The 72,089-nt window shown below is 44.3% G+C and overlaps 1 protein-coding gene and 1 long non-coding RNA gene across 6 annotated transcripts; one reads left to right on the forward strand and one right to left on the reverse strand.

The window, feature by feature from the left end:
* Positions 1-611: 611 nt before the first annotated feature.
* TSPYL5 (TSPY like 5) lies at positions 612-19,332 on the reverse strand. 4 transcript variants are annotated; one of them, XM_013064566.2, is made up of 3 exons: positions 17,059-19,332; positions 3,485-11,520; positions 612-3,288 (listed from the first exon to the last, which is right to left on the reverse strand). In XM_013064566.2, exon 1 carries the CDS (start codon positions 19,234-19,236, stop codon positions 17,989-17,991), a length of 1,248 nt encoding a protein of 415 aa, XP_012920020.1. In that variant the 5' UTR covers positions 19,237-19,332; the 3' UTR covers positions 612-3,288; positions 3,485-11,520; positions 17,059-17,988. The 4 variants fall into 4 exon arrangements, with proteins under 4 accessions (XP_012920020.1, XP_004768578.1, XP_012920019.1 ...); XM_013064565.2 differs by having other exon boundaries at positions 2,022-3,605; positions 11,276-11,520; XM_004768521.3 differs by having other exon boundaries at positions 612-11,520.
* Positions 19,333-19,382: 50 nt separating this feature from the next.
* LOC101677058 lies at positions 19,383-37,891 on the forward strand. Of its 2 annotated transcripts, XR_200627.3 has the most exons (4): positions 19,383-19,771; positions 26,393-26,450; positions 33,057-33,108; positions 37,580-37,891. It is a non-coding gene; the product is annotated as an uncharacterized LOC101677058 (long non-coding RNA). The 2 variants fall into 2 exon arrangements; XR_006606122.1 differs by lacking the exon at positions 33,057-33,108 and having other exon boundaries at positions 19,391-19,771.
* Positions 37,892-72,089: the final 34,198 nt, after the last annotated feature.

Here is a 72,089-nt window from a genome sequence, read left to right on the forward strand (position 1 = left end):
TCTGTCCTGACAGAGTTCCCTTGAGTGTCCATGAGACTTAGAAATCTCTGTGAAAATAAAGCAGGATATGTGGACCCTGATGCTTGCTCTTTGTTCCACCAATGTGTGAGTATCTTTTCTTGGATTCTCAGATGAACTCACTTGATGTTTTCCAATGGGTACAGATAACAGTAACTGTGTCTCTTTACTTAGAACTCATAAAAATGCTATGAAATAAGCTGTCTTTCAGGGTAGACTGGTGATTTGCTGTTCTACTGCTTTCAAAGACATTTCGATCTGTTGAATAATCTTAAAAGTGTGGGTTTGTGGGGGCACCTGGGTGGCTCAGTCAGTTAAGCTTCCACTCAGATCCCGATCTCAGGGTCCTGGGATCAAGCCCTGCATTAGGCCCCAAGCTCAGCGAGAAGTGCCTGTCCCTCTCCCTCCTCCTCTGCCCCCCCCCCAAATAAATAAAATCTTTTTTAAAAAGTTTGGGTTTCTGGGGCGCCTGGGTGGCTCAGTGGGTTAAACCTCTGCCTTCAGCTCAGGTCATGATCTCAGAGTCCTGGGGTCCTGGAATCCAGCCCCGCATCGGGCTCTCTGCTTGGCGGGGAGCCTGCTTCTCCCTCTCTCTCTGCCTGCCTCTCTGCCTAATTGTGATTTCTCTCTGTCAAATAAATAAATAAAATATTTTTAAAAAAGATGTTTGGGTTTGCAATAGGGGGGAGCAGGGAGTGGAACAGACAAATCTGCAAATAGAGGGAGAAAACTTTCGAACGCTGAGCAATCTTGGAGGACAAGAGTGAAGAGGTGTGAGGAGAAGGAACTAGAAAAAAGACAAGAAGCTGCTTGTTCAGTGTCCCAGATCGCATGTAAGTTATACCAAACTTACAAAGTGCTCGCTTAGTGTGGATTTTATAGAGCTGAAAGCCCCCTGAGTTCTGAGTGTGGGCTGTGGTGCCAATTGGAAGCTGGAGCCAAGGAGTCCACAGAACATAAGCCCACTTCTGGAGAGGGACTGGGGTTTTCATAAACCATGGTTTATGGTCTGAGTCTAAGGCATCAGTTTCAAATTGACATTGTGGGTGATGGAGTGGGGTGGGGCAAGAGGGGTCCTGAGCCTTTATCTACAGGAAACATGATTATCACTGTACTAAAAATCAAGAAATTGGTCTCCGAGAACTCAAGCTGCTGTCGCAGAGCCAGTAAGTCTTGGCGCCAAGACTCAAATCCACTTCTGTCTTGTTGCAAGGCCAGTGCTCCCAGGCAGTACTCCGACTACCCCTGTCCCTTTCCCCACTCACCACAAGCACCCTGCCCGGGGCCCACCCATGCTCTGCCATTCTCACAGCCAAGCATGGTTTTCTCTCCAGACCCTAGCACCATCGAGGAGCTGAGCTGTCAGCCTGCAGACCACCACCACGAGGTTAAGAGGCATGGGGTGCAGCAGACAGGTCCCAGGGCGCCTCCTGTGGCTTCACCTTTCATTGCAGCCTCCAGTGGGCTTCCTCCCTTTCCTGCCCACAGCCGCACCCCCTCCTGTGCAGGCAGAAAGAACCCCCTGGTCCTCCCGGCCCTCCCTCCTGAAGAGAGGCAGGAGGAAAGCAGCAGCACCTTCCTTCAAAGGCAAAGGGAGATGATGGCAGATGCCCAGGACTGATGTGCAGCGAGAGCCCCGCAGCAGTGGGGCCCAGAGCAAGGGCTCTGTGGGAGGGAGGGCCTCACTAGCAGGAGACAGGGAGGGCTCTGTGCTGTGGGGACCGCAGCCCCCAAGAGGGGCCACCCCAGCTGCGTCCTCATCTTCAAATAAACAATGTTGCAGCCTAGGGCCAGGCTGTGGAGCGGAGCTGCCAACAGCTCCATCAGAAAGCCCTCATTTTGGGGGATGAAAATGTAGCTTTCAGTTTATCCTGGGTTGAGATTTTTCAGTGTCCTCTTGGGAGCCTGTTTTAAATTTTCATTGATTTAGATTTTGCAGGGATGAAGAAGTCCCCCCTCCACACCTTCCCCCCAACATAAACCCTTCCAAAAATAACCAAAACAAAACCACCAGTTGTTTAAAATGGTTTTACTTTTTGTTTTGGACTTTTTTTCCTTCTGTGCTATGGAATCAGAATAAAGCTCAAGAGAACAAATAGTTTCTTTAGGTTGGGCCGGAGCCTGGGGTGCTCTAGGATTTAGAAGTGTGTGTAGGGGCAGGAATGGAGGGCGGGGGATGACCTCAGAGTGGTCCTCCTGCAGGGCAGGAAAACAGGGCCCAAACCTCGCCTGAGCCCAGAAGCAGGCTGAACATCCCCCAGAGGGCTAAAAGGACTTCCGGGGGTCATCCTGTAATTCGGGTCTCCAGTCCATGCCTAGCAACCACCTCCCCAGCATGAGGAAGAAGAGATTTCTCTGCTGAAGACCTCAGTCCTGAGGTCTGGGCTTTCCCCTCTGGCCCTGCATCGTCTCTGTCACTTCATCACCTACCCTCCCACGCCTGTCCTCACACAGCTGGCTCCAGTACAGCGCGAAGCTGGAGCACGGATGAAGGAAACAGAGGTGTTCGAAGGTCTGAGAGATTCTGTGCAGTCTCTTGGGTCTCCCGCCTAGGGACAGGAAAGGCTGCCCTCCTGGGTGGTCTCTGCTTCCTCTACCCCAAACCGTCATCCCCAGAGCAAAGCTTCCTTGCTTCCTGCTTCTCACTCTGGCCCAAGGCTGAGAAGCATCCCCCCCACATTCCGCCTAATTGCTAAAGGAGGAAGTGTTGTCCCTGCTTGGCTCCCAGGCCCAGCAACTTGGGACTCCAGGGTGAAATTATCTAGATGCTTACCTACCACAACCTAATTAGCTCCTGCCCCTTCTATGTCCTGCCTCCTTTTCTCTTAGTCTCATATTTTGAGCAATTCATCTACAATTGTCTTAGTTCTCTCACGGGCCTCCTTACTCCCCACAGCCCAGCCTGAAGGAAGGACACAGAACCCACTACCATCACAAATAGAGCTCACCTCTTTCTCCAACTGATATCCTTGTAATAAGTTTCTGTGCAACATTTCACGGGAACAATCTTCCCCATGTTGTCATAAGTTCCTTCCAATTCTGTTGGGCTCTTTGTCCTAAGGTAAATCCTGCCGTCTCCCCGAGCCTCAGGGACTTCATCCGTGCGGCCGTCCAACATGCATCCGTTCACAGACACCAGCCAGTGTTGGAAGACACTCACCCGCCTGTGTGTCCCTCTGCCACCCACACTCACAAGGGGTGACTCGTGTGACTCATCCACAGAGGAACACACCGCTGTGTAGAGAAGAGGGGTTTACAGAAATGGAAGCCCTGGAATGGGAACCAAGAGGAGGAATGAGGGTAGGCCCCTGGCCCAGGAAAGGAGGAGTAAAATCTCCCAAACCTCTCTGAGGTACATGGAAAGTCACGTGGCTCCCAGGAAATCCCAGAATCCCCTCCCTGGATTCTCTGAGGGACTAGCCAGTCTCATGTGGCTCCCAGCAGCCCCAGGTGAAAGGCCCCACACCTCTGCCCCCTGAAGGAGCCCTCTTTGTATGTCAGGAGTAGCTGCGGGCCCTGCTCTTCCCAGCCTCACGTGCCCACGTCAGCAATCACTGTCTGGATTATCTGCAGGCAAGAGACACACCCTAGAATACAGAAGAAAAATACCAAAACCTTGAGAGAATAATAATAACAACAATAATGGCAACAACAACAACAAGGCTTACTGCCTTGAGAGCTTAAAGCAATGTGGGTTATAGGTCACATTCAAGCTGTGACCAAATTTCTATAGTGTAAAGACTGTCAAACTGTGAAGACAGACAAGATAAGGAGTTGTTGGCACTTGATCTTCGTAATAAGTTTTTTTGTTCCTGCCCTTCCCACTTTTTTAATGAGGATGACTGGGGAATGAACTGCCATTCTGTGGGCATCTGCTGGCTTTGCCTGCCCAGCATCCATCCCCCTTTCTCTGGTACTGGTACCACTATTTTCATCTGGGAAAAAAACTCATCCTTTCTCTATGGTCAGTCCTCGGAGCTTGGGTGGGACTGATCCCATTCCGGGCTCTAGGGCTGGGCAGTAACCCACTGCTTGGCAAGTGGTTCAAGTGTACATAATGACCAATGAACCGAAAGAGGCAATCGCAGGACTTTTTTTTTTTTTTTTTTTTAGGCAGAGAAGGGGAGAAATACCTTTTTCTTCATTAAAGTTGCTGAAAGGGTAATATTTGTGGGTCTAGAGCATCAAACAGCCAGCTTGCCACTAGGAGGGGAAAAACCTGCCTGAGAATGAGGTTAATACAGAAGAAAGAAAAGTTGAAAGCTGAAAAAAGAGATCGTTTGAGTCCCTGGATCAAGCTCTATCTGAAGCCCAGATTGCCTGCGGACTTTTCAGTTGTACATACTAAAACAATTTCTTTAATTCTTTTCAGTCTTGTGTTTTGACTTCCATCTAACTCAGAACTTTTGTCTCTATTTTACAGATTAAAAAACAAGAACAAATGGAGCTTAGAGAAGCTAAGTACCTACCAAAGTGGCACATACTAATTAGTAACTATCAGAGTTTGGATATGAACCCGGACATGCCTGATTCCAAGTCTTAACTACTGTACTCTACAACCTCCCATTACACATCTTTCCCACAACTCTGTAGGCCTCCAACCTTACTTTGGTAAACATTTAGTGATTAACCATTCTGGAACATATGATGTCATCGCCAAGTACCCAAAGCCAGTGACTCTAGTCAGCCTTGCTTAGACCTCAGCGCATACCTACTGCTCTTTCTTGGGTCCGCTGAAGTTCCAGTTTTGGTTTTGAAGACCTTCCACTGAAGCCCGGAAGGCAGCCATAAGATAAGCACGTTCTGCAATCTGAGTCTTATTACCCTTTTTCTTTAGCCAAGAAAGCTACAACACTTTCCCCAATTGCTCACTGGCCCAGAAGCTACTGGAGTACTCAGACAACAACGCATAGATGAGACTGTTTGGCACTCTTTAGACTGGCGTGGATCACTATGGCTTTAGCTCAACTAGGGCAGAGGAACATTTAAGATCTGCAACAGGGTGGAGTGAGGTAGCAAAGCGCGTAGAGCCCATTCTTACTAGAACAGTCCCTGAAAAGGGAGCCTGCAAAATGACTACTGGACGTGATTCCAGTCCCCAATCGAGAAGAGGCTGGAAAAATTAAGGTACGCTTCTCTGAGAAGATCATATAACAAAAGCCCAAAAATAAAAAGGGTGGGAGGCTGGGGGGCGGTTCCCAAATGGTGATCTTAGCAAAGTGCCTGTGGGGAAAGTCACTCAGCTGGAACTCTAGAGGAATGAGGGTCCACATTCTGAGTCACCATTTGGAGTTAGGAGTTTGGAGTTTCAACTGGTAACTACCCCCAACCAATTTATTATAGAATCAGCACACAATTATCAGCAAAGTATGTGTTTGTGTCTAATCTGTTCAAAGGATTACTCTAGGAACTGAGGCCAGATTGAGAAGATTGCCTTTAATCAGAGACCAGATTAAAGTTTTGGCTGTTGTGGCATTTTGTTAAGCATTATTCCAATGCCTCTAATGTAACAGTTGAAATGAATGTTCATGCTTAATTTGAATACTCCTTAGTTCCACGGGGAACCCTCCACAAAAGGAAAAAAAAAATCATAAAATGTCAACCTTACACAGTGAAGCTACCAGAATTCGTACCTAAGTTTATGACTGGTACACATCTCTTGCTGAAGCACCAAATATTTTTTCTGGGTGGCCAGCAATATCGTATTCAACATCTAAAAATAATTTCCTTGGCCCAGAATATCCTCAAATCATTGAAAAATTTAGGCATTTTCTTTGGAAGGAAACAACAGAAACCAGCAGAGGATACACTAATAAATCCCACTGGCTGAAAAGTGTTTACAATGCTTCCATCCAGTTATGAATATAACAAAGAAACTCACAAAACACTTTCGAGAAGAATCTGCTGAATTGCCCTCTGACCCAGAGACCATTTGATCCTATGCTGGCTTTTGTGAAGCTTTCGGTTCATGCTTTTATTTAATTGTTCGTTGTTATTTCACTTCTCCCCCAGTTAGATTATAAAGTACGTGCAAGCCTATATCCTATCATTCTTTCAACCCACCACGGTGTCTAACTAACACCTGAGATCAGAAAGGGAACAAAACAGGCCTGCTGTTCTAATCCTGCGAATACTCAGTAAATGTCTTCAGTTCTCCCAGGTGTTTTGTCCTGGCTATGGCAGTCATGGAGCCTGAGGAGCCCTTGGCCTTACTACTATGGGGCAAGTGCCTACCCCACAGCCAAGTTCCCTTCTTCCTTGCAGGCAAAGTGGAGGAACTAGTCCTGGTTATGGTTAATCTGAGTGAGTCATGGCAGTAATGTCCCCCTTTGCCAGGAACTGGTCTAAGTGGGAATACACACACACACACACACATGTCTGGCCAATGAGATGTAAGGGAAAGTGCACTAGAGACTTCAGGAAATATTTTCTTCCCTGGTCAAAAGAGAGTGTTGTACTGGAGAAGCTCCTCTTTTCCGGTTTTGCTACTTCCCTATTTTGGACACTGTCTCTGAGAATATGATGTCTGGAACTGAAGCAGCTGGAACTGAGACCATGAGACAAGTTTGAGGACAAAAAGTCCTTGCCGAGTGTATGCCAAGATGTTAGAAGAGAAGGACTGGAAAGACAGAGTGAGTCTTGGGACTTGATAAAATAACTGAACAGCTAAACTAACCATGGGACCCCCTGCTTCCAAATTCTTTATTACGGCAACAGTAACTGCCCCTACACTCTAGGTCTCCATTAGGTTTTTGTTACTTGCAGCTCAAAGCAACCATGTCTGCCGCCTTCTTCTGGGAGGGAGAACTATGACCAAATGGAAAGGACAGAAGTTCTGGAGCCAAAGAATTCTGGCTGAGAAAACCTGAGCAAGTTTCTTAACTTTCAGAGGGTCAGTATTATTAACGGTAAAATGTAGATAAAAATGGACACTTCATAAGCTCATTACTGTAAAAAGAAAAAAAAACAAAAGATGGTGAAAATGTTCCATGTGTCACAGTTGAGCATGTAGGAGGTGCTCAGTAAGTGTTAGCTGCCTTGCTTTCTTTCCCTCCCCACGGTCCCTATGTGGAGCAGAAGGGTCAGTGAGCTTTTCGGGAATAGGGAAACACCCCTGTGGAATGTCAAGAAAGAATGACTTGTCACCATCTTTCCTAGCTGGAGACAAGAGCAGAGATAGAGACAGCTGTCTGTGTGGGAGGCTGAAGCTCAAAGAACAGCTTATGACCTGCAGGCCTGTGTTGCCTCTACACAAACAAATCCCCTCCGTTAGTAGTTGCGATGGCCTTTTGTTGCGCCTGCTGCCTCCTGTGACTCAGCCTCCCCGCCTCACCATCTGCTCAGGGCCTTAATAGAGGCCTACTCCTTCTGAGCTGCTTCAAGCCGAGAGAGTCTGTTTCCCACAAGCTACCCACAGCTAGGAGTCTTTAAAATGCTGACTCCTCTGCTGAGTGGGCAGTGATCCGAGCAAGCACACGAGCCCTGGCAGCCTCTGGGCACTGTGGGCCCGTGGACAAGCAGCATGCAGACTACCCCTCTGTGGGCTTATTCCAAAGCTGCCTTGTTGGCCACTCTTACACCCTCCCTGGGCATACACAGATGTGCCCCCCCCCCACACACACACACACATTTCCACTCCCTGGACAGTGATAACTACTCCCTGAAGAGCTTGAAGTCTATCTTGAGTCACGCACCCTCCTCCCTCTCTTCTGAAGACAGGAGACCATGTTTGTCCAACTCGCCAAATCACACTGCAAGTCCCAGCCTGAGAGGTAGGACAGAACAGTGGCCAAGGCGCTCCCCTCCCAGCCCCAAGAATTACAACTGACATAACATTAAACAAGTTATCTAAAGTCTCTTGGGCTCTTTCATCTCATCTGGAAAATGAGGATAATAATAGAACTGTTGTGGTGATGTGTTTAAATGTGCCTACCACTGTGCCCAGCATGCGGTATGTGCTCTACAAGATGGATTCTCCAAGTCTCAATGCACAGTTAGGAAGAGACAGCTTCTGCCATGGGACAACTCCAAGATATGGTCCATCCAATCTGCCATCTTAATGAGCCATGGCTCATAAGAGCAATACTTCCACCAGATCAAAGTCTTTGTCCATGTGTACGTACCTGGGATTCAAGAATGAACAAAGATCCTTAAGGGTTTATAGTAGAGAGGAAGAAACAATCTCAAAGACACAACCATAGTCACCAATTGTGACAAATCCCATGAAGGATGAGGGAACTGTGAGGATGAATAGAGTTAACAGTAGGGGTGGGAATTTTATCAAGGAGTCAGAGAAGACCTCTTGCTGAGAATGACGGGGAAAATGTGTAGGAGCACAGTGTTCTTCACATCAATGCTAGCTGCATGAATAAATGCTCCATAAGCCAACGGTGGCACTGATGGAAAGACGGGTCCTCGGGAAAGAACTGAAGAGCTCTCTCCATGACACAGCAAGGCCCTACAACCTCACTTCCTGAGGAAGGGTCTGCTCTGTGATCACGATCTCTAGAATGTTATGAGGTTTCAAAGGCCTTGTCTTGTACCTTTCTCCCCCTAAGTGCTCTGGATTTTCTCATGAAGTGTCTGGTGCTACTCCACCAGGCAAAGCAGCAGTGGGCTTTGATGACCACATTTTCCCAACAGTCCGGGACTTGAGGCTATCTCCTACTGAAGCTCAAGCTAACGTTCTGCTAGATCCTCTACTGGGTTCCATTTTGCCAGTTTAACTTGTCCAGCTTGCTTTTCAGTGTTATCACTCTTTTAGTGATTGTCTTTGTTCTAACCTAATCTTTTGAAGTCCTTTAAATTCATGGGACCTCTTAGGAGAGCCCATACTATGTGTATATATCCATATATAAAGAGTAAGAAAGGGAGCCAAAGAATTCTGGCTGAGAAAACCTGAGCAAGTTTCTTAACTGAGCCTGGGTGGCTCAGTGGGTTAGGCCTCTGTCTTCAACTCATGTCATGATCTCAGAGTCCAGGGTTCGAGCCCCTCATCGGGCTTCCTGCTCAGCGGGGAACCTGCTTTATCCTGCTCCTACTGTCTGTGCACTCTTGCTCTCTGTCAAAAAAATTTTTGTGAGAAAAAGTCACTGGCAGAATCAAATCAGCTTCGCCTTTTCTTGCTTCTGATGAGCATCATGTGTGGGACATCACTAAAGCCCACCACATGTGGTATATTTCCAACATAATTCTTTTGCTTCCCTGCTCACTTCCATTTTCCTGCTTGCTTTCCAATATGCTGCCAGAGTAATTCGGTACCACTAAGATTCTTGCCTGAGGCTTTGTACCGGTGATAGTCCGCCCCCACCACCACCCTTTAACCCATTTGTATTCGGTTCATGCTTCCCTTCACCTGAAATTATTCCCAACCTCTGCTTCTGGGCACTTCCAGCCTCTCTGTAGTTTGCCACTGATGCCTTAAGGAATCTTTAAGGACCATTCATTTGCTCACTCATTCAACTGGTTAATGAGCACCTACTATGTATAAGTCCCTGAACTGTAAGAATACAAAAATGACTAAGACATACTACTTGTCTTTATTACTCTGTGGTCTCAAGGATCTCACAGTCTCTGATAAACAGACAATAGCAAGTCACTGCATTAGAGATCGTAAATTGAAGTGTGGACAGAATATTGTGTGGACATTAAGAAAAAGGAAGGAATAACTCAGATTAAAAGCTACAACCCAGTACAAGAATATCTGAGCCATATTTGAGAAGGGCTGCAAGGTCTTTCTTCCTACACTAACAACTTGTGCAAACAATTCAGTGTGTCAAAGAGCACAGTGGGCATCCAGAAACCCGGAAATGATTCACACTGATTCACACTGGCTGCCTCACAGCACAGGGGTGCAATGGGAGAAAATCAGGGACAAGGACAAAGGAGTCTGGTAAAAAAAGTTAGTGGCAAAATGCAGGTCAGTTGAGTATCCAAAAGAAAAAATGGCTGTCATTGATCATAAGACATTAAATAAATAAAACCCCAGAAGTCCACAGTGAAAGTAAAGAGAAAAGAAAAACATGCCCTTATTTGAAACCATTAGAGACAATTTTACACCAACTTCTGATTCTGAAAATAGATAATAAAAGGAATAAACGAAGCATTTACACTGCCTTTCAGAAGGAAGTAGAGTTCATTGCTAGATGATGAGAATAAAGTCTTCCTTACAGAAAAATACAAGATAACACATGTAAAGGAAATGCCAGGACTAGAAAGTCACTACTTCACAACCCATAGTGAAATAACGGGTTTGGGCAAATGTCATCAATGGCTGTTAAAACCTTGGGATGAAAGTTTAAGGCAACAGTATCCTTACAGTAATTTCCGAGATTTCCTGCTAAACTGGGAGAGAGAAATATGGTGATCACCATCTTAACCAAGAGAGCAAACAAACAGCATGACAGTGGGACCAGCTGTCACTTCGCCTTCCAGAGTGATGCACTGTGAAGTACCTGCGTCATCTGTGTACTCTTGCCAAAGGCATTCCATCTGCATCCTCGGCTTACAAGAAATACGGGAGACAGAGGAAAAAGTTAACTGACACCAGGAAGATAAAGTCAGAAAAATCTGGAATTGGGGATATCCTTTAAGACAACTGACCCAACTTCTTCAGAAAGTCGATGTTATGAGGGGGACAAAAGTGAGGGGATTTTGTTCAAAAAAGATTGAAGAGATCACTAGAAAAATGCCTGAACATTACTGTAAGATAATCTTGGGAACAGTGGAGAAATCTAAATATGGACTGGATACTAGGTGGCATTTAGGAACTGTGTTCTGCAGTGTGATAATAGTCTTAGGTTTACACAGGAGAAAATCTTTATGAGATGGATGCTGAGTAATTTAGGGGTGAAGGGTCAAGCAAGATATTTTCAAATTGTTCACTAAAACATAGATATATATATATATAGAGAGAGAGAGACAAAAAATATGGCACAAGGTTAAAAATCATTGAACTTAAAAAGTATACTTAAAAAGTAATCATTGTGGTTTGTCAATTTTTATGTATACTGAAATTCTTCATAATAAAAAAGTTTGAAGTAGAAAATATTCTTCTTAGGATTTTGAACCTTACTCCTGAAGGTTTTGAACAGGTGACTGACATAATCAAATTTACATTTTAGAAAGATTACTGACTTACTGCATTTGCAGTAAGCGTTTATCGACCACAGGCATCAGATGTTGAGTGAACCCTGAGTGAGACGCTATGGGAGACAGGAAAACCAGAAAGGCATTGCGTGGCAGGAGGAGCACTTACCGTGTAATGGAGGAGATGAGATATGGAACACCAAGCACTGGTAGAGCCTTCTTGTCAGAAGAGGTGCCCGGGGAGCTGGGGCAGGGACAGCGTGCGTACACGGTGCTTCCAACTATTAGGTGATATGCGTGTCAGCGGCATAGCCACACAGCTCCAGAAAGGATGAGCCTACAGGTGACTAACATCTCCCATCCGTTCCAACCACTTGAGCTCTCCTTATTCTCTGATGGCAGCACTATGCTTCCCTGAAATAGAGTGTGAGAGTGTGACCCATTCCTGGCCCAAGGAACCTAACTCATGTCTCCTGAGATCCAGCAGGGACTACTGGCAAAGATTTTCATCCCTGAAAAGGACAGAGACATGTGAGAAGATCTCCCTCTCCTCCTCCCTGCCCACCTTTAAGTGAGGCTGGGGAATCATAAGAAGACAGCCAAGAGAAGAGGAAGAGCCGGAATGGACCAGCGCCCTCATATCACAGAGCCACTGAAGCAAGCCTGTTAACTTCTTGTTACACCAGACTTCTTGTTACGGGAGAAAAATTATCTCCTTTTTTCCAAATCATTCATCTTCAGGTATTGAAACTTTAAGCCGAGCCTAACCGTGGAACAAAGCAGTTAAAGGAAGCCTCAGCCGCTGTTCTGGGTCACCCAACCTCAGCCAGCCCTGCTGCTAACTGAGCTCTGCGGGCGGGCTCTCGTTTGGATGGTCAAGAAGGTTCACACCTACGTGCCAACTGCAACTGGCTGGGACTGACCAGAGTGCTGCGCTGAGGGTTCTGATGCACTATGCGAAGGCTTAATTACAGGTTCTGTGGTAAGAAGTGCCTAGATTCGTAGTACCAGGTATCTATCTGCCTGGGCCACCTGTTTACCATTCCAAGTATGGATGAAGTCTGGATTTGGCAGACCTGAGTTTGGGTTCTGGCTCTATTGCTTACTACTACTTCAGTGGTTTTGGTCAAGTCATTTAAGCTCTTTGAGCCATCTTACCAGATAGTTGTTATAATTGAGATAATGTAAGAGACTACGTCAAGTGTCACACCGATGGGAGCTATTTTGTCTTATTTCTCAAGGCTCAGCTGAGAACCAGGTTGACAGGAGGCAGGGAGAGAAGGAATTCAAGGTTGGAGCCTTGTAGAGTATGTAACCGAACACCCAACCAGAGAATGTGGATCTGGGGTCCACAAGCACAAAGTCAGAGTTTCGGGTGAAAATGAATCAGCAGAAGTGAGTTGGGACCCCGAATGGTGAAATATGGCTGCAGAAGATTCCAAAAGCAGAAATGAAGATGCTAAGGACAAAGAGAGATAAAAGCCATAGACTTAATAGCCTGGATTTTCTCTCTCTCTCTCTTTTTTTTTCATTTGTTTATTTTTATTTTTGGTTTTTTTGCTGCCCCAACCCCTGAGGGGTATGAGCCACCCATCAGTAACAGTGGTTCACAAAGGCCCAGATCTCAAGGGGTGAGAGGGCAGGAGGAGTTTCCACAATTTTCAAAGGGACAAATGAGGGCAAAGTTTCCTCCCTAGGTGAGGCCACCCCTTATCAGTGTGCCTCCCTGCCTTGTTGCAAACTGGTGTAGACCAGAGGCAGGAAGCCCAAAGTGTAAGGAGAGACAGTCCGAAGCGGATAAAAACTTGCCATAAGCTATGAGTAGTAAGACTAGTTTTGTCTCCTCCCTCACCCATGGCATAATCAAACTCCTCATAACTCCCAAAAAAGCCCACCCAGTAACAAGTTTAGAAACCAGAAAGCGGCCTTTTGTAATAAAACTCAAAGTTGAGGAAAAGGTGAGGGATTCAGTCTAACAAGAATTACTGCAAAATGCCCTCACTTTCCGGGTTATTAAAAACCTAACTGCCCTGTGAATTCTTAGAAGTCAGATAGCAAGAGGCTTCCTTTAGTTCCCATATGGACCTAAAACACTCAGCAGCCCTATGCAGGAAAAGGGAAAAAAAGAGATTGACTGACAATTCCAGGCAAAATCTGAGAGATTGAAACCTAGAAGGGGGGCAGAATTCAAAGTGCTATTTGTTCATAGCTATGAACATAGTTCATGTCTACAACTGAGAATGGCACATACAGGAGGCAATGAATGAATGAGCCCATGGGGAGGTGGTGAACCCCAGATCAGAGAAGATCTCCAAAGAACCAAAGAGAGGGGCATGAAAGGGGGGCCAGGGAGTGAAGGCTTTGCACCTCTGAAGACGCGAGTGTGTGAGCTGAATTGGGCAGAGAGTCCCTTCTAACGTATAACCCCAGAGGCCTCTGCATGAATCCCAAGATGCTTGAGCATCAGATAGAGGCGGCTCTCCAGACCCTTTCACACTCCACATATCACTAATGGGTATTTTAAAAAAATTTGTTTTTTAGTTGAAAGCATTCAAAATTGGGAGATTCTGCATAAAAATCCTGATTCCTCCCACTGCCCTTCAAAGATGCAGCTGCACTAGGCCTGCGCTCCCAAATAAACAATCTAGCTCTGCAGACCAGTCACACACCATCTCCACCTCGGCCCACCGCTCCCAGGCTCACACAGAGGGAAGGCCGCGTGTAGACAGAGAGAAGAGGACCACCTACAAGCCGGGAGAGAGGCCTTTAGAGGAAACTAACCCTGCTCACAATTTGATCCGACACTTCTAGACTCCAAAACGGAGCAAGTCAATTTCTGTTATTTAAGCCACCCCATCGGGGTTCCTTCAGTACGGCAGCCCCAACAAACACATACATATACCCTCATGAAACAAATCTGGCCTGCTTTTTTGCAAATTTAATTACCAGACTAGCCCTGAGGCATTTGACCCACTAAAACCCTTTAAAACTGTGTTTTAAACTCATACAATCGTTTAATATTTGAACACCTACTATGCTCTGAACACTGCACATTTATTGAATCATGCCCTTTATCCCATAAACCAATTTGGGGGGGGGCATTTAACAACCCACTTCTAATTTTTTCCAACTGTTTTCTGCTGGGCAGCTTTTCGTGGCCTTTTGTTGCTGTGGCTGCTTCCCCTGATGAATAGAATTAGCCTTCTTATAGATGCATTATGAACAGCATCAGAGACCCTAGTTCTCAACCCTGGCTAGACAACAGAATCATGTGGGATGTTTCTAAAACACCTAGACCTGGACCAACCCCTTCCCACATTCCGATTTAGTTGGCATTTATGCAGAGCTCCGGCTATATATTTAAGCTTCTCGGATCATTCTCAAGTGCAACCAGAGCACTATTACTCTAGTCTGAATGGGACTTGAATGTCACTTGCTCTGCTACTCGAAGTACAGTTCACAAACCACCAGCACTGGCATCACCTGAAATTTTGTTAGAAATGTAGAATCTCAGGTTCCACCCTGGACTACTGAATCGGAATTCATAGTTTCACAGGATTCCTCACACAATTCAAAATTCAAAATTTGAGAAACACTGGATTTCCACTAAAATCATCTGGAAAACTCGTTAAAAACAAGAATGACCTGTCTTCCTCCCAGAACGAACCACAGAGTCTCAATTTCTGCTAAGGGCATGAGAATCATTGTTCTGTAGCTAGTCACACCAGGGCCTTAGACCTACGAATCACTCTTTGAGGCCAACGTATACATCCCCTCAACTATGCAGCCTCAGCTCCACCTTCCAACTCTTTTTTAAAAATAAAAAATATAACAGAGATACAGGCTTTTATTTTTCCATAATGCATGCAAGCTTACAACTATTTATACTGTTTGGGAACAAAGGAATAATTGCATTATTACCAGGGTGTCAAATTACCAAGACAACCAGTAACTGATTGCTTTTGGGAGGTTATTTTCACAGAACACAGAAACAATTTCCAAATTATACTTCCAAGACCAGTTATATTATGAAACCAGGACAAGCTGATGATATTTCTAACAGTCACACAAGCCTCCATCTTTCTCAGGCAAAAAAGACTGATATTCTGGTGAAGGGTCTCAGGTAAGCACCTTATTCTATCAGTCTTTGAAAGATTTACAACAGAACAATCTCTCTCTCTCTCTCCTTTCGTGGATACAGGGGAATGGGAGCATCTTTTCATCTCTTTTTGAGATTCCCTATTTATCCTGAAGACTTTCACTTCTAAGGCCCATTTCTGGAACTTCATTAGTTAACATTCAGAGCAAAAAGCAAAAAGCAGACCTGATGTGATCATGATAGTGCGGCCCACCACTATCACCACCAAAAGAGAGTCCTGATCTCCCAAAGTAGTCAAGGTTGAATTGGCACAGTGTCGGATTTTCCATCAACAATACAGGTGGAGAGAGGAAGATACCAGGCTGATCATAATTGATGTAGCTAGGTGACGGGTACACAGGGTCCAGGTACCATCCTCTCCATTTCTGTGCTTGTCTGAAAATGTCCATAATAAAGAGCAAAAAGTAAAAAAAAAAAAAAAAAAAAAAAAAAAAAAAAAAGCAGACCTATACAGCTATATTGTCCCATTAGGCAAAAATGGGGGAAGTGGTAAGATTTTACTTATGGCAAAATAAGCAGCATATAGCATCAATCTTCCACATACGCAAGGCCACACCTAGAACAAAAGAGAAAGCATCCAAAGTAACATTATTCTGCTTTGGATTTGTTTATGTGATTTATAAAATCCACTAATGATGAACTAATGATTGGACAAAACCGTGGGCAACCCTCACCCAGGCACTGTATTGACCCATGACCCCTTAATTCTCCCCTCCTTATTCTGGGGAATGCCCCTTCCTGTCCTTGCCCTCACTGAGAGAGAGGTATACTTTCCCTGAGGCTTCCCAAGCCATTTCTACCAGCATCTCCAGGCCCTTCCACACCAGGCTCATTCCTGCCCTGTTCTTGCTCCAAGTCCCCCACCTGTCAATCTCTCTCTACAAATTTTGAATCAAGGCCTCCCCAGCCCTTGCAGAGCTCAGAACGAGGTCTCCCATAAGGAAAAGGAGATTGGGGGAAGGAATGTGTAGTTACAGTCCTACCCCTCCACCCTTAGGCATGCAAAGGAGAAAGAGGGCCCAGCTCAGCTTTTATACTCACTGGAATGAGCCCTGGAGATCCAGAATGGATTCTGCCCACCCTGTCCCCATGCCCCAAGATGGAAGCCTATCCTAAGGGTATTTAAAGGTAGAAATAAAGAGAGCAAAGGACTGCTGAGAGTAGAAAGCTGGGGAATGAGGGCCAGACGGCCAGAGGCTACCACAGAGGAGGAAACTCTATGAGCTAACTGGGTCTTAAGGGGCATCAAAAAAAAAAAAAAAAGTTGGAACAGGAGTAAACACTAGTCCACAACACTGCTGCCTTAGGGCTTATAATTCTAACACATGTGTAGCCATGAAAAGAATTTTAAACATGAGAATTATACAGTGAACCCAGGAGTCAGAGCCAAGGTCTGACCACAGACCAACTTGGCCTTCTGGCTTCCTCTACCCTCTGTTTCCCCAGTGCGTGAGTGTGCACAGCAAGTCCCACCTGTCTCTCTAGCTGTATGCAGAAAACCCTGGTTTCTCAGTTGTTTTCTCTTTCTGAGCTGTGGTAATATTGCGACAAAAAAGGGAGGGAGAAGTGGAGGAAAAAAGGACAGGAGAGGAAGGGAGGAAGGAAGGAAGAGAGGGAATGAAGGAAGGGCAAGTAAGGTATAGAGGAGTAAGATGAAGCAGACGCAGGCCCACAGATAAGAAATATCACTTCCCCAGCAACCCCGCTATAGCACTCTGGTCCTGTGCTAGGAAGGAATAAGTGGAGTTGACAAAGGTACCTAGGTTACATGTGGGTCCATTCCCCACCCTCACCTGGAGCCACGGAACGATGACAGTGAGCACACGTCCACACACCCGCCCATCGGTCTGGTAGGCAGCAGGGTTCCTGGAAGGTGTGTGTCTCATGCACTGGCAGGGGGCCTGGGTCCACAGGCAGTTCTTGAGGTCTTCGCTGACCCGGAGGTCAACTGGGGCCAATAGCAACGCAGACAAGTCTCAGTGGCCTGACAGTGACGGGGCACAGTATAGACCTTGATGAATGTTCAACAGTAGAAGGGCCCAGAGGCAGGAAGAGACACATGATGGTATAGAACACGTGGCATAGTGCTTCTCACCCTTAACCTCATCCATGCCTAGCAGTCAAGTGCTATTCTGCATATCCAGCAGGGCAGCAGAGGCGCCTGGCCAAAGTCAGAGATCCAGCAGGTGATGGCAACTAGGCTGGTGATCCCAGAGCTTTGGAACAATTAGTTTTGGCTGATGGCCAATAACATGTGCGCTAGCTTCATTATGCAGTGGCAACAGAAAAACTGGCCCTAGGTGGCACGCAGGGCCAGCATGAACACAAAGCTCAGCAAGTCACTGGCCTTGAAGTAGCAGAGCTTGAGGATGCACTGGTCCTCTTGGAGGATGACTCACGAGTGTCCATGTTAAAGACAGCTAGGAAGGGCCAGAGCCAAGATCATGGTCCAGGCAATGTAGACAAAGGCAGCACACACTTGAAGCATGTGCGCTGAACATATAAACAGTAGGATTGAGATCATTTAACATGTAACACTAATGTGAAAAAGCAAGAAGGCCACAAGGAGGCTAAAGAACATGATCATAGATACCATATTCTTATAACTGAAGTCCAAAGGGAATACAGTGCAGAGGCCAATATGAAGAGAAGGCAGACAGCCAAACACGTGTGGTTAGCTAGGCACAGGTCCAATGGGAGGTAGTAGGGAGGCCAGTGCGGGATCAGTTGGACTTGTTTGCCCCAGGCTCTGGGGTCTCCACTGGCTGCCTTGCTGGACCTTGCCTGCCTTCCTTTCCTTTCTCCGCACGGGCCCCTTCACTCATAAGGTAGTACTGCAGGGGATTGGGCCACAGTTCTTCGTTGATTATCTCCACAATCTTGTCAGACTCAATGGAGCTGTGGTTTGAAAACCACCCAAAGAAGCTACGGCTGTTGTCGGGGTTCCCCTGGCTTAAGGACTGGAGATCATGCCCTGGGAGCCACTGGATTGGAGTAGAACGAGACACCACCTGACCCGAAGGCCCACACCCATATTCCTTGATGAGCACCTTATTTTGGAAATAGGGGTTGCGCCCAAAGTAGAACTTGATTTTGTAGCCCAGTCTGGCAAGGCCAAGCTCTTCCACTTCCAAGCTGTTCAGGTAGCTGAGAACCTCTTTGTCTTGGTTGTTCAGAAAGGATGATAGCTGGGGGTGGTTCTGAAAAGCTTGTCCCCAGAAGCCCGGGATATTCTGGATGAGGAGGTTCCTGCGCTCTAAGTGATGCAGTCGCAACTGCCCAAACTTCCGCGAGAGCCGAAGGTAGGCCCTGTCTGCCTGGGCGTTCATGGTCTCCAGCTTCAGCTGGACGGTCTCCAGCGTATCCATGCTGCCATCTGTCGCCGGGGGCCCTGACCCTGCATCCTTCTCCACCTTCTTTTCCTCTACCACGGGGACGGAGACATTCTCGCCTGTGGCCCCCTTCTTCAGCTTCCCACCGGCTATGGCCTGCGGCCCCCTCCCCGCCGTGCTACAGGTTTCTGGGGCCTTCTTCCCGGCAGGGCCACGCCGATTTCCAACGCGGGGGCCATTTTTAGGCCTTCCCACGCTTCCCACGGTTCCCACGAAGACAGTGTCTGTTGCTAGGCGCTCCGAGAGGGATGTGGCCTTCCCTGGGCCGGACCTAGTCGCGGCCTGCCCGCGATCCCCCGCAGCTCGGGCCCGGAGCGCGAGGCCACAGTCCAGGGGGAGCCGGCAGGCAGCGTCCTCCCCGGGCCGACGGGACGGCGCGGGCGCAGCGGTTTCCAGGCCACCCCAACCCGCGCCAGCCTGCACCTGTGCCGCCTGGGTTTCCTCCCCGAGCCTCTGGCACTGTGGCGGGTCCGGGTCGCGGGGGGCGTCGGCAGGAGCAGCGCGGACTCGGGCCTTGCCGCGGCCTTTGCCCCGGCTTTTGGCGCGGGAAGACTTTCTACCCCGACTTCGGCCGCTCATGGTGGTAGCGGAAGCGGCTTCAAAGCCACGCTCCGACCCCGCCGCCCCCGGCGCCAGCTCGCGGTCCCCAGCGAGCGGGCCTCTCCATGGCAACCGTCGACGTCACGGCTGTACGACTGTACCGTCGCGCGAGGACGGGCTGCGCGCGGCGATTGGCTCCGCGGCCGCAGCTGCGCAGGAGCCGACCCTCCCAGACACCCCCTCCTCCATCGCACCGTGCCTCGCTGTGTCTGTTGGAGGCGGGCGTGCTTTCCTTTCGTTGCTTCCGGTGGGTCGCAGCGTGCCGGCTGGATCTCGTAGAGCACGTCTGATCACTCTCACACAAGACAATATGACGACAGCCATCACGTCCATCCCCATCCCCCTCCCCATCATCTTCTTTCTAAACTAAACATCTTCCGTTCCTTGATTACCTCTAGTGACATTTGCCTCGAGGAAACTGTTGTTGGCCCCTCTGTTTTGTCTTTGAAAGCCTTTGCGGAGGTGTTTGCCGCGGAGGGGTTTGCCACGGTGCCTGAGCTCCGAGAATGTAGAGGTGGGTACCGTCGGGCCAGGTCACAAAGCGATTTGATAGGTGGTGGGATGTTACCCGTGATTATAAAAATAACCAGTATTTTGTGAGCATCAGTATGAACCAGGCACCTGACTCCATGCTGTATATGCATCCTCTCGATAAATGAGGGTAGTGGGGGTGGTGTTCCTACTTTCCGGATGAGAGAACTGTGGCTCCAGGACCCCAAGGAGTATTCCTGATATTACACAGTAAGGAATAGAAGCACAGTTCAAATCCATCTGGCTATCTGGCTTTTGACCTTGCTTTATATTCACAAGTAGATAGTCCTCCCAGGCCTGCTCTGCAGAAGGCCAGCCTTGCAGGGTATTCTCTCTTCTACCTAGGAGCATAACCCACATCCTCTAAGCTGCCTCAAGCCTAGATTACAGGGCTGGTCTTTCACTCAAAGTATATAGGACCAGGAGTGAAAGCCACAAGTCAGAACTTCTGTAATTGGAGTAAAATAGGAATGTGGTCAGAGCCTCCACAGTGGCAGCGGGGAGGCCCTAGAAACTTCTTAGATCCTGCATGGAAACAGCCAGACAACCTATCTCTTGTTCCTGGAGGGAGTTCTAGACCATGCTCTTACTAGCCAAGTGATAGGACTTTGAAATGGGGAGACCAGTGGTGAGACCATGAGCAAGAGGAAAGTGAACAAAAACCTCTTAAGGTTATCCTTTCAGGCTCACGAAGAACAAGAAAGCCCTTGTACCCAGCTAATGGAGAGGTAAGTTCCAGAGCCCCTGGGAACTCAGCACCTCTTTACTCTTACTGGTCAGTGTGTGGCTATAGACCAGCAGCCTGGCATCACCTTGAACCTTGTTAAAAAAGGCGAATTTCAGGCCCTGCCCCAGACCTACCAAACCAGAATTTGAATTTTAGCAAGATCTCAGTTTATTTGTATCTACATTAAAGTTGAAGTATAGGACACTGGGGAAAAGAGAAATTATTTTGATACCCGCAGGCCTAGCTTTAAGCCCGCCCAGTGCAAGTGACCACTGACTTTCTCAAAACTTCTACAGTCCTGCGAGGCTTTCTATGATCTAGCAAGTTTCCTCTTGCCACTTACTTCTCTGACCTCATCATCTAGTCTCTCCCCCCCTCTTCCAACTATACTGGTCTCTTAGCTATTCTTCAGACTCACTAGGTAAGCTCCTGCTTCCGGGCCTTTGCACTGGCTCTTCCTTCTGCCCTAAATACTCTAGCCCCACTTGGGGTTGGTCATCTTGGCTGGCTCCCTTCATACTTTGCTTAAGTGTAACCCTCACAGTGACCATCCTATTTAAAATTACCACCCATCTCATCTCTCTTACCCTGTGCTACTTTTTCATTATCCCTTAGCACTTACTGCCTTCCAATTCTTAATTCTGTGTATTGTTTAACTGGATCTCCTCTCCAGAATGTCAGAGTAGGTATCTTTTGTTCATATGGGCCAACCAGTGTCTGATACTAATGAAAAGCACTCCTCCTTAATTGCTGAGTGAAAGAACCAACAAAGTAGAGTTTTAAAAAACTCTACTTTGGGTTTGTAAATTGATTGTCTGAAATTCAGAATACCTATTTTCCCCACAGAAGCAATTTAACAGGTGAAAGTTATATACTCAAATGAACCTATGAAAACTTGTTAAACTCATAACTTAGACACAGAATTATCTTTCAAAATGAGCACCAGTCAGGGACAGGATGTAGGGGAAAATCTAGAGTGATAAATTTTAAAAATTAAGTTAGGGGATGGTGTGCCTTGTTGGCTCAGTTGATAGAGCATATGACTTTTGATCTTAGGCCCCACATTGGGCTTGGGACCTACTTAAAATTAAAAATAATTAAATAAATAAATGCATTCCTCCTTATAAAAAATTAAATTAGGGGAATTAATATTTGATTGAAAGGGGATTAATCCAAAGATTACCTTAAATTTTTGTTGAAGGCCCTTTCATAACCACTTCTTCCCTAGGCCTTCCTTGAACATCCCAGACCACAGAGAGCAGTCCTGTCTTTTATCTCACAGAGAAGTTATTAACTGTAATATTTATCTGGCAGTTAGACATGCAGTTTCATGCTCGTCCTTGTACAGAATGACCTCTTAAACTGGATAACCACAGTCTGGAATTGTCTGTAAATCTCAGGAAAAAAAAAAAAAAAAACTTAAAAATCCGCTGAAGTAGTCACTGTTCCTCTGCAAACAGAAATTGGTGTGCTGGCCTGCTTCTCAGAGCACTCTCAGCTCAACCAGCCTCTGTTAAGACCCTTAATCCAGCATCAACAGCTGCGTCATGGACTGCTTGCCCGGCCCACCATTAAACCACTGCAAGATTGACGTAGGCGGGGCCACTGCAAAGGGTGCATATTATACAATGTGCCTTGAGCCTATTTTCATCATGTCAGAGAGATAAACATCAGGTGAAGGGAAACAAATGTGAGACTAAGTCTAACATTTTCTATAAAGATATTCCTCTGGTCCAGGTCACCAGCCCTTATGGCTTCTATATTTAAGAGGTTGGTCCATGCAGCTAAACTGAACAGTTGATTTTTGTCTCAGGTATGAATATTTAACTTTATATAAGACCATAGCTTGAGTTCCCCACTAGACAGTAAGCCATATAAGGGTAAGGACTGTCTCTTTTAACCCCCAAAGCTGCTCGCACGGGCCTTGCATATACCAGTAATATTACTGAAAGTTCACATTTATTTTGTACTTTATACAGTGCCATGTTCTAATTTACTTAATCCCCACAACAACTTCATGGGGCAGATGCAGTTATGGCTGCCATCTTAGAGATGAGGTTATTGCTATATGAAAATCTTCAGTATCTTGCCCAAGGTCACACAACTAATTAATGATTTTAGCTGGACAATCAAAGTCCAGCACCCACACTCTTAAACACTAGTCCATGATGTAAAATTATCATTCAAGAGATTGAAATATCAAACTCTTTCTAGTGGGTAAAAATACCTTTCAATGTTGAAAAATTGTGTGTATATATAAAGTTTTAGATACACATGCATATACATACACATTCTTACAGATGTAAACATAATACATATGTCAGTCAAGAATCCTTTTTCAGTGGAGTGTATACTGGTGTGCTAATACTCAAAGAAAGGAGTTTCATTTCAACTGTCCATGTTGGGAATAAAACATCTCCATTCGCACTGCATTCTGTGAATATTTTGAAAGAAATACAAGTTTACTGTCATGAACTGAAATCTGGGAAATCTGGGAATTTTGGCCTCTTCCCAATTAGGGACTTAAATCCATGATAATATAAGCATTGATTCTTTTGAATGTGATGATTATGTCATCAGTTGCAGTGTTTATGAAAAATTCATAAAAATGTTTTTCAACATATTAAAGTAACTAGTGTTCACCTCTGTTCTCTAAAAATTATACTTTCTGCGTTCTTTTTAAGGTTTGTCTTCCTTGAATCATAGACATTAACAAGCTGGGAAAAAGACATTCCAGTGATCCAACCTATTTCCCACTAAGAGACTAACTAACATTCCCCACAGTTTCTCTGGTAGAACTTTAAGATCCCAGACTTGACATTTTTAGCCACAGAGTTTTGTCTTTCCCCAAGGAGATAGTGCAAGGCTCTTAAATGGCAGTAAGTCTTGCTTACTGTATGGAATTTTGCCAGCTAACCCTCCCAGGTTATGGAGGATCATGAAAAAGAAGAGGGTGACATAAGGAATATTTTCAAAGCCAAGAAGGAGAGAAAAATCTGCCTCTTATGGTAAATTTTGAAAACCATTTAAAGTTAATATCTTTACACATGTGCCTAGATTCTTTCCGATTCCTCCCCAAAGAGGAAAATTTTTTACTAGACCACCTAAGTCATTTAGTTCATATCATATAAGTAGCTGTAAAATATTTTAAAATATTGACAGATGTATTCTTACTTCTTGGCATTTATTTTTACCCTACAACATTTCCACCATTAAAATTAGATCTTTAGGCTAAGGCTTTTATCCTAGAGAGAGAAAAGTACTGAAGAACCTAGCAAGAGCTGAATTCAGCAAGTCAAATTCTTCACTTTGAATTTCAAAATATTCTCTTGAGAGGGGAAGATACAATGGTTTTAAAGAAAGAGGAAAAAAATTAGCTCTTCAAAGGCAAATCCTGGAGCACTAAGTGCATAGAGTTTATAACATAAAACATAAGGAGGAAAAACATATGATGATGTATAAGCCATTTCTCCACCACACAAGCAATAAGAATGTTTTCTGAGCTGGGTTTAAGGATCTTGGAGAATATTTAGAGAGTATATAGCCAGTGCAGGATCTCTCAAGAAAAGGATTCACACAATTACCCCTCCAAGCGTCAAAACTCTTGGGAAGTTGGTAGAGACCATCCTCCTGGAAAAGACAGACATCTGAGAGTGGGGAGAACTAGCTCCCAAATTGAAAACTGAAACCCAGACAAGAAATCCTTTGAGGGATTCTTTCATCACAGGGCAGCCAAGAGAGTAGAAAAGGATGTACAGAGTGTTAACTTTAAAAATATTTTACAAGAAAAAAAAGGATTTATTCAGGAATAACAAAGAATTGTAAATCAGAACATGCAAGCTGTAGCAAAACTATAGGCAAGTTCAGAGAACAAAGGAGAGGAAGGATCTTCCATATAGGAAAGGGGGAATTGGGAAGGGCTATTACAAACAAAAGTCCATTGAAGTAAACTGAGAGTTTGAAGTATGGTGGCTTTTCACTGGCTGAGTTGTAGGTGTTTCTCATTGGCTGGGTAGTTGCTGGGCAAGAAGAAAACCTTCTTCCTCCTGCTGGGGTGATAAAACCTCTAAAGCAAGGTATGATTCTTACTGTTATGGTTGCAATTGTCAACAAGTGGTAGGGCATAAGAGCTCCCTTTCTGGCCTCCTGACTTTATTATATACAAGGTTTCCCTGCCCCCCCCCCCTTTTTAAAGATCTTATTTATATATTCAAGAGAGAGAGCATGAGCATGGGAGGGGTAAAGGGAGAGAGAGAAGCATGCTCCCTGCTGAGCAGCAAACCCCATGTGGAGCTCAATCCCAGGACCCCAGGGTCATGGCCTGAACTGAAGGCAGAAGCTTAACCTACTGAGCCACCCAAGTGCCCCACAGGTTTTTTTTTTTTATCTTCCCAAGGTTAAATGTTGCCAAAGGCATTTCTGAAATGGCCTGTCCTATCCTCCAGCCACCCTACTCTCAATCTCTCACAGCCCCAGGATAAAGTGCAAGAGCAGCCATACATTTCCCCATGTTTAGTAGACAGAGGTGTGGAGGTTAGTTAAGAGCATTTGGGGAATTTGAATGGGCTTGTATTGTTGGCAAAGAAGGTGCAGAGTGAAGGACTCGGTGACTAGAGACCATAAGGGGCACACTTCCTTAGCGGACGCAATGGTAGTAGAGGCAGATTTCAAAGAACAGGCAGGTCCAGCTAAGCCTCAGCATGAAGATAAGATTCACACCAGACCTTCCTCCATCAATGAGAGGATGGAGAAGTCTTAGCCCTGGAAAGATGAGAAAACCAACAGGGAATGTCCTGCATGATTAAGTATTTACCTAAGAAACGGGAATTTTAAATGCTAAGTTACCAAGTCACTTGAATTGCCATGTTAAGTTATCTGAACTTTATAAGTTGCTGGAACCATGAATAGTCATACTCACTTCAGTAGTATTAACTAGTCCAGACCCAGGATCTAATGGGTTTCGCCATGCAGCTCCGAAGCTGGAGAAACTTAAGAGACAGTATTTTAAAACTCCTTAGAAAATAAGTTGCATTGATAGTTTTAGAACATAACAGAAGGTATGAAAAGAAGGGCCGTAAGACATGGTTGTAATTATGTAAATTATGAAATCCATGAAACTCCAATCACCAAATATGAGCATTTTCACTACAATTTAAGGAGGGTACCTAAAGCAAAACTAAGTGCTCTCCAAGAAAGTCTGTCATTAATTGGTTATGGGTTGAATTTAGAACTGTGAGTGCATTTATTGCAGTCTTTAGTTTTAATATGTGAGGTAGTAATTTATCACACTCTTGAACTTTTCCCTAGTTGGGCTACATAGGCAAGCCTTTGTCTTCAACCAGAAAAGAAGCTCCATGAGTTGCAAATGCCAAACTTGCCTTATATGCCTTGTATGTAAGCTGCACAGTGCCTTCTCCTGGAATCACCCCACAGCCATTCCTGTAACAAACCACCCTCAATTTCCAAACCCAAACAAGTTGTCCTCAATCAACACCGGCCCATGCTGTCCAGTGCAGAGAACAGCAGGATGCAAGGTCTCTCTCTTTTTGTGCACTCAGGAATGTTTTGTTCATATCACACCCATAATTTTAAAAATCTTCATTATCCCCTCTCCTATGTAGACATACAGACACACTTAATATCCATACTCCTTCTTTTCCAACAACACATTAATAGTATAGAAGTGTTCTAGAAAAGGAAGTGAGGTTGGTAGATTTTCACTTTGGAGATAAACTGGAAGGAAAATATCCCAACAGGACTTGGATTCAAATCTTGACATATCCCAGAAAATAGTCATTGACAAAGGGTAACATGAAAAACAGAAATTGGAATTCCCTCTACTTCATATAAACTAAGATTCTGCATGGTTTACACTAGGTTCTGAGATTGAAGAAGGCCAGGATCTTTACGGAGGATGACCAGAGCCTGCCTGGAGGTAGGGTCCCTGGGGTGGGGTAGGACAGAGGATCCTCTCATATCACCCAGCACATCTCAGACACCAGTAACTATAGTGAGAGACACCAATTAGAAGACCTACCCTCCCTATTTTATCAAACAAGTCCTAAATCTTGATGAAACTAGGAATTTACATCAAAGACTTGGGGAAAATGAACAAAGATAGAATTAAATTGAATTTTAAATTAATGGGCAGGCGTTGTGTGGTTAAAATGTTCAACTATATGTTGCAATCAACTAGTACCCATAAGCATTTCCTTTTACCTGAGCTAGTTTAACCAAAGATACTCCTTGCCTTCTGGAATGCCCACTTTGGTTATTCATTCTGTATTTGTGTAATATCTGATAGCAATAAGACACTTTAAAAAGCACTTAAAAATTAATAGTCAAGAAAAAGAACAAAGGAAAATTAAAGTCTAGGAAATTAAGGAAAAAAAAAAAACAGAATGAAGTATCCAAATGTGTCCCTTCCCACTATGTCCCCTGTACTTGATGGAGGCTGGCCATGGATTTGATTGTGGCCTTTAACCCACCAGTGCAAAGAGAGAAATCAGATGTGGTATAACCTTTATGATGTTTGCAATGTTTAAACACACACACACAAAACAGCAACAAAACAAAATAATCAGGTTCTCAGAGAAAACACGTGTATTCCCAATACTGAATCCAGAAACCCAATATTAGGAGTGAAAGCCCCAGGACCATGCTGATGCTGAGTCCAGCACCACGGGCATGTCCTGAAGCACCAGTCTCGTAGACTGGCAAGCAGGACAGAAAGCCACTTAGTAAAAGCAGTTCTGCCGTGGTTCGGGTCCAAAGCGATAGTGACTTCATTCAAGGAAATAGAGTTTGTAAAATTTAGAGGAGAAAGTGGACATATCTCCAGAAGTTAGCCCCTGCACATGGGGCCTTCTCCAGCTGACATTGCGCTTGGAGTCTGGGTGTCGTCTGTGGGTCATGGCATCACGGAGAAATGGGCTAGTGAATTTCACAATGTCTCTGGCTACCAAGCGGGCATAAAGCCTTCCCGAGAGCCATGCCCTCCCCTTCCCTTTCGTCACTGATGTCTCCAACTCCATCACTTTCCTTCCTTTGCTCCCGCAACACATCGGTGTGTTTAGAGAAACCATTCCAGATGCTTTTAAAAACTATTCTGCCCACTTTGTGTCCTCTCCCATTCACACACAAAGCTGAGTCGTTGGGGATGTAAGCTGTGTTTGCTTCTCAGAGTGACTTTGTACCTCATTTTCCCCATTGTGTGAGAGGTGGTTATTCAGGTATCAGGGTTCAAGTGTAGGACCAGCAAGGTGGTATAAGAGGATGAAGCAGGCCCCTAGGGAACTAAAGAGTGTATTACACCCTTCACAGCCTAGCAGTTGCCACTTAACTCCAGCTGATTGTAGCCATGGAGAAATCTGCAATTTGTGTGTGTGTGAAATTTCTTAAAGATCCTGTGAGAACCAAACAAAATAATTCTGCTTATAGACTCCACTTTTGAAACCCTACTCTATATCCTTACTTCTTTAAACTAAGTTTTTAGATGAAATCATGAATGAATATCTGGAAATTATTTGAATCTCTCCAAAGAAGAGAGATTTTCATGGCTGTCACTCAAGAGAAATCTTTGAAAATAAAGAACGGTCACATGATCGAAGGTCAGACTCTACCCTGCGCCAGTAAGGCAGACTAGGAATTGATGGCAACTAGGGGACAGCTGCTACTCAAGACGGACACAAGTGAGGGCTTGGATTCTTGTCCAGCAAGTTTTTTTTTTTTTTTTTCATTTTGAGCTTCCAAGAGGATGATCATTATTTTTAATTGGCTTTATTTTTTCATGCATAGAACCCCATGCTCCCTCTGATTTCTTAACACATGTAATTTAGACTCCCAAAATATTTTCATCTTCCTACAACATGAAGGCTTTGCAAGTCCATCTCAGAGACACATCCGTGCTGTTCACTTCCCCTGGCAGCTGCATCTACAAATCTTCACCGGGCAACTAACACCCTTCTGACATAAATGGCAGACTTGAGTGACTAACTATGCCCCTCTGGATCCTTTTTTTCCTCCCCTTCTTCATTGCTACACAATTGATCAGGTGGGCCATATGGCCTCTCTGATTCACACATTAAGACAATTAGGACACCAGCCAGTTCATTGCTCAAGCTGGCATTTTCATAACTAAAACAAGAAAACCTAACACTTTGTCTTCCCCAGGAAAAGCCAACTCCATCTGGTTGCGGGTATGATTCCGATACTAATTCATATAATATCTAGCTTAAAATGGGTATAACCCTATTTAGACAAAAATAGTGAACGAAAGTCCATTATGTGGCAGGAAGAATTCCACTGCAGGATCCAGGCTGAAATGTAATAGCAAAAATCTAACATGAGGAGAATGAGTATACTCTACGAATTAGATTCTACACACAGGGAGATGCTGGTCACTGGAGAGCAAACAGACCACCCTTTCTAGGACCAGCTATCAGACAGAAGGGGAGTTTGGAGATGGGAGGTGGGGAGGCTCACAGCTATGACTTCTAAAGTGATAGAGGGACACCTAGAAGTACAAGGCCAGATATCAAGAAACCTCAAAGGCTTATTTTCTGGCACTGGGATTTATAGAGGATAACTCTTTCATACTGCAACCCTATTTTAATAGTAGAAAATAACTAAAGCTAGTCAGCATGTTGTGGTTGAAGAGATTTCTGGAAAATTGTCTGCCCCCAGCCTGGACTCTGTGAATGGAGAGCCAATGAGAAGAAAGAAAGAAAAAAAAAAAGTAGCAGACTGAGCACAGAATTATTGTTTTACTTAGAACAGAAATAGAATATTTACCATGTTGTGGCTAGACCTATGAACTGTAGTTGGAGGGATCAGGAAATTTACACTTCCCACGTGACTCATTCTCCCACCACAGGCAGGAGTGGTGAATGAGCCAAGAACCCCTGAAGCAGAGATTGTCCTGCAAATGACAGCACACTGAGCACGCTTCTTGCAGAATGTTTGCAAGCATGAGGGAGACCCCTGACCTACCTGCACAGCCCACCCACTGTAGAGGGCTGAGCTGAAATTTTTGAAAAGTGCCTGTGGGAAAAGGATGACAAACATTCTTCCTGTCTTTTGTCTGCCATCACTGAAACTAATAAAAAGGGAAACAGAAGGGAGGTTCCTAAAAAATTAACAATAGCACTGCCCTCTGATCTAGTAATCACACTATTGGATATTTACCCCCAAGATAGGAAAACACTAATTCAAATGGATACATGCATCCCTATGTTTATTGCAGCATTATTTACAATAGCCACACTATGGAAGCAACCCAAGTGTCCATGGATGGATGAATGATGAGAAAGATGTGGTATATAGACAATGGAATATTATTCAGCCATAAAAAATAGTGGATTCTTGCCACTTGCAACAATGTGGATGGAGCTAGGAGTATTTTGCTATGCAAAATAAGAGAAAGACAAATACTATATGGTTTTACTTATCTGTGGAATTTAAGAAACAAATGAACAAGCGAAATAAAGAGACAAACCAAGGAACAGACTCTTCACTGCAGAGAACAAACAGATGGTTCCCAGAGGGGAGGTGGGTGGGGGTCAAAATAGGTGATGGGAATTAAGGAGGACACTTATCCTGATGATCACTGAGTAATGTAGAGAATTGTTGAATCACTACATTGTACACCTGAAACTAATATAACACTGTATGTTAACTATACTGGAATTTAAGAAAAAAATTAGTATCTAAAAGCAAATAACAACAATCAATTCTCCCTGTTTAGGATCAAACAAGATTTCAGCAACCAATGATGTTAAAAAAAAATTACTACCATATGCCTCATGTATTACTCTAGTAAATGAATTCTTTCATCATCAAGAGAGTTTATATGACATTCTCTTGATGATGAAAGAATTCATCCGCTAAACGAGAATTCTGGAAAAAGTCATGTTAAGAATCATACTGGCATAATTCGGGTTTATCTAAGGATCTGGCCTTCTGGCCTTAATTTTATCCTTTAGTAGTGACTGGAAAAGATTACAAACCACCCCCCAAAACTACACACAGTGAACAAAGTATAACATGTCATTTTAAAGTTATAATAGAAAATTCCTTTTATGATTTGAAACTATGCATGTGGGATTCATAGAGTGAGAACCTGTGAGATGGGGGGATGGTATTGGCAAGAAAGGATGGCCACAGTCAGAAGCCTAATTTATGAATCAGCAAGCATTGGGATCTAAAAAAATCCTACCCAAATCTTTACGATTTTGGACTCAGGAAAATGAGACTATCTGTTAACAAGAAGCAGCAATGCTAAAACAACAGAAAAAGGAATTGGGCCTGAATTCGTTTCCTATTGATGCTGTAACAAATTACCACACATTTAGTGGCCTACCAAAACATAAATTTATTTTTTTACAGTTCTGTGGGTCAATAGCCCAAATGGTCACAGTGGACTAAAATCCAAGTCTGTGTTCCTAATGGAGGCTGTAGAGAAGAATTTGTCCTAATGGCTTCTCCATCTTCTGGAGGCTGTCTGCATTCCTTGGCTCTTCCAGCCAGAAATTGGATCCCTCTTAACCCCTCCTCCCGTTTTCTTCTCTCACTGACTCTTCAGCCTCCCTCTTTTACTTAAAAAGCCTCTTGTGATTGCATCAGTCCTACCTGGATTATTTGGGATAAATTTCCACCTCTAAAATCCTTCACTTGGGGTGCCTGGGTGGCTCAGTGAGTTAAGGCCCTGCCTTCAGCTCAGGTCATGATCTCAGAGTCCTGGGATCGAGGCCCTCATTGGGCTCTCTGCTCAGCAGGGAGCCTGCTTCCCCCCCACCCCCACTCTGTCTGCCTCTCTGCTGACTTGTGATTTCTATCTGTCAAATAAATAAAATCTTTTTAATAATGAATAAATAAATAAAATCCTTCACTGAATCTCATTTACCAAGTCCCTTTTGCTGTACAACATATTGACATATGGTAACATATTGACAGTTTCTGGGAATTGAGATTTGGACATCTTTGGGTACCTTTATTCTTCCTACACAGAGTCATAAATATTGAGCATTATTTTTAAAAACTAAATGTTAAAAGATTTATGACCAATTATCCTACTTCATAATTGTTCATCTCTTTCCTATACACCCATATTTTTATTCCTGTGCCCTAATATGTTTTCTCATAATCATAGGTAACATGTGTCAAGTGTTTTTTTTTTTAAGTATCTGGTACTATGATAAGCAATTTACTTGTATTTTTGTATTTAATCCTTTCAGCAACCCAGTGGGTAAGTGCCATTATCATCCCCATTTCATGAATGAGAAAATGGGGGCTTTGAGAGGTTTAGTGATTTGTCTTAGGTTATACAGTTGAAATGCAGATCCAGGTCTCTCTGGCCCCTAACCCATGAGAAACAATTCAGCTAGAATGAGGCTTACAACAGCAAAGGTCTATTTCTTGCTCATACTCTGTATCTACTACATGTCTGTCTTGGGTCTGTTGCCTCTTCACATCCCTGTCATTATGAGACCCAGGCTAAAGAAGCAGCCCTTGTGTGAGATACTGGACTTTTCATATATGGCCCTTTGTTAGAAGAGAGAATAGTGAGATGACAGAACTTCACGTAGACTTTGTGTGTTATCTTGTAGGTGGCATGTATCACTTCTCCTCACATTTCATTGGTCAAAACAAATCAGTGACTAAGCTCAACATCCCTGTAGCCAGGAGATCTTCATCTATCACTAAGTAGGACAGCAAATATTTGGAAAGAATAATACAATGTATAAGAGCTTCAAATATGGTGTTCTACCACTCATGGAGGATGAGAGGAAAAGTAGTTATTTGTCCACAGACCCAAGATGACCTGAGACCTCCCTTAGTGACACAGCTCTCATCTCTATGCCAGCTGGACTCTTGGGTCTATGTATAAGAAGTCACTGTATGAATGAATGTTCTCTGATACTGAAATGTTCCTTCATCCATGTGCCTAGAGTATCTCACACAGCACAATGGAGCTCACCTGGGGAGAGCTGTGTGGTGCTAGAAGCTATGAACGGTTCCTCAGGTGGAATTTCTCCCAACTAGTAAGATGCTAGATGGGTGCAGACCTCCCTCAAAGCAGCAAATAAGAAAGAGTGGGGGAGTCTCCCAAAACCCTCTCTAGTCCAAAAACTTCCTAGGATTCTAACCCAAATGAAAAATATTTTTCTTTGAGTTTTTAGGACTCAAGGATTGGGAGTCACCAATCAAAATGTAATCACACCTCTGATTACATTTTATGCAGTGGTCCTCAAACTGTGCTTTAAGGAGCTCTTAAGTTTCAATAAAGTTGTCTGAGAAATGGTTAGACTGAGGGACACACATCACACTCATCCTTTTCTTCATTTCTGGGGCTTGCCACACAAGCTAGGGTTAGGAGCAGAAAGGGGACCTTCAGTAATGAGACCCAAGTGGAAGAAGAGAGAGAAGAGCTCCCTTTGATACAATACACAGAAAATCTGCTAAGAGAGGTTCCATTCAGATACATATGCCAAGGGTTTGCTTCTGTGGTTATAAATGGTTGTGTCCCATGCTTATTCTTCAGAGACGATGGAGCTGAATGATTGGCCATCCAGCAGGAAGCTGAGGAGAAGGAGGTAATAGAAGGGCAGAGGGGGTGGAGGAAGTTGTATTGGGTCAGGGAAAGAACAAGGAAGACAGAGTGTCAGTGGAGGGGCTTAATCTCTGAGCCACTGAGAAGGGTAGCCATGTGGCTAAGTCACGTGACTTTCAAGGTGAAGTGAGGATGCTTGAGTGGTGGAGAAGCACACCTCTGACTCCCTCCCCCTGGGTCTCTGGACCCTGCGGGACCCAGTGTATGCTGGACAAGCTGCCAGTTATGCTATTTCCCAGAATTCGGTTATCACCACCTCCTTGTGCCATAGGATTAAGCACATATACATAAAAGACTTCCACTTAAGATTTTATTTGAATTTTTAAAAAGCTTGAAACCTCACAATTTAACCCAATCTTTAAATGTTGTGGAAGAGGGAATAGGATCCCAGGTGAAAAGGCTTGCCTAGGGTCATGAAAAGAAGCAGGAGAGAGTTGAAACCAGAACCAGGACTCTGACTCCCAGTCCAGTGCTGTCGTCTCTGATGCTCACAGCCCCATCACTTAGGGGTGACAGCCATTTGCTTTCACCAGGCCACCATGCTTCCAGTTCACTTATGGAAGAGAACGGCTTCTTTGGATTTTGCAACAACACCATCGTGCTTTGAAATGAATCAAACCCTCATCTTCCAGTGTGACTAGACTCATCTAAAAGCCAAGCATGGGAGAGTGTGAGCTTCTGGCTTCGCCTGGATTGCCATCCCCACTCATGCCCCTTGCTTCAGTCTCACCTCCAACTCCTTTGCAATGCCTCCCGGGTCCGTCAGGATGGTACAGCCCACCAACTAGCTGGCAGTTGAATTTTTTATTTTTTTATTTTTTGCAAATTTTCCACATTGCCGTGACAAGACTGCGTTGAGGCCCAGATGCTTCAGCATAAATAAATAGCACATCTGGGACCTGGAAGGAGTCCAGCTGCACGTTACAGAAAAATCTGGGGTGGAAACAGAGCCAAACGATACACAGCTGGAAAGTGTTGAGTAAGAAGCGAGGTAGAGAAGACGTTGAAGAATAGAGAGAAAATGAAATGGAAAGGGAGAAAAAGAAAGATTAAACCAGGGATTTCCGTTGTCTGGAGGCTCTGAGTTATCACTGCTGAGAAACAGCCATTGATTATGCAACCATTGAACTAAGAGCATCCTTGCAAAAATGATAATTTATAATAATTGACCTCAAAGCAGAGAGGCTGAGCAGGGCTGGGAAGCTTGACTGCTGGATGTCTGGCTGCCTCGGAGGTGTCAGGTCAGTCACCTTCTAGCTGTCTGAGTCTATAAATGGCTTCGTGTTGAGCAGGGTGAAGGAGTTCATTCCCGCACTGGTGAGAACCCCAGGGCTCCCTGCCCAGGATCACCCTGCATTTGGGAAGCTTCGTGAGTTCCCAGGCCCTTGGGCAGCCTCAGCTGAACCCGCCTGTTTCAAACATGCAGCGTATTAGAGGGGAGGCTAGGGAGGAGGAGGAAGATACACAGTGACATCATTCTCTCCCAGCCCAGAGGCCCAGGTTGATGATTCATCAGGATGAATCAGCAGTGGCTGCCCAGAGAGCACCACTAACACCCACCGCCCAGGGGCCAGAGACTAAAAGCTACAATGACATCACTGAGCAGAGGAGAGGAAGTTTAAGTAAAAGGGGAAATCAGGACAAAAAAAAAAAAGAGCGAGAAAAAAAATCTGTTCTTCTCCCTCTTAATGGAAATCAAATGCATGGATTAACTTCTTAATGGATGGCTTGGTTTAATCTCCTGGATTAAAAATACCCCCAAATTAAGCCATCATTAAGAGATGCCAGAAGGCAGGCTTTCTAAGCAAAGAAGAGTATCACAGGGCAAAGCTTTTCTCAATTCTTCTAGCCCCTCCCACCTCATCCTTGTCTTGTGGCAGGTGATAGCAGGTGAATCCCGTTGCCCTGGAGAGAATCAAAGGCTCCTTCCAAGCTAGTTGGGGCTGAACCTTGGATGGCTGGAAGGTGCGGCCTTGTCATTTTTAAAGTAAAACAGATGACTAAACTCTTAACATTCGGTTTGGTCAAGATACCAAGTTCTCTGCGTTCACAGGGATCTGAAAGGATAAATGGCATTCTTTGGGTCTTAGGGAAAATTTTTAATTGGCAATAATTGCACTTTGAAGAAGAGGGACCCATTCGACCTTCATAATATCATTTATAGTGATTCTGAAATCTTTTAATAATACAGACTTAGAGAATATGGTCAGAAATAGGTATGCTTTGTTCACTTATCCAAGAAATATTTATTGAGTACTTTCTCTTTTTTTTAAGATTGATTTATTTATTTATTTATTTATTTGACAAAGAGAGAGAGAGAGAGAGATCACAAGCAGGCAGAGGCAGGCAGGCAGAGAGAGAGAGGAGGAAGCAGACTCCTTGCCAAGCAGAGAGCCCAATTTGGGACTCGATACCAGGACCCTGAGATCATGACCTGAGCCAAAGGCAGAAGCTTAACCCACTGAGTCACCCAGGTACCCTTGAGTACTTTCTAAGAACCACACATTCTGCCAGAAGCTGGGGAGAAGTTATGGAATGAGACACAACCCCTGTCCTCAGGGAGCTTATAGTCTTTTTTTTAAAAAATATTTTATTTATTTATTTGACAAAAATCACAAGTAGGCAGAGAGGCAGGCACAGATAGAAGGGGAGGAGGCAGGCTCCCTGCTGAGCAGAGAGCCCGATGTGGGGCTTGATCCCAGGACCCTGGGATCATGACCTGAGCTAAAGGCAGACGCTTTAACCCACTAAGCCACCCAGGTGCCCCCAGGGAGCTTATAGTCTTAACGGCCAGAATTTCTGCAACCACTGTGACAAGACCCAGCTGTTAATCCTGTTCTAAATTAATTTCTTGGAGTACTGATCAATTCTAGGGTAAGAGAAAAGAAGGCTGCACAGCCCTGAAAATGTCCCATACCTCCCAATAAAGAGAGTTGTAGTTAGGAAATGCTTACCTTTGTGGCATTTCAAGAACACAGAAGTGGCATAAAGTGAGGTGAGCCAGAATTCTGTCTTTCAGCTTAAAATCTCTTAAAGGAAGACTCCAAACCACCATGGTATTTTGGAGAAGAAGGGGGATTGGGGAGGTTAAATTCAACGGAAGGCATGTTTCCTCAAAGCATCTTATAATTCAAAATCAATAACAGTTCCATCCTGAGCATGGGTAGAGAGTTTGGGGGACAACGAATGTGAGGGCTGTTTACCAGCGGGAGCGGCACCGCCATGGGCAATATCAGAAAGCCCATTTACAATGTGTCCTACCACTGGTTTGAAATGATAGGATTCTTGGCTCAGACTTTGGTTTAGTGTGGGGTCCTCCAGGTTATTCACCCTGCTCCCCGCAGGGAGTCCATCTACATATACAACCTTGACGTCTGGCTTCCGGCCGGGTTCTCCCAATGGGCAGCACCTGCAAGAAATCAGGGAGAGGGAAGGAAGAGGTTAGGGTATCAATTCCCAGGGATCCCACTCTACTGGGCCACCACTGGTCAGCTGTGTCCCTCTCCTGAAGGCCCAAGTTCCCACCCAGTACCCCTCCCCATTTAGCTGTCCTCCCGAGGGTTCAGGATCCACTCACTCCCCTTGTCCCTGGAGGTCTGGAGCAGGGATTGTACCTGTCCTGGCAATTTCCCTACCCCCTGGCCACACCTTGTGAACAGTCCTTTCACCCAGTTTAGGTGTACCATCTATCCCCTGCTGGGAACATGACAAAATGAGGGGAATTTATATTATCCCAAATGTTGAACCTAAAGGGAGGCTTTATTATTATTTTCATATTAACAATTTCAAATTTGCATGGTTCAAATTTGCGTGAAAAAGTAATAAATTTCCAAAGATCCACAGGCCCGTCTGCCTCAGGAACAGGGTGGAAAATCAAAGTTTACAGCAACCTACCTTAGATTTCCCTCTACAGCTTAAAACATTATCCTTGATGACTTTGGGGACCTTCCTTTTCTGCTTGACTTTTAGCTTAAATAGTAGATGTTGGGTTGTTCAATAACAATTCCTTCTGCCTTAGCTTCATTAACTCCTTGGCAAAAGGACGAGCAGGATTAATGGGCAGTGCATCAGGGCAATCATCTCTCTGCTTTTCCAGTCATTGGAATTCCATTCCCGGGCAATGATAATCTCTGAGATATTCAGCAACAGGCATGTGACATCTCTTCGTCTTCCACTGCAGCAATGCCCAGGGTTTGATTTTTATTTGGCTTGATTTAAGAATTTCAGCCCATCTTGTTGGGTCACTCATTCAGTAGAAGACAGTTTGGCTTCCACTGCAGCTCAGCAAAATCAAGACAGACAGCTTGGCCATGGGGTAAATGGGTGACTGTCACCAAGAGCCATGCACACCTGCTGATTTACGAATACGACCCATCATTTCAGCATTTCTCACCCCATCTGGAACTCCCTATTCATCTACTCACTCTTACCCTTTTCCACTTCATCATTTGCAGGGAAACACATTCTGGAAGCATCAGTGGAAAGGGAAGCCAACAATTTCCTGAGACTCATGTCCGAGGAATATGGATTTAAATGAAAAGGTAGGGATGGACGATGGACAGTGACCCACCTTTTAACAGGCAAATGATGAGAGCACTGCCTTTAGAAACAGATCTGGATTTCAGTCCTAGTTCCACCTCCTGCTGCTGGTATAACACAGATTGGTTGCTTAACCTCTCCAATTCTTACTTTGCTTCTCTGTAAACTGTGGATGTTATTAATACCTACCTCAGTGACTATGGTGGAAATTAAATGAAATAATGGTAGTAGAGCTCTTAACCTCCAGTTTGTCCTGAGTTTGTTAATTACCTAAATTCTGGCCCTCACTTTACAGTTCAAGGTTGCTAACATCGATGACTTCCCAAAGGGTGGTGGATTTCAGTAATGCATGTATCAAGAGGAGTAGAAGCCCGTGTTTCATAAGAATGTTCCATCTTCCTGGGTTTAGATAAAGAAAACAAATAAAACAATCCCCCCACCACAGATACACCAAAATGTTCAGTGAAATTATCAACCCAAAAGTTAAGAAGACAATGTAAAGGCCTTATCTTGAAAGAGTATATCTGGAAGCAGGTTTGCTCAGAAACTCAAGCAGGAATGGATTGGTTGTCAAAATATGCTTCTGTGCTATTATCTAAATAGGAGCAGAAAGAGAATGAGAGACAAATGAAAGCAGATGGTCTGCCTAAGCAGAAGGAAAAGAAATGTTTCCTTAGTAAAACATTTGGGGTTTTAGAGACATGGAAGATAGATATAAAGGGAATAGAAAGACATACCCAGATCTAGTTGCTCCCAAAGAGAAGATTAGAAACAAGAGCCAGCAGGAATGACCCCTCCCCTTCCCACATCTGCTAAGGGACCTCAAGTTTAGGAAAGCCATCCTCTTCCATCTCCAGGAAGAGAGTCCCTAATAAGAGCAACTGAAGAAACCACAGGCAGGACACCGTGGCCGATCTGCCAGTTCATTACAGAAATTTTGGACAGATTTGAGAGGGGAAGATCCATCCAAAATATTTGAAAGAGTTCCTTGTTGGATTTCTAGGTGGAACCATTATTGTAAGTGAACACTCAGATAATACCTGTGATGGGAAAGAATGTGCCCAAGAAATCCATGGGAAGACCCAGTGAAGAGGAGACCTTTTAGAAAGAAGCAAAACAGGACAAAAAAAAAAAAATAAGAGAAGGTGCAGCCTTGGGTTATTGTTCTAATGGAACTACACCTCCGAGGTTGGATTATTCAACCCAGGTGAGCAAAGATGGAAAACATTTTCTTGAACAGCACATGCTAGAAAGATCCAGAAATCTCTGACTTCTTGATTTCAGCATGAGGAAATGCCATGACCAAATCTAAATATGGGGTATAGTAGAAAAAACAACCCTAACATTTTTTAAGTCTCAATTGATTTCCTGGGAGAGAAATACACTTTGAATTAGATGTGGCGCCTGGGGTTGCCACTGCTGTAACTTTCTAAATTTGACAAGAAAGAGGAACATCCATATCTAGTCTCTAATGAAGCAAATGGCATTTCTGTGTGGATTTCACTCCGACCCAGGCATCCCAAGTACGGCAAACTAGTGCCATATGTAACCACTTTAAGGAAGATGCCTCCAAACTGAGTTTTGGTTCGTGGGTGGTGGATCATGGAGTAGTACCTCGTTTGGGCTGGATGGCATGCTGGTCAAAGGGACTGAAAGTTTCTCTGTCTGCCCTGTTTCCCACAGTCTCTTCTGGGATCTCCATGACATCAAATACAGAGTGGTAGAGGAATCCTCTAGCCAGGATGCCCATGCTAGAAGATGGTAATTTCAGTTATGTTCCTCTAGAAGATGGTCATTTCTCTAGAAGAAAGTAGTGATAATGTTGGTGTTCTAAAAACTCCTCAGGTTTACTTTTTTAAAGATTTTTTTATTTGTTTATTTGACAGACAGAGATCACACGTAGGCAGAGGGTCAGGCAGAGAGAGAGGGGGAAAGCAGGCTCCCTGCCGAGCAGAGAGCCTGATGGCTCGATCCCAGGACCCTGAGATCATGACCTGAGCCGAAGGCAGAGGCCTAACCCACTGAGCCACCCAGGCGCCTGACTCCTCAATTTATTAAACTAAGAGACCTCGGGATGGATGAATTCACTTCAGAGACACCAAAGGAACAGCACTTGAAGGAACCGTACCTACACACAGCCCTGAAAATCCTTCCAACCCAGCCTGAGCCAAGCATGCCTGGGCAGTGCAGCTCCTGCCATCACACTAGAAAGAGCCCAGCAGACTTATGAAGTACATTATGTCTCAGTGACTTCCTGCCTTCCAGCTCTCCTCCCCAGTCCCTGTTCCTAGCCACTTTCTTCCCACCGCTGGCTCCCTGGGGTTCCCCCACTGCAGTGCCCCTCCCTTTTGCCTTCCCTCTCTCTTTCCCCCCCTCTCTGCCCACTGGCCTTCTAGATCTGTGCTGCCCAATATGGTAGCCACATGTGGCTGTTGGACACTTGAAATGCAGCTCCTCTGACCTGAGACTTGCTATCAGATTAAAATAGACACTGGATTTTGAAGACTTAGCATGCAAAAAAAATGTAAAAGATCACACTAACAGTTCTTATTTTAATTACCTATTTAAATGATACTTTTTAATATATTGGGTTAAAAATATGAAAATTGATTTTACCTGCTTCTTTTACCTTTTTCAATGTGACTCCTAGAAATTTTTTGATTACACATGTGGTTGACATGATGTTTCTAATACGAATCTGGTGCCCAAGGTCCCAAGCATCTCACTTCACCCTCTCTTGCTCCAGGCCCGCTAAAGCAACCTAACTTTCCTTCTTCTGAATAAGCATAGATTTCAGTGTTCGTAGTTGGAGAATTATTTTATAAGTGAACAATCCTATTATGTTAATGGTTGACAGTGCTTAGTTTTGGCTTTCCATGTAATACTGATTAAACGCCTACCATATGGATAGAGTATATGTAAGCCAAGGGGGCATTCTTGGAAGCATAAGATAGCTCTGCCGTCCAGCAGCTAACAACCGAGTGGGGTATCACCATTCAATCAGAGTAATCTGAAATGTTGACATATCTTTCCCTAAAGACAGGAATCACACAGGATTTCTAGCTACAATGGCAGAATAATGGAATGGAAACTATTTATATTATGATTATAGAGGAAGTTTCATGGAGTCTTTCAATTCCCAGTACATATGTTCATGTACTTCCAGCCCACCATATTGTCAAGCATTTGAAGATTTTTTTTTTTTTCCTTTCTGACAAGAAATACAGTATATACGTTTCTCTGGTGTAGGTAGCTTTGCGAAGAAAGGTAAGCGACTTGAACCAAGTTAGAAAATTGAAAACAAAATGTCAAAATACCTCTCAGGTTTTTTTCTTCTGTTTAAAGAGGAAGGAGTCTGGGGGCTCTGCCTTGACTTGTCCGTCCTGCAACCTCTTCTCCATTTCTGCTCACAGGAAAAACTGAGCCAAACCAATCAAACAGGAGCCTCACTCAGAGAAGAGATACATTGAGGAAATGGCTCTTCCTTCGACTTGCTCCTCTCATTGAGGAAGCTAGTCATGATGGTCGAAGAAGCCAAAGATAATTTCATTTATAAATTTTACACTTTGGCCACATGGTTTGTAGCACAAATTAGGGATGGGATTTAACTCCAATTCTCTTTCTTTTGCGTTTGATTATTTTCATGGAAGAATGTTTTCCTTGAAGCATTTTGTATTTGCGGCCCAGACGTTGTCTGCTTGTTGCTGTGTACGGGGTTGTCTTTTGGATAGAAATGTCCCTAATAGATCACAGTTAGGGACTTAAAATGTCTTTGTTTATCCCAAAATGTTTATTTCCTTTATCCTTCCAAAGACACTGTAGTCAATTTCTTTTCCCACCCTTTTTATCTCAAAGAAAACTAGTTTTATCATTTGAAAGTATCTTATACCATAAAACCAGGTCAATATTAAAAGAAGGGTATAATCATATAATTAGTCTCAGACAAGAGATGCAGGATTTAGAGTGGAGAAAAATAAGATCTTCACAAGCACTGTAATCAATTGCAAAGAATGAAGAAAGCAGAGCCCAGGCTTCAGTGTAGGGATCTTACGTATTGGGCACTGTGCACTGGGACTGGGCTCCCCCCATCCACGAGCAGAAAGGACGCTACTCTGTCAACCTTCAGTTAAGTTGGAGTCCCAGGTTGTGATGAGAATAAATCTTTGATTTATTTTTCAAGTCATGACAGACAACACCAGCCCTGAGCCACACCACTCCCTGCACTTTCTCATGTCTCCTTGTTCTCATGGCCACACTCTTCTCTGTGCCCGACACACACCAGCCCTGAGCCACACCACTCCCTGCACTTTCTCATGTCTCCTTGTTCTCATGGCCACACTCTTCTCTGTGCCCGACACACTTCTCCTCACACCACCACTACACTTCCCCTTTTCTCTCCACGTCCATGCCTGCCAACCCACATACCCTCATCTCCTTACTCAAGCAGTAGCCCCTCTGACGAGACTTCCCTGACCAGCCTTCCAACCACCCACACTCTGGCCCCATGAGGACGGAAGTGCTCCACTGTGCTCCCTCCTATTGTTCCTTGTCCAGACCCCATGGTGGCACTGCTCAATGACTTGCTTATTATTTACCTGTACATCTGCCTCCTCCCTGGGTGGGAAACCCTTGAGGTAAGAAACCGAATCTTGTTTAACATCGTATCAGTAGGGCCTAGCACAGCACCTGGAACTAGCAATACTCAGCCAATTTTTTTAAAAGATTTTATTTATTTATTTGACTTAGAGAGAGAGAGAGATCACAAGCAGGCAGAGAGGCAGGCAGAGAGAGAGGAGGAAGTATGCTCCCTGCTGAGCAAAGAGCCTCAATCCCAGGACGCTGAGATCACAACCCAAACCAAAGGCAGAAGCTTATCCCACTGAGCCAGCCAGGTACCCCTTAGCCAATTTTTGTTTTGAATGAACAAATTTTTTTATGGGCTCAGGATGATGATAGGTCCCAAGGATGACTAGACAAAATCCCTTCCTTATGGAGTCCAGAATATGGAGAAGGTGTACACACCTAGCTTCATGATGGAGTGGGTGATGGTTAAATTCTAGAATAGGAGGGGAAACACTGCAGTATTTCAGAGCAGAGAACTCATTTGGAATAACAGCCAGAGCACAGTGTGAATGTCCTTTCATTCAATACATAGTTATTGTGGGATGATGCTGATTAAGGAGGTGCGATACATCAGAGAATAAAACAGACAAAATTTGGTGCACCTGGAGTCTCAGTTGATTAAGCATCTGATTATTGAGCTCAGCTCAGATCTTGATCTCAGGGTTGTGAGTTCAAGCCCTGTGTTGGGCTCTACACTGAGTATGGAGCCTACTTTAAAAAAAAAAAAAATGGACAAAACTCTTAGCTCTCATGAAACTTACTTTTATTGGGAGGAGAGAGACCAACAAGTTCAAACAACCACCAAGAAGGCATATGCTAGCCCCATAAAGGGAGCAGAGACACTGAATTTTATTAATTCACTTCTTTATTCTTCTTGTATAGTATAAGCCGGCTGGTGCATTCAGGAAACAAACAAAAAAAAAAATTTTTTTTAAAAGAAAGCAAAAAGAAAAAAAAAACAACAAAAAAGGAAGCAAATGCCTCTGTGAGACACGCATTTGCAGTTATCCTTGCACGAATCCTGAAGAGCTACTTCCCATCCACCTCTCCTTTCCTGTCCCAGTGAGTTGCCCAGGTGACCAACCTGCCCAAGGTCAGTCCACAGGCAGTCATGGGATTTGGGCTGCACAGTGGTCACTGGTCTTCATTTTTAGAGCCCAGGCTCTGTAGTGTTGCTAAATCAGGTGAGAAGTTGAATGTCGTGTGATGCCTGTGGCAAGCCTCTGGCTTCTCACTTCTTTCGACATATTTTTGAAATCCTAGTGATCACCACTGAACACACCAAGGGAGATAAATAAATAAACCACTCACTCATTCAACAAATATTTAATGAGCACCTACTGGAGTCCAGGCAATAATAAGTCTGCCTCTGGAGATCCGATGGTGAGCAAAACAGATGAGCTTGTGGTGTATAACAGTATATTCAGTAGGAGGGACAGACATACAAAAGAAAACCCAACAGTATATTCATCACACAAATGAGCTCCTTGACCCTTGGGAAGCTCCAACAAGAAAAACTAGAATAAGAGAGGTCTCCCTCGACTTCCTCCTCTCCTCGAAGGTACACACCCCTTTTCACGTCTTTATAGCCTCTTCCCCCCTTCACAGAAGACCTGCTGCTCCCCCCACTTCCCAGCATGAAGCTCAGTACTTTGTGTCTCAGTCTTGGCCTCTTTTTCTGAGGACCGGGAACCTTCCTCTAGCCCGCTTCTCCAATCCATAAGCCTTCCTCTTACTCAGCTCAGTTTCCCACGTTGTCCTTGCTAGCAGTGTGTCTCTAATTTTGATGCATAATAGAATCACCTGGGGGAATTTGGATGGCCCTCCTGGCTAGACACTCCACAGACCAATTAAATCACGCTCCCTGGAACTGAGACCCAGCAAATTCCAATGTGCAGCCAAGTTTGGGAACCCATGACTGATACATCTGTCTCTCTTTCCTTACCTTCCATTCCTTCCCCTACCACAGCACAAGCCCATCTCTACCCGCACCGTTCCCCTGGGCATATAGACTTCTCCTTTCTATAAAACCCCCTGGATTTTTCTCAGTGTCTGTCTTACTTGGCATTTCTCTGGAATTTGACACTGGCCCCTTCTCTTCTCTTGAAATAATCTTCCCTTTGCTTCTGTTCCCCTCTTCTCCTATTTCTCTGGTTGATGGCTCTTTGCCTCCTTTGTCCCACTTTTTTGCTTTTAAAGTGTGGGTGTATTCGGAGAAACATCTCATCTCAGTCTGCACACTGTACACCCACTTAGAAGGTTTCAACGGCATCTCTCTGCTAAGGCCCCTTGGATCTCTCCAGGTGAGACCTCTCCTCAGAGCATTTGGTTTAGTCCTATACATACAACCGTGCGCTAGAAATCCCCACCTCTGTGTCCTTCAGAATTCTCAAATGTATATGTTCAAGTTGAATGTATTATCACCTCCAACCCATAACACACATACCAACTACTTCCCCAGCCTCAGAACCACCTTATTAATTTCCTGTCTCGGTGGCAAAAAATGTCTATCTGCCTTGACACCCATCAGAAACTCAAGAATTGGCCTTTCCACCTCCCTGTGTCTTCCGCCCCACATTCAATCAGGCTTTAAGTCCTGTGGAGTTTGCCTTCTTAACATCTCCCAACCCTCCCCTCACCGTCCCCCCCCCCCCGCCCCCGCTCTGCATTCCCTTCACTACCACGCTTTCCATTTCTCATCAGGATTATCCTACGTGCTCTCTGTTTCATCCCAAGCCCCCTGATGTGTCCCCCCATGGCCACCAGAGTCATCTCTATCAAACGCAAATCTAAGAGGCATCTTCAGTGCCCCTGGGTTATTTCAGGATACACTCAAGGTTTTTCTCATGGCACACAAGGTCCTATATTTCTCTCCAGCCCCACCTCTTGCCAGAGCCATACTAAAATACTTGTGGTTCCCTCGATGTGCTACTCTGTCTGGCTCAGTCCCTTCGGTGCCTGCCTCATCCACTTCTTTGTCTGGTTAAGCCTTATACACTCTTTAAAAAGACTCAGCTCAGAACTTCCTTCAGGAAGACTTTTGTATCAATTTTTTTCAACCAAAAAAATGTCAAACTAGAGATTTAATGCAGTATGATACAGAGACTTCTTATCCCCCTAGCAAGAAGCACACAGCAGGCAGTTCCAGAACTAGTTAATTTCGCAGCCTGATGATGTCTGAGCTGTAGGCTGCCTTCTCTTTGTCTCGGCGTTCCCCATATGGTCTCAAACTGCATGCCTTGACTCCAGACATCAGATCCACACAAAACCACATCCAAAGGCAGAGAGAAATGACAGCTTCCCCCGCGACATCTTCTTTCTCTGAGAAGAAAATGTTTCCCAGCAGACTTTCCCACTGGTCTCATTAGGCAGGTCTAGGTTACTGGCTTACCCTACAGCAATCTTTGGCAAAGGAAGAAGGATCACTATGGCATACCTGTGACTAGGGGAAAATCCCTCTTCTCTGAAGGTGTTCTGCCTCATATAAAACAAAAGGTTCCTTTGGAAAGGAGAATGGGGGATATGGTGGGTGGGTGGGTAGGCTATCAATGGCTTTAGCCATGCTTTCTCTCCTAGCGTCCCCCGCTCACCACTCCCTTACCGGTGAATGCGGTGCCTTTCAAGTATTCTGTCATTGCGCTTTTCAAGCTATCTTGTACTGCTGGTTTATTTGTCTCCTTACTCTGGCCTCCATACAGTTTCTTCATCTTTGAGGCCTCATGCGTAGTCTCAACAGAAACTATCATTTGATTGATGGGATGATTGAATTAATTAGTGAAATGTTCAGGACACTTTCCGCATAGTCTAGAACTGTGGTTGCATTAATGCTAATAATTTGACCCATCTATATAGTAATAGTTACCCATCTAAAGAGATTCATATATGACCACACAGTTTGTGCTATTTGTTCCATTCAGTTTCTTTCTTTCTTTTTTTTTTTTTTTTTTTTATTGCTCTTGTGACAGTCCTATGGTTGGTTATCCTCTGCAGCAGCAACCAAATGACCACTTTCTTCAGTAAACAGAGTCAATGTCTCTGGTTCCCCCCAAAGGACCATGCTGGTGTTGAGTTCTTTTATTTTTTCCTGTTGCTCCATTAGTGTCTGCCAAGCCAGCATAGATCAACACTATCTATCCGTGTCCTATCTTTGGAGTGGAACTTCAAAGGCGGGGTTTCCTTTTCTGGGTCAAATTGACCTGTAACTTCCGTCTTCTTCACACTAACCCTCAGTCTGTAGGACTCTCTGTGAAGTGGTCAACAGCTTCTCATCCAGTGCCTTTGCAAATATTTATTGAGGGAATTATTGGATGAATCATTTAACTGACTAGCATGTAATCTTCAAAAACAGCCATAGCAGACAAGAGCTCTTTTTTAAAAGGTATCTGCCTCAGCTCAAACATCTTTAAAAATAACCAAATTAGCAGCTTTTATCAATGTTGACATTCTGTTCTCAAACTAATTACCTGCTTATGTAACTGGCCTTATTAAGGGCTGTTGACACCTCCTTAAGTTATCTTTGGAAATCGAAATCAAACCCAAATACAATTATGATCTTGCCAGGTTCAAAACCTGACATTTTGATACGGCCAGAATTCCCTTTTGAATTTAGAAAACTAAATTCAAACCCTTAAGTTGGAAAAAGAAGGGATGTAAATCAAATCAATAAGTGAAAAATGAATAAAAACAGCCATTGGTTAACTTAGGCATGGAAATAAAAAAGAAGTGTCAGCTGAAGCACGCATTGCTATTATTCTAATATAGAATGAACATTAGTTGGAATGAAAATTTTGTTTTTGACATTTGCATGGACAATGGCTCCTTAGCAAAAAGAACTGTAGAGCTCTGTCATGTCAACATCCCCTGTGACAATAAGCATTATCCCTGTGACAGAAATCATGGCCAGTATCCTAGTGGATCTCCTCAGAGCAATCAAAACATCAGAGAGGATGTTCTATTAGATGTCAGGGTCCATGAAAGCAAAGTCATGGCATCACGCCCCAGACTGCCAGGCAGGAGTGCGTCCTGTCCCAGGTCCCCCAAGCAGGATTTGTCAGAGGATCAATGAGACCGAGATGGTTAACTTAGCTGTTAGACATAGTAATTCCTGCTGGAATAGAAAGAGTATCCACCCTCATGAGAACATGCTCAGGCACAACTTCAAAACTTCAGCTGTCAGAAATGGGGCCCATTTGGCTCAAGATATAAATCAACCTCTGAAACAAAGGAACAGAACTCCCAGCAAACATTGCCCTGTCACAGCAAACCAAAGGCCCATCCTAGCTCACTAGGTCATAAATTCCCGGAAAGCATAAACAGCTAAGTAGTGACAATATTATTTATGAATAATACTCAAGTTTGGGCTGACTCTGAAATGCATATTCACAAAATCAAGCGAAAGTGAGCTTTAGAATTTATTTAACCCAAACTCCTCATTTCACTAAAGAAGAAGTCAAGTTTTAAAGAGGAGTATGGTCTTGCCTAATCTCCTATGACTCTCTCTCTTTCTCTGGGACCCCCAAACCCTTAACTCCAACCGATGGCTCTTCTCACTTTATGCCATAAAGCCCCTACCACAACACCCTGCCTGCCGTTGGCTTTCAGTAAAACTTGATGAAAAATCGTGTCATCATGATTATGATTGACAAGGCCAGTTTCAGATTACATAGGGCTTAACATATAATTTGGGGGAAGGTCTTCTTTAAGAAAAAGAATACAAAATGAGGAATATAAAATTTGGCACAAAAACGAATATTTCTTTAGACTGAGAGAAGAAAGTAAACACATTTCAAATAATAACAAAGATGACTAACACCACCAGTATCACAAAGTCCATAAATAACATATTCTTATTAAATAATTGCCTGGCACATCTCTATAATACATTCTTCCCACACAGTTTTGGGCTCCATATGCTGTGATTAACTCTTCATACAGTTACAATTGTATAATCTTTTCTAAAAAACAAAATTCAGTCTTTCTTTTAGTAAAAAAGTTTTTCTTTTAATTTCACGCTATTTAAATGGTTTAGAAAAGTTACTTTCTGCTTCATAAGTTATTGTATTGAGCTACCTAATTTGTACAATACATTACTCTTATGCTACTCAATGATTCAAAGAGGAATATGGGTAGGACTTTTGTTCAGGGAAAAGTCTTGTCTTTTCAAGACGAAAGTCTTGTCTTTTGTCTCATCAGGCTGTGGGTCAGATGCAGGTTCATCTGTACCAAGCATCAGACTTCATCAGAACAAGATATGGTAAAGTCACAAAAACATGACCTGTTGTGCATGCAGAAAACATACAACTTCACATTCAGAATGGGCTTAGCCCTATAGACCTGTCTATAGGAGAGGTCTGTGTCCTAAAACACAAGAATTCAGACTAAATTCTATTTTGTGGGACTTTCCATCATAATACAAAAGAATGGAAGGCGTGTTAATCTAGGTACAGGCTATACTACTCAAGTATATTGCTGACAGAAGAGAAGTTCGATCTGACGAAGATGAGCAGAGAATTTCTCCAATTACGGTTTTATACGTCTGGCGATTTAAAGAATGCTTCACAGACTCGCATCTGGATCCACTTGGAACCTGTGTCTTTTCACTTCCCCCTACTTTCAGAGTGGGTGTGGAAGGACACAGGCATAGCAAGACACAGCCTCTGGCCTCGCACCCCATGTGACTCTGCTGAGTCAGCACAGGGAGGGAGAGGAGAGCTGCAGAAAGTCCTTTACGGTGGGAGAGCTAATGCTAACTTACCTCTCCATCCAGGGGACTGGAAACTACATCCATCTATCCCACTAAACCAAGCTCACGTATCTCCTGGGTAATTTATATCCTCTTAGCAGGATGCCTAAAAGTTCCCAGCCACGGCAAAGTCGCCTGACTCAAGAGCAGAGGAAAAAGACAGCACTCTTCATTTACTGTGGCTACAATACCATGCAAAAAAAATTAACAAAAACTTACAGTCATGGGAACGCAAAGCTGGCGACCCTCCCATGCCCTTGAGAATGAGCCTCATAAGGGAGGGGCCCTTGAAGATTTATGAGTTTTGTGGTCCTTGTGCCTCTGCATGGTGACCTTTGTACCATCGTGTGCAGAGACAGGGAGACAATCAGCAGTCATCTTTCAAAGGATGGGACCGATCATCTGGTCTGATGGAAAGTGTACTTGTTTTGCCAGGCTCCCCTAAGACTATCACGCACTAAGTGTCTTAAAAGGACAGAAATTCATTGACTCACAGTTCTGAGGCTAGAAATCTGAAATCAGGGTGTCAGCAGGATCATGTTCTCCCCAGTAGCTTTAGGGAGAGTTCCTTCCTCACCTCTTTCAGCGTCTCCTGGCTCCCGGGAGTCCTCGGTGTGCTTGGCCTGCCAATGCATCTCTGCCGTCTCTGCCCCCAGTGCTGAACGGTCCTGTGTGCGTCTGTCTCTGTGTCTTTGCTCCTCTTAAAGGACATCAGTCATCTGGGATTAGGGGCCCAACTTAACTCATTACCCCTGCAACAATCTTCTTTCCAAATAAAACTACATTCTGAAGTCCTGGCAATCAGGACTTCAATATCTCTTCTTTGGGTAACACAATCAGACCGTAAGAGAAAGGAAGCGATACTGTCCTCACTACGCATTAACCCTGCACGGTGTGATTAAGCCACCGAAACTTACTTGGGAGCAATCAGTGGCACCGCGCCTGTGCTGGGGGGATCTGGAGGAGGAGGAAAAGGCAGGACTCTTAGAAGAGCTTCCAGCCCTGGTAGAGAGACAAGGGACCTAACGAAACGCAGGGTGGCCCTTGCTTTACGGGAGACCAATGCACACGCTCAAATGGGCTTCCTAAGGACACAGCTTGCAAGCACCAATGCGGTCTTCAAGAATGGCTAGATGGTCACCAGATGGACAAGAGAAGGAAAGAAGTTCCAGGCAGGAGGCACAGTGCATCACCAGGCCTGGGTTCTCCGGAAGCAAGGCTTTCAGGGAGAGTTCTGTGTAATTTTGAGTGGTTGGAAGCAAAGCCCTATCTGACAGAATGGAGGAATAGACCAGGGAGGTAGGGGGATCCAGGTCCCGCAGGCTTTACACACCACGACAAGGAGTCTGGTCTTTACCGTGTAGAGGGGGGCAGGCCGGGCACGAGGAGGAGAATACTCGGCTGGGTTTGCATTTCAGGAGGACTGCTTTCGCGACAGTGCGGAGAGCGGGCTGGACAGAGAAGGAAAGCGGGATGCTCTCACTGAGAACCCCCCCCCCCCCCGGAGCTACACGGGTTCGTGTCTTCTTCTCTCAACTCAGCAGCGCCCCCGGATGCAAGTGCGAGCTGCGGGAACTGGAACCCGGGAGGGAGGAAGGCTAGCTCAGGGGACACCCGCCGTGGCCACCACCCCAGGAAGAGGCCACCTGAGCCTGATCTAAGGCAGGAAGCAGCGCGGTGAGGCGGAGAGGACAGACTCCCAACGGCCTTCAAACTCGATGCCCGTGTCGGTGTGGAGTGTGAGAGACAGGAGGAGTCCACTGCCTCTCTGGGTCTTATTTGCACGTTTGTCACCGCCAGGTCATCGTCCCTGCGGCCTCAGGTCCAGCGGTCTCCCGCGACCCGAACACCTGGCGGAGTCGCAAATGCACGGCACCGCCTGAGCGTCACCTTGGAGAAGGAGAGGTTTGTCCTCATCTCCATTTGGCCTCTTTTTCTGGAGTCCTCACACCGTAATAAACTGCAACCAGATCATTCCAGAGCTCTGCCAGGGAAAGAGGACGTTCCAAAGAGGGAGGATGAGGGCAGGAAGGAGTCCAGTGCCTTGGAAATGGGTCCGCTTGCGTGTGTGTGCGCGTGTGCACATGTGAACCAGAGTTAAAAGAAGAAAGACTCGTTTTGGGGGGTTTTGTTTTTGTTTGTATGAGCCAAAATGAAGTCACTTTTCTTTTTTCTTTTTCAAGACTCGTTTTTTCTCTCGGTTTTCCTTGTGTTTTTGTTTCTCTTTTCTTTTTCTTTCCTTACCTTTCTTTTCTTCTCTTTTTCTTTCTTTTCTCAGGTCCATGCCTTTCTGGGACATTCTCTAAAAAGATCTTGTGTGAAGGGATGGGAGTGTCTTCCCAAAAACTAGTCTGAGTGTGAAAGGTCAGAGTCCCCAGACCCAATAAGGCAGAGAGGACATGGGGGTGGGGGTTGGGTCCCTGGACCCCTCCTCTGGAATTGCCTAACATTTATACCTTATTAATCACCTAGTCCTACCTATACATAGCAAAAGCAAATCAACCCCATTATACGGTTTGTTATATCATGATGATATATTATCTTCTTATTTGTTGCTCATAGATTCATCTACTCACACATGCCAAGAATAGGGAGACCTTATTTTCTGTCCCAGTCCTTCATCCATAAGTCATTCTTCATTTAACAAATGTGTATTAAGAAATGTGCTCTGCAGGGCGCCTGGGTGGCTCAGTGGGTTAAGCCGCTGCCTTCGGCTCAGGTCATGATCTCAGGGTCCTGGGATCGAGTCCCGCATGGGGCTCTCTGCTCAGCAGGGAGCCTGCTTCCTCCTCTCTCTCTGCCTGCCTTTCTGCCTACTTGTGTTCTCTGTCAAATAAATAAATAAAATCTTTAAAAAAAAAAAAAAAGAAAGAAATGTGCTCTGCTAAGATTATGAAGATAAAATAACTAGATATAAAGTGTGAATTTAACAGAAAAGGCAATGAACTTCTAAACCCTCTATAAATGTGTTATTATGTGTTAACATGTTTTCTCTTTTATACAAATGATGGGATTCTCAGCCTCCCATCGATGATAGATGTACCTGGAGCAGCTTTCTGGGCATGGCCTGGGGATCTAAGCCCTTCACCCCATACCCCAGGCCCCTTGTGGCCCTAGATGCGCGCATGCTCATGTTCTGAAACTCCATTCACTCATGGAGGCCTGAGTCTCCACACGTGGTGGTTCCGGTGACGTTCAGTTTTCTTTCAGTGTTCAGGTTGTCTCTTATTTATTCTCTAAAAAGTAGTTAAAGCATCTTTCCTTTAACTGAAATAGTCAACTGGTTATGTATGCTAAAACCATTGGTTTTCCAGCCGTAGTGTCTGCATTTAACAGTGAAAATAGCCCCTTAATTGCCACAAAGCCAAGCTCTCTTAGGAGAAGCCTGCCCAGTGCGGTGCAGCTGATGCTGGACAGAGGGACTCTGGGCGCAGGCCCCATGTAGCAGGCAGACCCCCTCTTGTGGAGGACTGAGCCCAGACATTGGGGGAGGCCGCACACTGACGCATGACCAAAACGCAGGGAAAAGAAGTCTGGGAGCAGAGAACACTCAGAAACAGACAAGAGGTAAGGCAGACAGAGGCCAAGCAAAGCTGCGGGGGCAGGAGCCAGGCCTTCAGAGGATGGCAAAGGAACAGCTCACCTGGGGAGACAGAAGAGGGCAGTGATAAGGAGTGTGGACTATGGAGGCCTGGAGACGTGGGTTCAAATCCTGATCTGGCCACTAAGTAGCCATGGAGGAAACTGCTGGCTGATTCCACCCCAATTCTCTTCTTCCACACCTTCACAATTATGCGTCGCAGGACAGTATTCCTGCTAATGCACCCTGAGCGTGAGTGGAAGGGGAGCCCAGCTGGTAGATTAACATTCTCCACTCCCAGCCGTGTCTTTGAACTGACCTTGGTATGGAGAGGTCATAAGTCTAAGAGGCCAGCGCTTGGCCTCTGGATCCCTGCTAGGAGGAAAGTTCTGGCCAGTCAGAAACTCCTGCTTTGGTTTTCCAGTGCACAATACATGCATCTCTGGCATGTTAGAACCCTGACATTTGGGGGTTTATCCGTTACTTAGACAAGTTATATAACCTCTCTAAAATTGACCCTAAAAATGAGAGGAATATTAACCAAATGATTTCCTATCAATCCCTTATTTCCTACCAGTATTTCCTACCAGTCCCTCATAGCCTGGAATGTTCCTTCCTGCATAACTTCCTGTGCCATTCCTTTACTTCACGCAGACTCTGCTCACGTACTGCTGCTTGAGAGGGAGTGTCATGGCCATAATGTTTGAAATATTGCTCCTTTTCATGTCAGCCACCATTGTTTTTCTTCTAAATTTACCTCCCACCTCAAGTTTATTGAGCCATAATTGAAATAGAGTAAACTGCACCTATTCACACTGTGGATTTAATCATTTTGACATATGTAGATATGCTTGTCCTGCTTTAATCTTCTTCTTGGCATTTATTACTGTTTCATTTATTTGTTTAGAAACCGTCTCCACCACTAGGATAAAAGTTCCATTATAAATGTAAGTACTGTATCTTTGGGGCTTAGCATAGCATCTGATTTTTAGGAGGCACTCAGTCAGTATTTGTTGGATGGGTGGGTGGGTGGATGGGTGGACGCAGGAAAGCCAGTTATAAGAAAAGGAACGCAAAGTCAAGGACAGACTAAGCAGCATGGACGACTCCATATGGAGCCCGTCCTAGGCTGGCTATCTTTCGGGTCTTCTATATCCAGTTGGTCCAAGTGTAGAGAAGCCAAATACATTCCTGCCTGCATACCAGTCCTAGGCCATTGGAGATAGCTGTTAGAAGCCCTGAGTTGTAAAGGATTCTAAGGCTGCGGCTCTCTGGGTTTAGCAGAAAAGAAGGTGGTGATCCATTGATGACGTCTATCTTGGGAAAGGAGGTAAGTAGTGGCAGGCATATCTGCAATCCTTTTCCTAGAAACCACTTGGGGCTACACATGCTGGTGCGGGTTAAATCATCTCAAAGGTGGATGGAAGCAAGCCACAGAGGCTGGGGAAAGATAGGACTTGACAGTAAGATTTTGAAATGCCATTGATCACCTATGCTGGCTGTGATGACACCAAGGCTGACAGTCCTGTGATTAAATACACTGAGACGATTAGTCTGGATAGGCATTGGGCTCCTGGCTTCTTTCCCATTGATTTTCAATGGGCAGTAAGAACACCCTGATAAATTCTACACAGTAAAGGGATACAAGGACACAAGAGGACTTTCACGCCCACCTTAACCAGACTGGTGTTTATCCATGACATTGGCCACGTTTCCCTAAGTTAGTACTTGTGCTAGCCCCCTTTCCATTTCTTGGAAATGTATGATTTCTTTTCAGTCGATGGCTTGAAGGAAAGCAATGGAAGCCTGATGCAGCCTCATCTGACAGCAATTAAAGATAAAGACGAAGCCTTCAACTTTTGAATCTTGCTATGAGTAATTCAGCCTTGTTATAGCAAGGTGTAAAGCTAAGGGGTATGTTATTACCATGAACGTGCCCCTTGCAAAATTGTTTCGTATTTTTCCAAGATTCGGCAATTCTTTCTCTATTAGAAAGAAGAGAGTCACTTTCCTCCAGCCAAATATAAAGCCTGGATGCTGCCTAAAGATCTTGGGATTTGCACAGTTGGGAGCCTGAAACAATACAGTTTGAGGTGTTTAACTTCTTAAGGCTCTCCCCCAAAGGTCATCGAGTCTCTCTGCTGTCCAGCTCTCTCCCTGGAAAAACAAGAGACTTGCTGGGACGCCCCGCCAGTTTTCAGCATTATTTGCAAACTTGTAACCTATGCGGTGGCCTTACCTGTGTACTCTGTACCCCATACCATTGTCAGGATGACACCAGGCCCAAGCCGGTGCATATGTGTCTGCGTCTTCATATCCACATCCACATCCGTTTTTAGGGCTTCTAACTGTCTTCAATACATCTTTATTCTATTTCCCATGAAAGTTTTATATACTGAGGTCGGGAGACGTTATTACTTGTTACTTTAACTTTTGGATGATCTTAGATAGATTTTTTTAATTTCATTTTTTGAATGTATTTCTGGGAGATATAAATTCAATTGCTTTGTTCTTCTTGATTTTTCTAGCTGTTTATCCAGCCACTTGGCTAAACTTTTTTATTGAGTCTAATAATTATCTGTAGTTTCTTTTGGATTCTCTATGGAGACGATTTTAAATTCTGTTATGACTTTTAGGATCCTTCCATTCCGATCTTATTTCTTCCCCTTACTGAACTCGTCAGGATACGACTACAACATGAAATTGAAGTAAGAGGATAAGCCCTCTTAGTCTTATTCTTGATACTAAAGGGAATATTTTCAATATCTCTCTATTACTTATGATGTTGGTTATTTGGAGTGCTTTTGTAGATTTCCTGAAGTTAATGAAGTTATTTTCTTTTGAGAATTCTTCCTGGTTGCTAGGCATTTCTAGCTGAACACATATTGAGTTTTAGCAATCCATTTTTCTGTAACGATTGAGATAATTGTATATTTCTTCCTTTTAATTTATTAATGTAGTGAATCATAGTAATTAACTTTCTAATGTTAAACTAACTTTACATTTTGGGGATAATTCCAACTGACAGAGGATATATTATTAAATTGCATATGTTGCTGAATTCAGTTTTCTGATATTTTTGTGTAGAATGTACCTATGTTCATAAATGACATCGGATTAATTTGCATTTCTTATACCATACTTGCCAAGTTTGGTATTAAGATTAGGCTGCACTCATATGTTCTGGGATAATTTTTATAAAACTGACATTGTTTGTTCCTTGAATGTTTGAGATCACTTAGTAAAACTTCCTGGAGCTGGGTTATTTTTTGTAGGGATATTTCTTGTTAGTGATTGAATATTTTTATTGATTATAGAACTATTCACATTTTCCATTTCCTCTTGAATCAGTTTTGGTGTTCTATATTATTCTAGAATTTCTTAATTTCATCTAATTTTTTTCAATATGTTGGCATTAAGTTGTTCAAAAGACCATATTTCCTTTTTAACATATGTAGTCATGTTTTTTCCATTTTTACATTACACGATTTTTACATTTACATTAGAAAGTCAATTACTGTTATTAAGTTGTACCTCCTCTCTCTCTCTCTCTCATTAATTTCGCAGAATGTGTTTATTTTATTAGCCCTTTAAGAAAAAACTTTGGCGGGGCGCCTGGGTGGCTCAGTGGTTTGGGCGCTGCCTTCGGCTCGGGTCATGATCTCAGGGTCCTGGGATCGAGCCCCGCATCGGGCTCTCTGCTCCGCAGGAAGCCTGCTTCTCTCTCTCTCTCTCTCTGCCTGCCTCTCTGCCTACTTGTGATCTCTGTCTGTCAAATAAATAAATAAAATCTAAAAAAAAAGAAAAAAAGAAAAAACTTTGGCTTTGTGGATCTTTATTATGTGTTTGTTTTCTGCCTTGTTGTCTTCTACTTTCTTTGAGTTTAATTTCACTGCTCTAACTTCTTAAGAATACATAGTTCATTAATGTTCTACCATAATTCTTACCTGACTTTCCTCCAGCTGATAAAGGCATAAGAATTAGAAATAAAGGTATTCTGACAATACGATCATATATGTAGAAAATATAAAAGAATGTACCTATAAATTACTAAAATGACTAAGCGGGCTTAACCACAGTGCTAGTTAAATATGCCAAGATCAGTCTTGGCATATTTCCAAATATTGGCAATAAATGATCAGAAAATGTATTCATTTTTTAAAAAGATAACTCTTGAACTAGTATCAAAATCATCCAATGTCTATAAATTTAACAAAACATGCACAAAGCATTACTGACAAAAATTTTTAAAGGTAAGCGATTATTACCCACTGATCTGGGACACCCATACTGCCTATACTGTTGTGGGTAGAAAATAAACTGGTCTTGTACTAAGGCAATGAAATTCAGAGATTTATTTGTTATAGTAGCTAGTGTTACTCTAAGTATTTTGGCTGAAAATGAATGCCAGTATGACATAATTTTCTCGATGATCAATTAACCAAGTGTTAAACGATGTTTTATTAGGTTCCATTTCAAAGAGTTTCATAAAAATCACCCTCCCTTTCTGCAGCCTTCACTCAGTCCTTTTCAGAAGCTGAAGGTCTTCTATTTGCTGGGCCTCAGGGATAGTTTGAATCAAATGGTCCTAAGAGCACTCTCAGGTTTCAGGCAGGAAATCCTGGAAAGAACATCTCTTTCATCACCTCTCAGTCCTGAATATCTAAAACGGCCTTCTCGAGGGCAGGGTATCACAGATAAATCTGCCACCCTGGCTCATGGGTGCTTCTTAGAATACCTGCCCTACCCTCAGCTCCTGGTGATGGGCAGCTGACCCACCTTCCCCTCCCCCAGCTAGGTGGGCATGGTACCCAAATCTAGTTGATTTATTGGTTTATAAAGGACAAATCAGATTCTAGGGCTGGGAGGTCAACCAGATCCGTGCTTCGCTAAACTCATGCTGCTAAGTAAACAGGGAAACCAATCTGTACTGAAACCAGAGAGTAGTGCTCCTATCGGTAGAAAATCAGAAACCAGAGAGCCTTTGGAGTGAGAGAATGTAAAGGACTGACAGTGTCCCCTCCCTCGGAGTCCTGGCTATGTCTTTCCTATAGCTAAGTTCCATGGGACCCGTCCAGGCTTCTAATGAATTCCTTCTTACTGGCGCTAATTTGGATGGGCTTCTGTTGTTTGTAATAAGTAGCCCCCGATGGAGACAGTGTTATGACAGGATTCAGCCAGGAGTCTGAAGAAGTCATGAGTCCTATCTTCTCTCAGTTATCCTTCTGTCAAAGTATAATTCCCCAAATATTAAAAACCTGATTTTCATATAGATAAGTAAGCACATGCCAAAGTTTTATTTAGTTCATTAATGAGGGAACCAGGAGAATGACAATGCTGGATCAGAGAGAATATGAAAAAATAGGACTTCCTTTTTTTTTTTTAATGCTTTTTCCTTTTTTTTTTTTTAAGATTTCATTTATTTATTGGAGAGAGAGTGCAAAAGCAGGAGGGGAGCAGCAGCAGGCAGAGAGAGAATCATTGTCCCCACTGAACAGAAAGTCCATCCTAGGACTCAATCCCAGGACCCCAGGATCATGACCTGAGCCAAAGACAGTCATTTAACGAACTGAGTCATCCAAAGGCCCAGAAAACAGGACTTCTGTAGTCAGTGGAGAAAGCAAAGAGAGCTAAGGGAAGATGGTAAATTCAGATCCAAAACTGGTTTATATCCAAGAAGGCAGAAAAAACATCATATGTAGGGCTGTCTTTTCTACCTGGATAAAAAATAAAATCATTACCGTCTTACCAGTATTATACAAGGTCTGAGCCCAAATCAATGGCACGAGCTATGTAATGTTCCCACAAAGAGTGAGAGGACCCTTAGGCAAGCTTCTCTGGATCAATGCTTCTCAGATTATATAAAAATACAGATTTCTGGGTCTTGCCCTTAGAAATTCTGATTCAATAGATCTAGGGCTTGGCCTGAGAATTTGCATATTAGCAAATTCCCAAGTGACATCGCTAGTCAGCAAACCACATTTTAATTACCACAGCTTTTGATGACATTAAAAGCTCACAAAATAACCCTTTTGCTTACTGCTGAGGTTTGAATAATTTTTCTCAAGCCTTCACTCAGAGTCCCCAAGAGAGAGCGACACCTCCGGATGAAGAAAAGCAAAGTAAGGCAAATACCATTTTGCTCTTACCTGAAGAGGTGGCTCAGTGGGTTAAAGCCTCTGCCTTCGCTCGGGTCATGGTCCCAGGGTCCTGGGATCAAGCCCTGCATTGGGTTCTCTGCTTGGCAGGGAACCTGCTTCCTCATCTCTCTCTGCCTGCTGCTCTGCCTACTTGTGATCTCTGTCTGTCAAAGAAATAAATAAAATCTAAAAAAAAAAAAAAAAACAAACTGAGTGAGGGGCTTTGATGAACACAGCTGGGTCACAGGGAGAAGAAGTCTTTTTTTTTTTTTCCTCTCTCTGTGCTAGGTAGCATCAAACCAACAAAATAGGCACTTGGCCATTTCTCCCCAAGCTCCTATCTGAATCATTTTTTATTTTATTATAATGCAAAAAAAAAAAAAAAAGCCTATTCAAGCCACACCAGCCAGTGACAGAGAAAAAGAAAGAGGGAGAAAGCAAATCCCTTCCAAAATCAGGAATTTTCTTCCCCGGGGGCCTCAGTTTGGTGCTGCAGTAAGAAGACAGCTTCCAAACGCAAGAGGAGAGAAGGAGACACTCAGGCCTTCTTCCAAGGCAACAGACCTGACCTTACCAAAATAGTCATTTCTTACTATTCTGGCTCCAGGAGATAAGGTTGCTACATGAATTGCAGGACACTTGAGTAAATTTGAATGTCAAATACATAATCATTTTTTGTAAGTATGTCCCAGATATTGCCTCAGACATATTTATGCTACAAAAAAAGTATTCCTTTTTTAATCTGATTTAACTGGGTATCCTGTATTTTTATTGGGTATTATAATAATACCAACTTCATGGCTATTGTAAGGATTAAGTGAGATAATAAAGTATTTAAAACATAGAAAACATTTGATACATATTAGTTCCTAACAGTTTCCCAGTTGTACAGAAGCTAAGTCTTGGAGAGAGAAAGCAATCTGCCAATACTGGACAGCAGGTGTTATGGCTGAATCGTGCCCCCCACACCCCGACAATTTATAGATAGAAGCCCTAACTCCCAGCACCTCAGAATGTGACTGTTTTGGAGATAGTATCTTTAAAGAGATCATTAAGTTAAAATGAGGCTGTTAGGATGGGTCCTAATGTGATCTGACGGAGGTCTTTATAAGAGGAAATTTGGACACAAAAAGAGGCCAAAACTGTAAGAAAATTAATTTTCATCATTTAAGCCACTCAGTATGTAGTGTTCTATTGTGATACAAACTAACAAAGCGAGTAAGAGGCCAAGGTGGGGTTCAAACCCCAGTGGTTGGACACCAATGGCTAGGAACAAAAGGCTTGTGATTGCCCTCTATTTCTCGTTGCTCTTTCTTACTTCTCTCTGAGCTTTATGACTAAGGGAGTGTGTGTACGTGATAGATTGGGAAAGAGAGAAAGAGAAAATCAGAGGGAATGCCCATGTTCTCATCCAGTCACTCACTTCTTTATAAGATCAGCTGCTGTAACAGGTAACAACAATAGGCTGGTTTTTTCCCCCTAACCTTACCAATATAAATACGCCTAAAGGCTGTGCATGAAACATTTCCAGTTAGAGTTGTAAATAAATGTCTCACCAGAATGTTGAATGCTTGAATTACAAACCTGAGTAAACACTGAGACTGGAACATGGCAAAGTATTTACCTCTACCAGAGGGACATGTGGTCTCCAAGAGAACAGCCATTTGGCTGCCGGCTGACCGGTTATTTGTCCAAAGTTGCTGTTAGGGCTTGAATTTTGTCCCCCTTCCCAAAGCATTGAGAAAACCTGACCCCTAGTGCCGGAGAATGTGGCCTGGTTTGGATAAATATAACTAGTTATAAATATAATTAGTCATAAATATAACTAGTAAAATGGAGATGAGGTTACATGGGTGTAAGGCTGGTCATGAATCCAGTACAGTTTGTATCTTTATACAAAGAAGACACACACACACACACACACAGGGTGAAGGCCACGTGACAACAGAAAAAGATAGGGAAGGGCTGTGGCTTTAAGGCAAGACACACTGAGGATCCACGTGCCAATGCCAAGAGCCAGGAGAGGCGAGGAAGGAGTCTGCCCAGCGTCTCGGAGGGAGCTTGGCCCTCCTGACACCTGGGTGTAGACTTCTAGGCTCCAGAACTATGTGACAATAAATTCTTTTTTAAGCCACGAAGTTTGGGGCCTTCATTAGAACAAACCTAGGAAATGAGGACAGGACCCCTTTACTGTCCTGGAATCAAAATATCTTCAGTGGTTTTGTAGACTTTTACAAGCAGTTCTTTCGCAGTTATCTGCTGCTGCGTAACAAACAAAACCTTAGTAACGGAAAACAATGATTTAGGATTTTACCTCAAGAGTCTGCTGAAAGGACAGAGAAGGACAGCTCCTTTCTGCCTCACACTGTCTCAGTCTCAGCTGGGGGGACTTGAATGGCTGGGGCAGGCACGGGGGAGAGAGAACCTTGTCCTTCTCTCCTCCCGACTTCTCTCCTCACTGACTCTCTCCATGTAGCTAGCCTGCACTTGCTCCCAACACGGTGATTTTGGGCTCATTGAAACACCCTTATATGGCTCAGGATTCCAAGACAGAGTATTTTTGTTTTCCTTTTAAAGATTTTATTTATTTATTTGAGAGAGAATGAGTGAGAGAGAACATGAGAGAGGAGAAGGTCAGAGGGAGAAACAGACTCCCCAAGGAGCTGGGAGCCCGATGCGGGACTCGATCCTGGAAGTCCACGATCATGACCTGAGCCAAAGGCAGCTGCTCAACCAACTGAACCACCCAGGCGCCCTCCAAGACAGAGTATTTTAAGAGACCGAGTAGGAACTGTCAGTTCCCAAAAAAACTAAAACCAGAACTGATGCGGCATCATCTTCGAGTGGTCCAGCAGTCACAAGTCACCCTCATATTCAAGAGGAGGAGAAACAGACCTCCCCTCAAAGAGAAGAACTGTCCGAGAATTTGTGACCCTCTTGAATCTACATGCATTTTCTGTTTTACGTCATTCTAAAGCACGTAGGGACAAAAACACAATTTCTTCTTATGACAGTGGAGTGGAACCCACTGTGTCTGACTTCAAAAACCCCTGGGGAAAGTCTGATGTGAGCAGGTGTTGGATGTGAGGGGTGCACAGTTCTTTCTGGTGGAAACCCGTCTTCCATTGCTTGGAACTTCATGCAGCGCCAGAAAGAATTGAAACTATCTAGAAAACCAAAATGCAAAACGGAAAGGAAACAAGACGTTTTTCTTGCAAATCTGTAAATTATATGATATGAGCAAGCTTCAGAAACACTGTACAGAATCTGAAGTGGGAAGGATGGGAGGGACTGACATGCACTTCTTGTTTGCAGGAGCCTCGTGTCGCTGCACCCAAGGGGTTAAAAAAAACCTTCCAAAACAGGATCTGTCATTTGATCTTCATTCTATGCCTTCTTTGTGAATAGAGAGGAAACAAATCAGAGAGGGGAAGAAGGAGACCCTACCTAATGCACCCTCTTGTCCTCAGACTATAGGGTTGGGTACACTTGGGTTTGAATCTGGCTCAGCCCCTTCCTAACTGAGTCACTTTGGCAGGTCACTTCACATCTCTAAGCTCTGTCACTTTACCTCAAGAGGGGGATCCTGTTACTGGCCCAGTGGGGTTGTTCTGAGTCATAGATTAGACCATGTTGGAAAATGCATGTAAAAAATAATACACATTTGTCGTGATGGTCGTTGTTCTCATCTTTGTCGTCGTCACCCCTAGGGCCTTGTGACAAAAGACGAAACTCTATAAAGGACTAACTGTGGGAGTAGTGGATCACTCTGGAGGTTGGACTTACAGGTGCTTTTTCCTTTTTAACTCCATCTAAAATGAACAGGTATTTATTATTCTCATCAGACAAGAATAGAGAAGTTATCTCTCAAAGCTTATCAATGTCCTTGTGGGGTCGCCTTTAAGTCACACTGGTGGACACTCTCCTTCTGTTTCCCACCTCTCCCTGCCCAGAGATGGAACGGCTGTACAGGTTGCAAGCATCCATTGCAGTGGGTCATAGATAGCCCCTGGGAGTCTTGCAGCTGCAGAGATTAAAATATGCCCCACATATCCAGATACATTCCAAATTTGGCCACAGCCTCTCTGGATACCAGAAAGAAATGTAGGCGCCAGACCCCCTTGGTGACTACCAAATTTAGAGCAAAAATACTTGGGTCCAACAGAGCTGGCACTAGGGTGGGAGAAGCAAGGTGCGAAATACAGAGGGGTGTCGACCATGCACTTTCCCGATGGCCTTGAGAGCGAGGGCCTCCTTACGTTTGCACTCTGGAGACTCCATTCACACCATGATCCCAATATCACCATGCCCAGGAAGCCAGGAGCCCAAGCAGCCCCCACCCACCCTCCCCAGTGACTGGAAGAGACAAAGAGCCTATCAGACAGTTCCTTGGGAGGTGGCAGTGTGCTCCCTAGACACCCATCGGGAAAGTGATGGTCCAGAAACCTGGGGTGGTAGACACCGGAGGAAGCAAGTCAGCCTCGGGCTCCAAACAGTGGAGACAGTGCTGTCATCTCTTGTCTAGCTCCTGGGGTTAAGGTGCCCTCTGGCACTGTCAGCGTGCCCCCCAGAAAAAGCATGCCCTTAGGGTTCTGCAAGGGGACTCCCGGTCCAAACCAAACAGGTCTCTGCCCGGAACTGAGCTCATCACAGTTACGGTCTTCACGAAGGGGTGCTGGGCCCCAGTCAGTGCTGAACTTCTCTTCCTGTTTATCTGCATGAACCACCCTCCCTCCCAACTGCACGGAGATCTGTGATAGTATTATTTCCTCCAGAGAATCACAGACCGAGCCCTGTCCTGGTTGCCTGTTGCCACTCTTCTGCCCCACAGGACAGCAGCTTCCCTGGAGAACCCTCAGGCCCCAGAGCAGTCCCTCTGGCTTCCTCTATGGTCTTTTTTGTTGACAGAGGTCAGTATCATTTTTTTTTTTAAGATTTTATTTATTTATTTGACAGAGAGAAATCACAAGTAGACGGGAGAGGCAGGCAGAGAGAGAGGAAGGGAAGCAGGCTCCCTGCTGAGCAGAGAGCCCAATGCGGGACTCGATCCCATGACCCTGAGATCATGACCTGAGCCGAAGGCAGCGGCTTAACCCACTGAGCCACCCCGGTGCCCCGGTCAGTATCATTTTTAGTGTTGAAAGCGGCAGATGATTAATTTCTGCTAATGATTTTCCACCTCGCCTCCTAGATTCCTTTCAGGAACCCCAACTACAATTTCAGCATTAAATGATTCATGTTTCATTTGTTTGCGGAAGGAATTCCCTACCTGTTTATCTCTGTGGCTCTCTGAGACCTCTCTTTGTCCTTCCTTGTTTTCCTCCTTTTTTTCTGACGCTTCGTGTCACTGAGCCTTCTTTTCTGGCCTCCAGCACCGTCCATGTCCCTGCACTACATGCCACCCCCAGCTCCTGGAGCCAAAAAAGACTGGTAATAATAAAAAAGAAAGTCTAATTCCATCCTTGGCATGCTTCGTGGATCCCGGTCAATAACTAGCAATTTAACAGGTGTCGTTTTTACTAAAGATCACCTTCACCAATTCTGCTTCCCCCAGCTGGGTTCCCTGAAGGGTTCTCACTAAGTACGTGCAAGATGGCGCCATGCCTCTTGTCCTATCTGCTTGGCTTATTTACCCCACTTACAGCAATGAACGACACTTGGGTTCTCTCTAAAACAGACCCATGCGTGTTTCAAAGCTTCTGGTGTCATGGCCAAACTGTGAAGGGGTTCCCCCACCGTTTCCACTGGGGTCAGCACTACACGATACAGACCTTTGCTGGAGTTCACTGATGTTTGTCTCGCTAACCATGAAACAACTTAGCATGGTCCTGCTTCCTTCTCCTTGGGCGGCTGCCATGTTTTTGGAGCCATCATTATATTATGGTCTGAAAAACCCTCTCTTTCTCCCACGCTCAGGCCCCCAGAAGCATGTAGCTGAGCTACAGAAAGATAGAGAATCTCCATTAACAAAAGTTACAGAAGAGAGTTAGCACCTGGAACCCATACACTTTATTCCAACTCCTGGGCCAGCCTGAGTCGAAGTCCCTTTCCCACTTGTTTGTGTTTGTCCATCAGGTGAAAGGGAACCCGACAAGTAATGGAGAATGTGAGCATATAGTCAGAGCCTCCACGGATTACTTTCTACCCATAGCACAAGAAAAGGGGGTTGGTGACATGGATGTTAAAAGCATGTTCAAAACTGGCCTCCAGGCAAAGACTATCACTGTTACTGCAGGCTGGTCATCCATTGGTAATGTACGGTTGGCCGTGTGTTTGCTCTCATTAACTCCACATCAAGATGAGCAGTTTCTAAATTACTTTCCCCTGGTAAACAACCTTGTGTCCACAGGGGAAAAAAATTAAAGAGGATTTGTGTGAAAGAATGTGTGACTGTTCCTGGGCAGGAAAGTTCAGAAAGACCATGCTTATACGACCCCAAATAAATGATTCAAGGGGAACAAACCGGTTGGGAACAATGACTTACTAGAACCCGCTGATGTCAGACACTGCCTGAAGCAGCTGAAGGAAGTGGGATTTTCACCCCGTAACTATTTGATTCTGGCCCATGAAAAACATGACCCATTTTGCCTGTCTATGCCCTTTTCTTTAAGGTCTGCTTATTTGGCCCACTCTAGCTGATTCAACATTTATTAGTCTGTCTGCTTGTTCCAAAGACATTCGTTGAGTACCTGTGCCATTTCCAGTATGGCGCCGGGCCCAGCAGAAATGCAGAATGAAGGAGCTAGTCTGTCCTCACAGAGATGACAGAGCAACCAGGGAGATAGGCAAGTGGACAAACAACTAAAGGGCCAGAAAGAAGGTTACCACTGTTATTAAAGAAATAGAAGAAATAATGGAGAAAGCAAGTGACTCTGACTCCATGGTGTTTCCTTCAACCTAAGTCATGTGAAAGTTGGTTGCCAACAGGGGCGTTGTGATTTTCCAAGAAGGAGTTATAGTATGCCATTTCCCTAACTCGTGTCCATGTCCCACAGTGCCTTCATTTATGGCAAACTGGTGAACCTGTCTCTGAACTTCAATTGTAAAATGCTGTGGAAAGACATCTTTTAGGTAGAAGAAGTTGTGTTTGGGACAGGCTCCGATGGGAAGGGGCCTGGATGTTACTTGCTCAAGGAAACTGACTTAGGCTTCTTGGCTACTTTGCGATTTCTCTGAAGCAGAAGGAGTTGTCTGGTTAGGGCGTGAAAACAAATGAGGGACACGTCTCAAAGGCCTTTGTTTTCCTTAGCGGGTAAGAGCGCTTTCCCCCATGCCGATGGACACGAAACAAATGTCTGGAGCTAAAATTTATCAACAACACCTTGGAAGGGCTGAACTACCTTGTCCGTGCCATTAAAGGATGCATCTGAAAAAGACACACCCCCCCACTTGCAAATCCAAACATGCCCATCACAAAGGTGAGTGAAAATAGTTGAAAGGAAAAATAAGACATTCTATTCCTTTGGAAAAAAAAAGTTCCAGACAAATAAAAAAAAGATAATAAAAAAAGTAAACCTTTGGGACGCCCGGAAGCCTCAGTCAGTTAAGCTGCTGCCTTCAGCTCAGGTCATGATCCCAGGTCTCTGGGATCGAGTTCCGCATGGGGCTCCTTGCTCAGTGGGGAGCCTGCTTCTCCTTCTGTCACTTCCCCTGCTTGTGCGCTCTCTCTCTCTCTGACAAATAAATAAATAAAATCTTTAAAAAAAAAAAAAAGTAACTTTATTAGCATACTGCTCTTTATATTAAATTAGTCCATGAATTTTGTCCAAAAACCAAACCTGAGTTGTGTCAAAATGGGACTGATTGAATAACAGCCACGTGAAAAGCATTTCTGTTTGCTGATATTAGGATCATGTTTATCGTTTGCAAAATGCTTTTACGTTGGTGGCTTCGCTTAATCCTTACAAGGATCCTATTAGGAGGTGAGGACAGCTGTGACTCCCATTTGATGCAGGAGGAACCTGAGGCTCGAACCACTCAGTGATGCAGTAATGCGTTGCACGTGTGCAGCAAACACAGTGGGGCTGGGGTGCGGGGGGATGGATCTGCTAATGAGCTTCAGAATTGGCCCTGACACTCCAGCTCCAATGTCCTTCCCACTCCCCCATGCTCTCTCCTGGGCCAAGTGCCAGCTGCTTGAAGTCCCGGATGTCCCAAAGGGGCAAGCCATCTCTCAGGCTTCTCATTAATTCAATTATTTCTTTACTCATTTAACAAACCTTCACTGAGTGTTACCAGGCATGGGGAACAGAGTGGGGACACGACATACATACCCTCATCCTCATCCAATGCAAAGTCAACTGGAGAAGACACGCAACTCTACTGACATTAACTACAGACTGTGATTTGTGATAACGGGGCAGCCCACGGAGACATGAATCTAACTCAGTGCCCTGTTATGTGTCCCATTCAACTGTCCCTGGGATTTGCTGCCTTTTAGATACTATTAACAACTATTTGCTAAATGCCTACTATGTGCCAGGCACTGTATTTGGCTTAGACCCATTCTCTCAGTGAATTCTTGCTATCACTTCTGCATGCAGGGGTTCAGATCCCATTTCACGGAGGAGGACACTACAGCTCAGAGCGATAGTATAGCTTGATATTTGTTACGTATTATCTCGTAAAAAATCCCCCCCCCCAACACTTAGTGGCTTCTGACAACCTTGATTATCTCAGTTTCTGTGAATCAGAAATCACAGCGTGGCTTAGCTTGGTCCTCTGGCTTAGGGTCTCTCACGGGACTGCAGCTGAGGTATTAGCAGGAACCACAGACATGTCAAGGTTCCGGTGGGAAAGAAGTTGCTTTCAAGCTCACTCACATGGGAGCTGGAGGACTCAGTTCCTCACGGGCTGTGGGGCTGAAGGCCCTGTTCCACACTCATTGGCTGGAGGTTGCCCTCTGTCCTATGAGTCTCTTCTTGGCAGCTTGCTTCACCAGAGTCAGAGAGATAGTGAGCAAAACAGAAATCACAGCCTTTTAGAGCCTCATCTCCAAAGGTACATCCCATGAACTTTGCAAATTCTACTCAGTTGAGTCACGAGGTCCAATCCACACACACAAAGAAGTGGGGGTTGAACAAGAGAGTAAATATCAGGAGTTGGGGATCCCTGGAAGCTATTTGGGGAGCAGCCTCCCCTACTTGCCAACAGCTGATTTGCAGTATATCCAGGACACAAATTCCTATCTGTTGGACTCATAAAATCCATGCTCAACACAGCACGTGGCACAGCCTCCCAGGTTTCCCACACGTGCATGGTTAATCCTATTACTGGGTTCAAAGCATTAGTACACACGTGGTTCATTGCACTCAAGATATGAGCTCACCCTAAATGGAGCCTGGATATAGGTTTTTGGCTTCCAAATCCCAAGCCCAATGCCACCATTGTCTGATTCGTTGTTTCCTATTTCTATGTAGCCCTCATAGGCAGGTCTTGACTCCCATTCTCCCATGTAAGGCAGTGTCCAAAGGCCTTCCAGCCTCCGAAATCCCACCAAGCAGGGTCCTTGGGCTCCCATGGCCTCCCTGATTGTAGCAAGACAGCCACCATGAAAGGACACCATGATGGTGAGATTGGAAGGGAGGTGAGAAGAGGAGCTCTGACAATTTTGGGATGCATGATGGATGCATATCTCACCCTCCTGCCCGCGGGTCCTTAGAGGTGCCTTAGAAAAGAGAAGTGGAAAATGTCCACCCAGTACTTGGAGGGAACCTTGATCTTCCTTTCATTCCTTTGCAGATAGCTTTGGCTCTTCCTCTTCCGTTCCCAGTCACATCTGTTCACTAAGAACACCCACCGGTCTTTCAGATCTGCCCTCTGTTGCCTGGTCAACATGCCAGCCTTCTCTCTCAGTGGTTTCCCTGTCTTTAGTCTCCACCCTGAAATCCATTCTCCATGCCATCCAAGGTGAGCTTTCTAAACTCAGATCTGATCTTAAAACTCTCCTGCTTCAAACTGTCAATGAATGTCCATTGCTTTCCACATAAAGTGATAACCCTTATCCTAGAAGACAAGGCCACGCTGAGTAGACCCCTTCTTGTCTTTGCCAGCCTGAGTGTCAGTGGTCTTCTGCACTCTTTCTGCTCCAGCCACACTGACTCTGTATGGCGGGGTGTTCTGGAGTGTCACGCACTCTCTTATTTTCTGACTATTCCTGCCTGTCCCCCCACCCCACCTGATCAAGACTTCCCACTCAACCTTCCTATGCCCATTCTTCATGAAAGCCTTCCCTGAATATTTCCAAGTGTGGACGGGGTATCCTCCTTTTCTTCCCATAGGATGCCTTGTGCCTGTCCCACGTGTTGTTACTGTGTGATCAGTGCCAGCAAACAGATGCCTTGTCTTCTGGACCCACTGAGGCTGCCATAGCATCAGGACCCTAACAGTGACTATAAACAAAAACTTGCTTGAATGAGTGAGTGAACGAATCCAATCCCTGCCCTATGTTCCCAGCCTTAAAGTCTTCCAGTGGCTTATTCACCGACTTTCCTTTGGTCCTTTGCCTCCTGGGAGATTGTCCAGGGCTTGGTGGGCTTCTCGTGGCTTGGGGCAACCTATTCATTCACTTATTCAATTGAGAAATATCTGTGCCAGGCATGTTCCAGATGCTGGATCAGAATTAAAAATGAGTTAAGCACATAAAAGTGCAGACTAACATGAGATCTTGGTCTGATGTCTAGAGCTTCTGCTATTTCAGAGAGTTCCTTGAGGGAATAAATGGCCCATGTTTATAAAGCACCTCAATAAAGATGCCACCTTGGTATTTCTATCCTTCCTCAAATACATCTGGTCTTCAGTCACTATAACATGACTAGCCTATTCTAGAACATTATAATCATCTACTGTTCCATTTCGTTTTCTTGTCTTAAGTTGCAGGGTAAATGTGGTCAGTAGGCAGCACCCCCCCAAATTAATGACACACTCCAAATTAATGACAGCATACACAAAAGCCACAACATTATTGTTTGGAATTGTTTTTGAGGTGGAATAATTTTTGGAGTTGCTGTTAAAAAGTAATATAAGCCAATAATATACTCAGTAATATACTTTAACATTTTATGACCCTTTCGCCATTCCCTCCTAGTTAAAACGTTAAAAAATAAAAATCTTTCTCAGAGGCTTCAGGGTATGTGAGCTTCTACGGGATTTTAAGTCATCATCATTGGAATTTGTTCTCTTAATTCTCCAGATGGCTTCAACCCATAGGAGCAGAGGAAATGCCCCAGCAGGAGGAGACTAACTTTGTTCTCCTCCAGGAGATAAACTAATTTATTCATGTATTTATTTATTCTCTCACTAGTTTTAATACTAACAGTAACAATAATTATAGAACACTGATTTAGTACTTAATATAAGCCAGGCATTATATTAAATACTTTCTATTGACTGCCCACAACAGCCTTAAAAAAAAAAATTGGTACTCTTGGTACCCCATTTCACAGATGAGGATGCTGAGATTGAACAAAGTCAGGCAAGTTATCGACGGTCACACATGTCCTGAGTGGCCGGTTGGGAATTCAACCTCAGGTCATTCTATCATCAGAACTCACGTTTTTGTTAACCCCTGCACACACCTCCATTCCCTTCAATTCTGAAATATCTGAGGTGACTTAGGAAAACACATTCAGTACGTACGATAACACATCAGCGAAGTAAAGACATAAAGTGGAAATTTAAGGTAGAAACAAATAAGATAAAGCTGGAATTAGTACACAAAAATGGACAACCACAGAGCCCTGTGTACTTTAGAGAAGAAAGCAGCAAATGTATCTCGATGTTTCTCAGTCCAAGAGGGAAATGTGCTCATTTACATGCTTTACTGTGTTCATAAAATGAAAAGCGAACTAGGTGCTCAGGAGGGGAAAAAACCCTCTATCCCAGTATTGAGAGTTACAGAAAAGGCCTCACTTGCGGCTCTTAAAAAGGGCCGTGTGATGTAATGATAGACAGACTGTCACCCTCAACAGTGTCCCTGCTGCAAATCTGGCCACAGTTCTGTGAGGCCATGTCCTAGATGCATTTATGACACATTTCAGCCTGGCGAAATGGCTCCACATCAAAGCTCTGGTGAAAAGGGCCAAATCCAGATTTTATAGCTTTCCGATGGCCCAGAGGACTCCCAGGAGGCAGAGTTCCATAAACACATTTTCTAACATGACAGATGCCGCCACTCCATGGCACCAGCCAAAGTAGACCTATGTCCTTCCACTGGGTGTTTGTGTACAGACTTCTCTGAAGAATAAGAAGAACTTCAGGGATGGGAACCTTGTAGGTGTGCCCCACCCCCACCTCAACACAGAGCCAAACTTGGGAGAACCCTCCAAGCAGGGCTCAGATTCCCTCAGAAATTGACTGGTTGCATCCGGCTAATGTGGGTGATGGAGCCCCTAAAACATTCCTCCACAGAGCATGGCCATGATCATTTAAGCCTGCAAAAAAATTAATCAGCTTTTACCAAACTCCAGGCACAGTCGTTTAAAAAACATCAATAAATACACCAATTATAGTAGATCTAAAGCATTTAACTTTAAGCAATGTCACTTCCCGGCAAACCCTCCAACATAAACCGTAACTAAATACATTGACTTGCAGTAGAGGGTTGTCAGGACAAGTTAGCTAGATGTAGGAAGATATTTAATATAGGGTCAGCAGATCTCAACTGTAACACCTTGAATAATTATTTCCCCACCTGTTCTGAAGGAAGCTTCCAGAATCAAGCCCGGTATGCAAGGGTCGTAGACCCAATCGGGCCACCTGATGGAACATCATTCCTGGATCCAGCGAAGGGCCTACTGTGTTGGACTGTGCTGCTGTGTTTTATAGTATTGTGGGGTCTTGCACCCACTCAGGAAAATGTTTACATATATATAATTATTTTACATATCTATAATATATCATATTATAAATATCATATTATGTGTATCATTGACTGTACTAGATTGTCTATATCAATTCCTGTAGATTATATATATCAATTACTATACTAATGTTTTACAAAAGCAATGCAAAACTTTCCTTAAAATAGACATTGGGAGGGAGAAGATCAGTGAATACAGACAGAAGTTCTCTGGAAGTTCTACTGTTTTCTTTGCATGCCCCATTATACCATCTTTGGAGACCTCCATCCTCCTCTTTGGTGGCCCCCAACATAGTAAAGAACTAGTTAGGTCATCTCTGGACCATTTCTTGGCACCTCAGGTAAGTCTACTGGTCCAGCCCAGCCCATCTCCCTAGTCTCCTCCCTGCTAAGGCTCTCCCCCGCAAAACCCAACTCTCCTCCACATTGGCACACACCCCAACAGCAACCACCAAATGGAAGAGACAAGGTACAAATTCTC

The sequence above is a fragment of the Mustela putorius genome, unplaced genomic scaffold (genome assembly GCF_011764305.1).
Source record: "Mustela putorius furo isolate JIRA1106 unplaced genomic scaffold, ASM1176430v1.1 tig00000228_pilon_pilon_pilon, whole genome shotgun sequence".
Lineage (NCBI taxonomy): Eukaryota > Metazoa > Chordata > Mammalia > Carnivora > Mustelidae > Mustela > Mustela putorius.

Coding starts and splice junctions, on each gene's coding strand:
- TSPYL5 (XM_013064566.2), bottom strand. CDS start 19,236: ATGAGCGGCCGAAGTCGGGGTAGAAAGTCTTCCCGCGCCAAAAGCCGG.